The 72089-nt window shown below is 45.0% G+C and overlaps 1 protein-coding gene across 2 annotated transcripts; it reads left to right on the forward strand.

Annotated features, from left to right (window-relative positions):
• Positions 1-19816: 19816 nt before the first annotated feature.
• LOC127341615 (uncharacterized) lies at positions 19817-55122 on the forward strand. 2 transcript variants are annotated; one of them, XM_051367477.2, is made up of 6 exons: positions 19817-20005; positions 52055-52152; positions 54199-54248; positions 54358-54508; positions 54603-54665; positions 54763-55122. In XM_051367477.2, exons 1-6 carry the CDS (start codon positions 19993-19995, stop codon positions 54862-54864), a joined length of 477 nt encoding a protein of 158 aa, XP_051223437.1. In that variant the 5' UTR covers positions 19817-19992; the 3' UTR covers positions 54865-55122. The 2 variants fall into 2 exon arrangements, with proteins under 2 accessions (XP_051223437.1, XP_051223436.1); XM_051367476.2 differs by having other exon boundaries at positions 19825-20005; positions 54603-55122.
• The last annotated feature ends 16967 nt before the right edge of the window (positions 55123-72089 follow it).

Consider the following 72089-nt stretch of genomic DNA (forward strand, 5'->3'; position numbering starts at 1 on the left):
GCAATAGCCTGAGTGGCCACCCCAAAGGCCAAAGTCTATTGTCCTATGTCTATGTCTGCAATGTGACCCACCTATATGTAGGTCATGTGAGTGCTTTGTTTTCGCGGACTCAGAGTATATATTTACGATTGTGAAGCCATCACCACCATCTCAAAAGCGGGAATGATCCAGTTCCGTAAAGATGGATTCTTTCTAGCTCGATCAATGCACCATCCGTGCATAATTGTGAGAGGAAAATACACCGTCCTTAACTAAAATTATCAGTTAATACATTTCATCAGATATTGTATTAGGTTGAACATTTATTTAGATATGCATGAACATATTTGTAAATTGACAATGAATTAGTTCATTTTCGGTCGGCTGAAACTAGGTTATTTGTAGAGATGATTTTTTTATGACATGATGAATATATTTAATATTTTTATGAACTATTTTTAAGAAAAAGTATATCTGCTACACATGAACTAATTCTTATCGGCCGAGACCAAAAAATTAAAGCTATAGCTCCATCAAAGCAAGCACCGCCCTTGCGTGATTGTGACAGAAAAATGCACCGTCCTTAATTAAACTATTAGTGAATAAACTCATCTATGCTAGTACTCCCACGGTTTATATATGCTATGTAAGACAAAGGATTTGGGGAACGCTCGACACCCAATAGGGTTGGCGTTGGTTTATATTTATAGTGTACAAGAGTTACAATACATGTACAAATACGGAAGCTATTATATACAGTCTAACACCCTCCCTCAATCTTAACCGTGTTATCGAACATCCAACAGGTTAAGATTGCGCCTACAACCTTGAAACAATGGCAAGGACAGCGGCTTGGTGAAGATGTCTGCAAGTTGATCCTTAGAAGAGATAAACCTGACTCGCAGTAGCTTCCGTGCAACACGTTCCCTCACAAAGTGATAGTCAACTTCGATGTGTTTTGTTCGGGCATGAAACACTGGGTTAGACGACAAATAAGTTGCACCAATGTTATCACACCAAAGAATAGGAGACTGAGACTGCGAAACCCGCAGTTCACGCAGTAGGGACTGAACCCAAATCAACTCAGCTGTAGCATCACCAACAGCCTTATACTCAGCTTATGTACTGCTTCGGGACACTGTAGCTTGCTTACGAGCACTCCAGGCAATCAGATTTGAGCCAAAGAATACTGCATATCCCCCCGTTGATCGGCGATCATCAGGATTGCCAGCCCAATCAGCATCAGAATACGCAGAAAGCAAGCACGAAGAAGCAGAAGACAGACGCAAGCCATAGGACACAGTATGGCGAACATAGCGCAAAATACGCTTCACAGCAGTCCAGTGTGTATCCCTCGGTGAATGTAGATACTGACAGACACGATTCACAGCATAGGATATGTCAGGCCGAGTGAGAGTGAGATACTGCAGTCCACCAACAACACTGCGGTACTCAGTAGCATCCTCAGCAGACAAAAGAGTGCCATCATCAGAAGTGAGAGGATCAGTCACAGACATAGGTGTGAGAGCAGGCTTACACTGAAGCATGCCAGCACGTCGCAGGAGATCCTCTGAATACTTCTTCTGAGTCATAGAAAGGCCGGTATCATCATGAGTGACCTCCAGACCCAAGAAATAGTGAAGCTTGCCAAGATCCTTCACAGCAAAGGCCATCCGAAGAGAGGACACCAGGCGGTCAGCAGCAGGGACCGAGGAACTGACAAGAATGATATCATCAACATAGACCAGGATGTACATGGTAACCTGGGGTCGCTGAAACAAAAACAACGATGTGTCTGCTGTAGAGGGAATGAACCCAAGAGCTCGGAGAGCTGTACCGAGACGCGCATGCCAAGCACGAGGGGCCTGCTTGAGGCCATAAAGAGCCTTCACCAGGCGACAGAGATGAGCAGGCCGGTCTGGATCCGCAAAGCCAGGAGGCTGGCGCATATAAACCTCCTCATCAAGGACACCATGCAGAAAAGCATTCTGCACATCCAACTGACGAAGAGACCAACCACGGGTAACAGCCAGCGAGAGAAGCACACGGATGGTAGTAGGCTTCACAACAGGACTAAAGGTATCCTCGTAGTCAAGACCATAGCGCTGCTTGAAACCCTTTGCAACAAGACGTGCCTTGTATCGCTCAATGGACCCATCAGCATGCTTCTTGACTTTGAAAACCCATTTACAATCAATAATGTTGACGCCTGGCTTGGGAGGAACAAGAGTCCAAGTATCATTCTTGAGGAGTGCCTGATATTCCAGTTCCATGGCACTGCGCCAATGAGGTATTTGCATGGCAGCGGTATAGTGGCGAGGCTCCGCAGTAGGGTCAGCAGTAGCCTGAGCAAGACAGGCCGCAAGCCAAGCAACAGTACCGTCAGTGCGTTCGCGAGGACGAACAATACCACTCCTGCTGCGTGTGTGAGGTCGATGAGCCACAGGCAGAGGGAGTGTCACAGGAGGATCCACAGTCGGTGGCGGTGATGTTGAAGACACAGGCGACGGCGACGGAGACGGGGCCACGGGCGACTGCGGAGCAGGGGACGCCTGCGGCGTCGGCCCAGCCGGCGGAGTGGGCGGTGCGGACGGTGGCGTCGCCGAGGGCGACGGTCCAGGGCTGGGCGGAGGGGAGGCCGGCCCAGCGGATGAAGACGCAGAGGCAGCAGCTGGCTGCCGCGGCGACGCGGGAGGCGACAACCCAGTGGGCGGCCCAGGCGACGCATGCAGGGGCGCGGGAGCCGGCACAGGGACCGAGGACGCTGCATGCCCCATGCAGTGATCGTCGTCGGATGCAGAAACAGCCGGAGCGGGAGGCACAGACGATGGTGCATCATCCAGAAGCTCGAGGCGAGCACCACGACCAAGTCCTGCACCATGGTTAGACAACAATATAGGCGAATACGCAATATCCAAAAATTGGCCAGGCAACGCAGGAGATGAAGTGGTAGGCGGTGTGTAGGACTCAGGTGTGGGAAGAGAGGCAAAGGGAAAAAGTGACTCATCGAACACAACGTCGCGAGAGATATAAACGCGGTTGGACGGGACATGGAGACACTTGTAACCCTTATGCATGGAGCTGTAGCCAAGAAACACACACTTCTTCGAGCGAAACTCGAGTTTCCGACTGTTATAGGGGCGAAGATGTGGCCAGCATGCACACCCAAAAACTTTTAGAAAGCTATAGTCAGGTGGCTCATGGAAGAGAAGCTCAACAGGAGACTTCATTCGCAGGAGACGTGTGGGCAAGCGATTGATGAGATAGCATGCAGTGGTGAAAGCGTCGCTCCAAAAGCGAAAAGGCACAGAAGCATGGGCTAACAGGGTGAGACCAGTTTCAACGATATGACGGTGCTTGCGTTCAGCAGCACCGTTTTGCTGATGTGTATGAGGACAAGCAACACGATGAGCTATCCCGTGAGTCTGAAAGAAGGTGTTAAGGTTACGGTATTCACCCCCCCAATCCGACTGGACATGAACAATTTTAGTTTTGAGAAGGCGCTCAACATGTGCCTGGAACTGAAGAAAGACAGTGAACACATCAGACTTACGCTTAAGTAAATACAGCCAGGTAAAGCGACTATAAGCATCAATGAAACTGACATAATAATTATGACCACTGACTGAAGTTTGGGCATGGCCCCACACATCCGAATACACAAGTTCAAGAGGAGCTGTAACTATATGAGTAGACTCAGAAAACGGTAACTGATGACTCTTGCCCTGTTGACAGGCATCACAAACTGATGGTGCTGTAGTACTAGACACAAAAGGGAGATCATGGCGACGAAGCACATGGCGAACAACTGGGGTAGCAGGATGGCCAAGGCGAGCATGCCACTGTGAAGGGGCGGCACGCACACCACTGAAGACCTGAGGGGTGGTAGGAGCGACGGGGGCGGCAGGGGCATCTAGCACATAAAGACCATCACGACTCCGACCTCTAAGAAGCACGTCCCGGGTAACTCGGTCCTTGACAAAAAAATGAAACGGGTGAAACTCAACAAAGACATTATTATCAATGGTAAGCCTTTTAACCGAAAGAAGATTACGAGTGACCGATGGAACACAAAGAACATTACGAAGGTGGACATGTCTAGAGGAATGTGAAAGGAGCGATGCCTGGCCAACATGGGAAATGCGCATACCTGTACCGTCGGCAGTACGGACTTGATCGTGGCCGGCGTATGTCTCCCGAGGGTTGAGCCTAGAGAGCTCATGTGTCAGGTGATCAGAAGCGCCAGTATCCATGTACCAAGACGCATCGACGGGATAGGTTGTAGTAGACCCGTGATGAGTCGCAAGGGCGGCTTGCTTCTCATTGCCGCTGCCGTCGTTGCCAATACCCAAGAAGTCCTGCTTGAAGCGGCGATGACAATGCGAGGCGAGGTGGCCAGCAATACCACAGAGCTGGCAGGGGGCCTTGGTACCGCATGTGGTGCACACCCAGGACCGGCCACGGCCACCCGTCGTGGTCGCAGGGCGCGGCTGCGAGGCCGGCTGCTTAGGCGGCTGCGGAAGGGACCCACTGGGCGGGCGGGGTTGCTGCTGCTGATTGCGTCCGCCGCGGTATGCAGCGTTGGCGGAGGCGTCAAAGGATGGACCATCCGGGCGGCGAGCTCCAATGCGTTGCTCCGTGTTGAGGAGGCGTGCATACAGATCATGGGCACTAATCGGATTAGTGCTATCGCGCCCTTCAACATTCTCTACAAGAGAGTCATAGTCCTCGCCAAGGCCCTTGAGAATATACCCAATGAATTCAGAATCACGAAGGGGCTGACCAATGGAAGATAGTATATTAGCCAGCTCTTTAGCCTCATTGTAGTAAGCTGTCACAGATTTATCCAGTTTCTTGAGATCACCAAGTTTATTGCGAATAGCCATGGACCGCGCCATGGACTGAGAGGAGAAACTGGCATCAAGGGTACTCCAGGCCTGGTGCGAGGTTGCAGCAAAGAGTACCATGCCCGCCACAGTTGGCATAAGAGATGACTGGATAGCGCTGAGAATAGCCTGATCCTGCGCCGTCCATTGCCGATGAGCCGGGTTTGGTAGCGCCATTGGTGTACCATCAGGAGCAAGCACCTGAAGCATAGGTGGTGGGCACGGGATGGTGCCATCAACATAGCCGTCAAGGTAGTAACTGCGCAGAAGGGGGAGCACTTGAGCTCGCCACACCAGGTAGTTGTCAGGGTTGAGCTTGACGGTCACAAGGTGTGCCAGATGTACAGGCGGTGGGTCACGCACAGGGCCAGCCTCATGTGTGACAGGGGCAGGCGGCACATAGGCTGCGGGAGGCGTGGCCAAGGCCGGAGGTGGAGAGTGAGCACCATATGCCATGGGCGGGGCGCCGTAGAAGAGGGGCTGCCCATAGAGGCCCGCACCATATTGTATGTGCGTCGGGGCCAGGGCAGTGGTGGACGAGGCGGCGAGCGTCGGAGCAGCGACGAACGGAGCCAGGGCAGCCGTCCCTGGAGCCGGTGCGGGGGACGACGCGGGCGCGATCGGCCCGGGCACGCCAGGCAATGGAGGAGGGACCGCGATCGGCCCGGTTCCGCCAGACGAAGGAGGAGGGACCGCGATCGGATCGGCTACAGCAGGCGACCGATGGAGCGGCCCGACCACGGCAGGCACCGACGCAGCGGCCGAAGCAAACGGCCATGGAGCACGAGGGGCAGCACCCAAGAAGAGACCAGCCGAGGTGGTGATCGGGGCACTGCCAAGCGGTGGCGGCGTTTGGCCGTCGAGAAGCGCCGCAAGAAACGGCGACACAAGGGGCCGCGACGAAGAGGAGGCCATCGCAGCGGTGGTGGAGGTGGTCGAGGCGGCGGGGCGCGTCGCGGCGGCGGCCGAGGAGGCGGCGGCGGCGGCACACGTGAGGGCAGCGGAAGACATGACCTAAACCTAGTCTGATACCATGTAAGACAAAGGATTTGGGGAACGCTCGACACCCAATAGGGTTGGCGTTGGTTTATATTTATAGTGTACAAGAGTTACAATACATGTACAAATACGGAAGCTATTATATACAGTCTAACATGCTAACCGACCGTGTACGACCGTTTAATTAGCTTGTTGTTATTGGGCACGGATATGTGGTTTTTGCGTGTGCATAAGACAACCTTTTTGACTGACTGATGATCAGTTCCAAATCCAATATAGTAGACAAAAAAAGGCATTACCATGGCAGCAAAGCTATTAGAGTACTTTCTTCCTCGCACCAAATTAATTAACTCCTATTTTTCTCGCGTGCACAAGTACTACCACCGCTGATCCTTTGCGAGTCTTGCCGCGTGACCTAAACAATGCAGAATCAGAAACCGTGGCAGGGGCTGTCTTCGCTTTCAGAAACCGTCACCCGAGCATAACACGATTAAAATGATGTCGTAGTATGGTCGAGGAATCGATCGAATCATCGCGTTCAAGATGGTGGAAAACTGGAAGCCATGGCTGTTGCCGTCAGTGAGGAGATGCTTCGAATCCCCTAGCTGTGGAGCGTAGTTGACAATAAAACGCGCATGCCACGCACGATCATCGACTGGCGAAATCGCGAGGGGTCGTGTGAAATCTCAGGGTCATTGTCAAGCCACGACGATCTCGGAAGAAAATTAGTGGTGTTCGTCGTCTTGCTAACCATAGGCCTCAGGTCGCTGTCAGTCGGTCAAAACAGTTAACCATGAGATAAACGAGTCTCTACTCGCTCGATGTACTGTGGTTAGACTTTTTTCACCAAAATAATTGGCCGTTGTTTAGCACAATAGGTTATGTTATCCGGTCTTTACAAGAAGGGTTATTATACTAGTTTCCCGACATGAATTGTTACTGTACATTTGCCGGCGAGATGAGAAGAAGACTCGTGTGATTTTAAAACTTTACTTTATGCCGATGATGCGATGGTCTTTCTAGCGCCAATAAAAAATGATGTTCAAAATTTGGCAACAATTTTTGAGAACTTTGGAGAGGTTACTCGATAGTGCACAAACTTTCAAAGAAGCTCCGTAGTCGAAAGAATTTGTGCTTGGCGTCAGCTACGAAGCCTCTTTTGGAAAGGAACCCGACCTGTCAATAACTCTGATTGAACTGTCTGGCTAGCTATATGCTTCACACATTCCATTCTATGTTAAACTAGTTCCCGAAAATGCCGTTGACTTTCCTTTTGCTCTCGCAGACAGTCGGGATCTCTACTCCTCGAAAGGGTACTCTCCTTTACTTGCGAGTACATAATAGATTGGGCTTGGCTTAATACTTCCTTGCTAATTTATCATTCTGATCCCTACTCCATGAGAGAAGGTGGGTGCAAACTCAGCCCCTTTCTTTGATCCCGGATTGTCCCCATTCGTGTGGGCAAAAATCGGGACAAAAGAGATTGCGCCTAAAGAGACAAATGAACACCCCATTGCTCGAAGGAAGGAAGCCTAAAGAGATTGCGTCTCATTTTTTGAGATATCCAAGAGAAAGAATTAAAAAGTTTATCAAGCGTTGCATGAGATCATTTGGATAAATAAGATTAACTTGGCGAGATTTTTTTTTCATTTTGAAGCACCTTAAGCAATTTTTGGAGCTTTTGGTTCTTATTCAAAACATCCCACTCCAAGAGAAGCGCCGAGGACGATATAATTTGGAGGCTCACGGCACGCGGGCAGTACTTGTTCAAGTCGGTATATGAAGTACAATTCTTGGGTTCAATTGCCACCAATATGAACAAAATGGTGTGCAAGGCTTGGGCACTGCCGAAAGTAAAATTCTTTGCTTGGCTCAAAATAGAATTTTGACTAATCACTTGAAAAAACCTGGATGCCAAATTACAATCTTTGCTCCCTTTGCAACAAACAAAGGGGACCATTAATCATCTCTTTGTCAATTGTCGTTTCACCATTTGCTTTTGGGGCGCCATTAAAGGGTGGATTGGGCATCCCCGCCCTTTACCCTAAGCAATGGATGGGTCTCGCAATCCCAACTTGGTGGAACATGATGGCGGGTGGATCTACGCCAAATCGACAAGCCCTCTCTTCGCTTACATCACTAGCCACATCGATGGTTTGAACGAGTGCCCCTACTAGTGATTTTTTGATAAAGTTAAAAGGGATTCCTGGTTGTGGGTTTTAGCGGGTGCGAAGCATTTGGGTAAAATAACGTCGAAAGAGTAACCCCATGTACTCCTTCTGTCCCATGAAACTAGTATGATATTTGCCAAAATTCGAATATATCCAGATACTAAGTAGTATGTAGATATAATTTTTTTTTGATAAATCTCAGACATGTTTCAGGAGACAGCAGAGGGAGTAATAACTATCTTTAGTTTTTGTAAACTTCTTTTTAATCAATAGATTCTTAAAAGCCTTTTTGTGGTGACCCGGCATACCATTGTATGGTGTAGTATGCAAGTCTGATATAACACCAATGAAACACAGTTCCAGGGTATTATATCGCTCAGAGTGGTACAACAGAAACATATGCGGGTCCAAGGCATGTCTATAGAATTACAACATCGACTCTGTTACATAAGATCATCACAGCCTCCTACTTTACAATGAGGGAAAACTGCAAATAAACTCCAGAAGAACGACTCGTAGTCTAGTCTTATCACGAACTCTATTTGTAGAGTATTTAACTAGCTATAGAGGCTATGAATAGATTCTAGCTAAATAGGAGCTAGGTTTAGGAAGCTAGTTCCTTTCTATTGCTAATCTAGGTATTTTCCTTGTTGGATGTGGTATCTGACTCTTCTGACAGGGTCCTGTCCCGTGAAGTAGTTGTTGATTCCTCGGCCTTCGAGTTGCACTGTAGATTCTCCTTCGATGCCTCCATATCTAAGCAGGGGATTTAAGAGTGGGATGAGTACGAGCGTACTCAACAAGTTCATTATAGGAAAGAGGTGTTTAATGCACTAGCTACGGTATTAGACCAGAAAGTCTAATACCAATGCAGGTTTTCATAATCATTTCTTCAAAAGGTTGCTTTTATTCAGAAGAACTATGTCCGTCAGCCTTCACCGGTTTACTAGAACTTCATGGAGCTCCTTTCCAGCCGCGTTCGCAGTTCCATATCCCGGAACAGGGAGTGACAGGTCACGGTTCATTACACTCTGCAGAGGTGTGTTGCTTTACCCATAAGAGATCTTAACCTTGGTGCCAACCGGGCATATTCCCCGTTCACACTTCCTATGGTGTGAGGCCCGGTATAAGGTCTAGCCAATCATGTTCCTCCGCTACCTCGAACACCCACCCTTTGTTGCATGCCCCGACCCTGGGTCCTCGCCGGTCCCATTATTCCCACTCACGGGTGGACCCCGACCACGACAACAGTTTGGGACTCGTTAACCAAACTCCTTCGCCGGTAGCTGCAACCCATCATAGACCGCAATACCGTGGGAACTTAAGGCTTCCCCAGCCAACCGCTTGTTCTTCGAGCGACAAGTGTCTACGGACTATGCCGTGGGGACTTAAGGCTTCCCCAGCCAACCGCTTGCCCTGACAGATACAAGTGTCTACGGTAAAGCGCATCCGTTGATGAACGAGAGGTGGAAACACTTTTGACTACTCCGTTCCACTCCGGATCTTATGGTTAACACGGGTATTACGGCACAAGAATCACTGGACGACATTTGTTGTTTAATCCTAGATGGATATAAACCCTTGCAATGGAACCTCCACCATATCAACACAATCCATGGTTCCATTGCCCACCACATAGTCATATTCATAGTTATGAAAATAGTGGTTTTGGTTTGTATGCAATAGTGATAATCATAGTACTTTGCAAGTAATTTGATAAAGATACTCAAATGGAATGAGCAGGCGATGAACTTGCCTTTCTTGACTGCAAGATTATGCAGGCAAGGTCTTCGATATGTAATAACTCCAAATTCTGAAATAGCATCACCGTCCGATAAGGACGATGTTTAAAAGATTGGCAAGGATGCAATAATGCATAAGAATGAGATGCGATCGCTCTAAGCGTGACCTAACCCCAATGATTTAGGATCTGTGAGTTGTAAAGATTGGTTCAGGGTGTGTTGCACTTTTAGAGTGATTCACAAACAAAGTTCTTATTCAGGGTTGTTTTGTTTTAGTATCATAAGCAAGTGGTAAAATGCATAGTAACAATCATACACACCCAGGAATAGTAATTGTATAATAAGTAAAGAGCAGTTGTCAATTTTAAGTCCTATAAGGCATGGTTGATGATTACTTGTTATATTCTTTAAAAGAATAATTTTTGAAGAACATGTTATTTAATAAAGAACAAGTATGATTATTAGATTTGTGGGGTTCTATGGTTTTCTATGGTTCTAATTGGTTTCTGGAGTAAATATTAGATGGATCCTAACAAGGTTGGATTCATCAATACCAAGGGCTTGTAAGGTTGAGTTAAGCCTAGGCATCTTGAGCAATTTATTATAAATAGTTGCTATCAAGGTTGGTATACCTTGCTGGTGATAGCTGGTTGTTGGCTGTAGGTCCTATTAGGCAGGATTGATGATGATTCTTTATTTTCTTCAAAAGAATAACTTTTGAAGAACATACTTCTTAAATAATAAGAAGTATATCAATTAGAGTTGAGGTGGTCTAGGTTTTACTGTTGGTTCTATTAGTAAGGAATGATTGGCTTCTTAAATAGGATGGTTGATTGTATCTATCATTAGTAGGGTTTAGTGGAATATGGTTAGGCAATGCTCAAGAATTGGCATGTTTGCTCCTGAGGTTCATCACATTGGTGTGATGCTAAATAGGAATGAATAAGGATGATAGTTTTGGTAATAGGATCTAGGGTTTACACTTGGTTAACCCTACTTGGATTATCTAGGTCTGATAAAGATGAACACATGGAATGCTAATTAGTAGTGGTAGGGTTCCCATATTTTATGGGGATTTGAACTAGTATTTAGTTTCTAGATATGAATCTATGATTACTAATGAAGTAACATGATCACATGTTACTTAGGGTTTTAGGTTTGGAAACAATTTTAGGGTTCATATGAAGTAGTGGAGCTAGGGTTTGGTGCATAATTGAATTAGGGTTTTAGGGTTCCACATAAAATTATGAGGTTATCACTTGGTTTATAATGGAACTAGGGTTTCCTAATTACCCTATAATTGTTGGATTAATAACTTCATTAATAAATTTGAATTTATTAATAACTTTGAAATAAAAATAATATTAGATTTGATATTTTATTATTTTTAAACAATTAATAATTAAGGTATTTATTAATGAGGGTTTAAATTTCCCTATTAATGTTTTAATAGGATAGCAAATAAAGAAAATTGGTTTTCATGTTTTCTTTATTTGCTTACTGGTTTTATTTCATTTATAAATGGTTTCTTAATTTCTAAATTTTTAATTGTATTTAGAATTAAAAGAAAAGACTTAAATTAATAGGTATTAAACAATTAAATTTTTATTAAAAATAAAAATTTCATTTTATATTTTTATTGGATAGAGTTTTCTTTTCTAAGAATTTTGATATCTCATTTATATTTTTCCGACTTAAATTGGATTTTCTAAATTTATTTGAAGTTGCAGTAATTTACTGGAATTAAATTTAAATGGAAATTACTAAAGTTACCGTGGCAGAACCTAACCCTAGTCACTGACCCGTGGGGCCAGGGCCACGTAGGCTGCCACGCAAGCGGCGATTGGTCAAGGTTGACCGGGCGGTTTGACCACGCCAACGTTTAAACGCCGGTGGTCGTCTGAGGGTGGCGCCGCCGATTTACGGCCTCCCCCGATGCGCGGCTAAGCTTTCTGGACTCCCTATGACACGAGGAGTTGAACGGTGGTGACGGTTACACGAGAAACTCACCGGAGCATCGCCGGAGACCATGTCTGCGGCGGCGCAGCTCCGACCAAGAGTCGAAATGGAGCTATGGTTGGCCATTTGATGCGATTTAAAGAGCTACGGTTGCGTATTCGTACCCTGGCTCTGATGAGGTGGTTGGCGACGACAATCATGGACGGAGACGAGGTCAATTGCTTGTATGCCGAAGATGAACTGCGAAAGGGAATCTCCAAATTGGCACCACTCACTGCTCCCCGGGATGCTATCTTCCTCCTGGATGCTCTACTCGTCAAGGCGCATCTCCTGAACCACCGCACGGGTGCTGGGGTGGCTTCCATAGCCGGCGGTAATGGGGATTGGGGTGGCCAGGGTTTCGGTTTTGGGACGAAATTTGAGCCAGAGAGGAAGAACTCGATGATGCGGTGTGTTGTGCGGCTTTTATACGGTGCAGGGCGCGTGCCTCGTCACGACGTCGAGCCAGGGGAGGCTACCAGCGCGAGGGAGAAGAGAGGCACGGCGTCGCGCTGTCCACCGCGCGAGGAAGAAGATGAGGACGAGCTCCTCAGGATATTTTGACGAAGGGGTATACGGGCTGATGCTGGGCTGGTGCTTGGGCCGTGTTGATGGGCTTCTGCTGGGCTGCTGCACTCTGGTAAGGTCCAGGTGAGTTTTTCCCCTATTTTTCTTTTCTGTTTTTATTTTCATGTTTTATATTTATCCATTGAAATTCATATTTGGGTTTGGTTTACTTTTGCAGATCTTTCAATAATGCAAATTTCAATCAAGATTTAGTTTCCTGTCTTTCATACCCATATTCTATTGGAACAATTATTTTAGATGAGATTATATTGCATATTAGTGACTTATTCAAAATAACAATTTAATCATGAATTTTAGATGTTCCCTTTAATTCTCCTTTTGCTATGCAATCAATTCTGTTTAGAATTATGGGAGTGGATACTTTCATCTCAAAGTTTTTCAGAGATTGTTATTATGTCTTGGTTTCCATTTGAGGAATTAATCACTTGCATAATATTTCCTGTGAGCAACATTTTATTAAGGTCTTGTGGGGTTTATCTTAATTCTATTTCAAGTTTAATACTGGTACTATTATTTTAATAACATCTTGAGATACTTAGAGTAGAAACTACTCTCATTATAGTTTGGTTCTAATTATCAAGATAAGTGGTTGATAATCACACATGGTTTTAATATAGGGTTTATCATTGGGTGTCCCTTGTGTTTAACAATTGAAGCATAGGATTTGTTTTAATGAACAAGTAGGGTTCTAATCATATTCTCCTAATTGCACATGGTTTGAATCTCAAATATGACCTATGTTTTAATCTTCCCTATGTATGATAATATAATTACTGGCTTAACATTTCATGTGCTCCTCTAGTTACTAAGGATCTGAGAATGGGTTCTATCTTATTCCATTGGACTTCTATTAGAATCCTTAATTCATCATTGAAGTAACTAAAATGTCTATGGTTCTTTTTATAGTTAACTTTGGTCATATGGATGGATGGTTTCTCTCTATATTAAGTATGGAGTTTTACTCTAAGGTTTTCTTAGGTTCTTTAATTGAAGAGTGGATATGGTAGGATTCTACTTATGATCACCAAGTGGTTCATAAGTAAAGGTTGGGATATAAGCTTAGGGTTTATTACTAGTTATCTCCCTATGATTTCATGTGGTGAATGATATCTACTTGTCTTATTAAGATTTATCTTATCCTCACATACCTCAAGAGCATGATCATGGATTAAGCATGATCAACTTGTTCTTAATATCTCTACCTCAACTTCTTAGGGTTTATGATCATCACTCAATTTATAATGATCAAGGTTTGGCTTCCTAAGTTATCTCTCTAGAATTAGGTTTCTCATTTCCATGATCAGGCATTGTCTTGATCCATTAAGGTATAGCTCTTCTAATTTACCTTCTTGAATGGGTTTACTATGGTTGCCTCTAAAGTTTATATCCCAGGAGAATGCCTGAGATATTATGTTAGGGTTCTACTTGATCAATGATGATATTATCATCTGGTATATGGATAGTTCCTTCCCTTATATTCAAGTGTTGCCTCAACTACTTGTGTGTAACACCATAGCTTGGGCTCTCTTATAAAGGGATAGTTATTCTAGGGTTTATGGTGTACTCACAATATCTCAATAGGTATTAAGTCTAAAACTCCACTTGGCTATCTTGATTGAGTTAATCTCCTAATACTTTAGTTCAAAGGTTGTCCTTTATTCTGAAATAGGTAAGGCTAAGATTGGTATGAGTGGTCTCTCTCTCATTTGGGGAAGGACTTTAATACTAACCTAAAGTTAGGCCCCATAGAGGTTGATGTGATCATCAATATCTATGTTTAATATAATTAGGTTCTCTCTCTAGGGATGGTCTGGAATAATATCCTAGGGTTCCTCTTCAAGGTGATGGTTGGAATACATGGATGTATATCCAAGGTTTAGCTCAAGGTTTGTTATTGCTTCTCTAATAATTATAGTAGAACTCTCACCTCTCTAGGTTTGGTACTTAATAATGTGGAATAAAGAAGAATACATATTTCTAGAGTTGTTCTCCATGTCATGTTTCCAAGAATGAAGTAAAATGAATACCATGAGGTTCATGGTAGGATCATGGATTAGTTTAAGACATGGAAAAGATAAGTGAAGAATGGTTTCTCCATTTTATTGTTACTTGATTTGCAATTGAATTGGTGTTCATCTGTTATGACAAGGATTACCATAATATAATTCTTTTATAAGATCAAGCAATTGATCAATGAGTAAAGTGTTGTTGAGTTGATTATTAGTTCCATTTAATCTAACCCCTTAGATCAAATCATCTCTGCCCAAAACAATGTTTTAGCAAAGTCACATTGAAGTTTATAGCGCTTGACTTGATGAGCTACTTTAATTCCACCAAGGTCTAGTGAAACTTCAGTTACTGTGACTGTTTTACTTTAAAGCGCGAAAATTCCCCAGATTTTCTATGCATGAATGCAATGCACACATCTGTTTCCTCTATTTTTGTAACCCCAATACCTGGGATATTACACTTTTCCCGTTTCATAAACAAATTTTGTTGTGTGTCGTTCACTAACGTTGCCGAATGGCGATTTCACTTGGGGGCTCCTATTCCCCACTTAAAGCAGGATGGAGCGCTCGCTCGCTTGAAGTGGCCTCACCATGGGCCGCTCCAAACGCGGCCCAACAAAAGGTACTCATTCCTTTTGTTCTTTTGTTTCTTTTTGTTTAAATTTAAAAAGGTTTACACTCAAATATCTTGAAATTTAAAAATGTTCAAACCCAAAAATGTTGAAATTTGAAAAAATATTCAAACCCAAGAATGAAATTTGAAAAAGTGTTCACATCTGTAAAAAGTTCAAAGTTGAAAAATGTTAAAAAATTTAAAAACTCAAACTTAATATTCTTCTTCAAAATTTTAAAAACCAAAATCTATAAATGTTCAAAATTTAAAAATATTTAAAAACTATCCGGTAAAAGCTGGAAAGCCGAGAAACAAAAAAAACTGAAAAAATGGCAGAACCGAACAAAACCGAATTCTCTAAAAAAAAGGCCGATCTTCGCGAAGGTCCAAAGGTCTCTTCGCATGTGACACGTGGCGCATTGTGGTGTCAGAATATTGGTGGGAAGTGGTCTCCCTCGCTAAGTGTCGCAAGGAGAAGTAAGGTGGGATGAGAGATGAGAGAAAAGGACATGGGAGGGTCCTAATTTTTAGATTCATTTTTTAATGAAATATATTGAGAACCGTAAGTCCAAATTGCGAACAGTTTTCACATTTGAGACCCTCTCGTTGAGATCTTCAAAACCAGATCCCATGTTGATAGGTTTCGAGATATTTTTTTTTTGTACTTCCTATACTACTATGGTTGTACTCGTGATGTGTATTCGTGCATGAACTGATAAGTACTTCTGTTTTGAATGTATTTGGTTTATTTTTTCCTTTACGTGTGTGCGCGACTGTACATGTACTCGTTCGTGTGTGCGACTGTACGTACTCGTGTGCGTGACTGTACTTACTAATGTGCGCGATTGTACCTATACTCATTCGTGTAAAGAATCTGCATTTACTCGTGCGCTGATCAGATTTACTCGTGTGCTGATCAGATCAGATTCGCTCGTGTGCGTGATTGTACATGTACTCATTCGTGTACGTGACTGTACTTGCCCATCTATGTAATTGTACTCGGGTGCTCACTAAGTTGTACTCGTTCTTTGCTGTACCCGTGCTCTGAAATTAACTATACTCGTGCTCCGTAGATAAGTGTACTCGAATGTTTACTGAGTTATACGTGTACTTTCGTACACTGGCACTTGTACTTTGCGTCGCTACACGTAATATGGTTAGCAGCTAGCTACGTGAGGTAGCTGAGTTGGTGTGCTGATCGGTGTGAGCTAGCTGCGTGAGCTAACCCATCTGGGTTAATGGCGCGGGTACTTGCGTGTTACATGCTTTGTCCGCGCGGTACTTGCCTGGCCGTTGGCTTTCTCGATCGCGTACGGTTGGCGTGGGTTAGTATGACCACGCGCATGCGTGCGCGCGTCCGGTACGGTTCGCCAGGTGTTGATTGCTCCGATGTTTCCGTCGGTAAAGTTGGTTTCCAGGCAGTGGTACCGAACAAAACTACGGAGTACTAAACTAGTGTAAAACAAAACCAGAAAAACAACCCACCCCTCGCTAAGGGCATCTCCAACGCAGAGACCCAAATGGGAATCTTTCGTCCGTTTGGGTCTTTTCGGACAAAAACAATACCCAACGGGGCAACCTAAACCCAAAACGAACAGCCATTAAAGTCCGGGGCGACCCAAACCGGTCCCAAATCTGGGCGGACTTTGCGTCTGTCCGGATGGTTTCGGACGGCTCGGACGTCCGGTTTTATCCGCCCAGCCCCACACCTTCTCTCTCCTCTATCTTCTTTTTCGGACTGAGATCCGGTGCCCTGCTCTGGGCAAGGCACGAATGAACAGTAGCGTGCCCTGCCTCCTTTTCTGGCCGCTGGATCGAGAAGTGACGGTTTGGATGAACGTGAACAGTCGCATTGCTACAGGGAAGTGCACAGTACACATGCTACAGTATATTCGCTACAGTACTACCCACAGCCTCTGCTACAGCAACTGCCTACAGTGTCCTGCTACAGTGCTTGATCTTGTCCATTCGATTTTGATCCAACGGCCAAGACAGCAAGGCACGCTACTGTTTATCCGTGCCTTGCCTCTGGCGGGCACGGGATCTCAGTCCTTCTTTTTCCCATGATTATGGCCGGAATAGCCACCGGAGTTTGGCTGGCCTGGCCAACTGCCGGCGCCGCCGACGTATGGCGTACCCCGGCGCCGACTCCTCCTTTTTTTCATCCGTGCCCGAAGTTGCCGCTGCCAAAACGAGCTCCGGCGAGAAAGTTCGTCGACGGCGACGGGCAGGGCGACGAGCAAGGGCGTGGGCGGAGCCAGCCACGTCGGCCACGGGCGGGGGCGGGCAGGCACGGCCGGGGGCGGGGCCGGAGCTGGCCGTCGCGCCACAGGCGGGGGCGGGCGGGCACGGAGCTCGCCGCGAGCACGGGCGTGGGCGGAGCTCGCCGCGAGCACGGGCGGAGCCAGCCGCGTCGGCCACGGGCGGGGGCGGAGCTGGCCGTCGCGCCACGGGCGGGGCCAGAGCTGGCCGTCGCGCCACGGGCGGGGGCGGGCGGGCACGGCCACAGGCGGGGCCGGGCGAGCGGGCACGACCAGGGGCGGCGCCGGCCGCGTCGGTCACGGGCGGGGCCAGAGCTGGCCGTCGCGCCACGGACGGGGGCGGGCGGGCACGGCCGGGGGCGGGGCCGGAGCTGGCCGTCGCGCCACGGGCGGGGGCGGGCGGGCACGGCCGGGGGCGGGGCCGGAGCTGGCCGTGCGCGCCACGGCCAGGGCGGAGCCGGCCGCATCTCGCCACGACGGCGCCGCGAGCCACGCCACGCCACGACGAGGCCCCGTGCCGCGCCTCGCCACGAGCACGGCCCCTGTCGCGCGCCCGCCATGGCCTCCTACAGATGCTGCCCGCGCGCCTGGCCTCCTCCGGATTTTGCGCGCGCCCGCCATGGCCTCCTACAGCTGCTGCCCGCGCGCCCGCCATGGACTACAAGAAGGAAGTAGTACAAGGAGTTGTTGCGCCGGTGGAAGTAGTACAAGGAAAGAGATGATTTTATTTTATTTGGGTCTTGCTGCGTTGGGGATTACTAGCTGAGACCAATGTCCGTCGACCATCCGCGCGCATCCGCATGTCCGTGCGGCAACCCAAACGACCCAAAACGGACGTCCGTTTGGGTAGCCTGGTTGGAGATGCCCTAAGGGAAACGCTTTCGATCCGGCGAGCGATCGGTGGGAGCGCCTACTCTCCATCTTAAGCTGGAGCGACCTTTCGCTCCGCCTGAAGAGCTTCCGCCTGGGCCGCTCGGCCCAACAAGGTACTGCTTCTCTCTACTTTTTCTCCTATCAGTTTTAGATTTATAAAATGTTAAAATCTATAAAAAAGTATAAATTTGAAAAAAGTTTGGATTAAAAAATGTTCAGATTTAAGAATATTCGAATCTAAAAAAGTTCAAAATTAAAAAATGTTCAAAATATGAAAAAGTTCCAAATCGAAAAAAATCAAATTAAAATGTATGCAAATTTCAGAAAAAGATCAAATCTGAAAATTGTTCAAACGCGAAAAATGTTCATATCTAAAAATGTTCAAAAATAAAATTTGTTTAAACTTAAAAATTGTTCAAATTTAAAAAGTTCAAACCTAAAAATGTTCAAACTTAAAAAACGTTCAAATTTGAAAAAAATTAAAGTTTGCAAAGTTAAGAAAAAACCAATTGGCAAAACCAAAAAACTAGAAGGAAAAAACCAGTAGAAAATGATAAAAACTGAAGAAAAAACGAAGCAAATCCAATTCCGTCGCTAAATGGGCTGGCCCAACTCCTTTTCGCGACTGCTCGCTCCCGCGTTGAGCGGAGAATAGGGATCACGGCGATCGGTCGTCTCGCTCGCTCCCACAAGGCCCCTATATGGGCCTGATTTTTGGCCCAAACTGAAGTGTTGCTTTTTTTTAAAGAAATCTACACTATTTGTTTCTAGATTGTAATAATTAGATAAAAAATTGTTGTAAACTCACACGACATAATTTGTAAGATTTTTCTAAGTGATATGTTACAAAATATGTGTTTCTTGATATGTTGTAAACACATGACTTTTTTGTTGAAATTATTTGTGATTTTTTGTGTAATTGTTTTAGTCATGGATAATTTTTTTCGTAGAGATATTGTATATCTTCGTTAGTTTTGTAACAATTGCGTATAAAAGTTATAAAGAAAGCATATCAGAGATGTTGTAATGTTTACTTGGACGTTTGCCATAAATTATTTTATTGTAATCGCCAATAATTTTGGTAAAAAAGTTGATGATTTTGTTGTAATTGGATATATATAAAATGTGTTATTTTGAACCAAATTTTCACAGCCACGATCACATGTTTTTTGTTGTTATAGCTTTTGATTTTTATTGTAATTGCTGTCAATTTTTGTTGTAAACCAACCTATAGCAAAATAATTGTTGGTTAACCACTTTTTTTATAAGACTATTTGTTTACATTTTTTGTAACTTTTTGTTGTTGTAATAGTACATATATTTTGTAAGCGGAGTGAGAGATTTTGTTATAATACTATGTATGAGACGTGGATTAGTCATCGAGTGGCAGTTTTGTCGTAAATATTGAGAAGGCAAGGCCCAAAGAAACATACCCTTTCGGGTTAACTGGAGAAGTCTAGTACCGCAGGTTAATTATCCAAAAACTGGGGGTCAAAATGCAAATGTTACAATGTGGCTGATTTCAACCGTTAGATGACGATCCGACGACGCGGAAGACAACCGATTTTAGTGGTCAGCCATCACCCATTCTCCTATTCTCCGCTCAATGCGGGAGGGATCCGGCGCTCCGCACACCCTTCGCTCTTTCCCGCTCGCTAATGGGCCTGGCCTGTTAACTCGGAGCCGACTGTTTCTTTTTCGCCTCGCTGGGTCGTTTCTCGCACCTCGCCTCGTCCTTCTACCGCGCCTCCCCTCCCGACGGCGCAGGGTTCCTTCTCCTGCGCCTCCCCTCCCGACGGTGCAGGGTTCCTTCTCCTGTTTCTCCGGGAGCGCCTCCCATCCCGACGGCGGGCGATACGATTCTTCGTCGGCGATGGCAGCCGAAGGTTCATCTACCCGTGCCCCCTTCCTTCTCACAATTTGCTGACCGTCTAGGGTTTCTCGTAGAGTGCGCGTGTAGTTCTAGATAGGTTTCGTTTCTTTGGCTTAACTAGATTATTATGATGATAGCTTCTATACGCGTATTTTTCCCGTAGGCGCTAGTGTAGTTTGTATGGTTTGACTGGTTGGGAAATTAAGTTTTTTGTGCTTCGTGGGGATTTTCCTTTTATCGTTTTGAAGGTGTTGCTTCAAGTCGATTAGTGCGGGTGCTTTCAGGTTGGTTTTTAGTGCTGGTGATAGTGTAGGGGATTTTTCAACTGGATTTTTTGGAAATTAGTGTTGTTGTTTCAGGTGGATTTTTCGGTTCGTGGGTGGGGGCTGTTTTTTTTTAGAAATTAGTGCTGGTAGCAACGATCCAGTGCCTTTGCATGTGCTGGCGTGATTTTTTCAACTTTTTTTGTAGTACTAGTGATGGCCAGCTCCTGGGATGTGCTCGTATGCTGGACACCTGTGCACTTTGTGTCTAAGCTTTCTTCCTTTGAGCAGAAAATTCATCTATCTTCTTCATGGCCTTAGCTTCTCGCTAAAAGAACATCTCTCACATTATGTTTTGTGTGTTTGATATCAATATATATGATACACTAACGTTTGTTTAGGTGGTACAGGGATTACATAGATTCATATTTATGTGTGTTGGATTTGGTCTGTCAGTCAAAAGTTAACAGCAAAAAGATGGCCAGGCCGGATAATCCGGGCCGGATATTGTTGAAATATCCGGCCCCCTGTTTTTGGCTAAGTCTTCGAGGGAAAAGCAGCGCAGTATAGGGGCCGGACATTTGCCCGGATATTGTCCCGGTATTGTACCAGGGCCGGAATATCCGGGCCGGATATTTTGGAAATATCCGGCCCCCTCGATTTTGGCTAAGGACTGGAAGAAAAACAAGTCTGGCATAGGGCCGGATATTTGGCCGGATAAAGTCACGGTTTTGTCCCGAAGGCCAGATTATCCGGGGGGGGGGGGCGGATTATCCGGCCCTTACTTAGGCCGGAATATCCGGCCCCCCGGAAGCTGCAACGGCTCAATTTTGAGGGGAGGTATAAATACCCCCCCTTCTTCTACCTTGGTTGCTTGCTCAATCATTACACAAGAAATCTGCCAAGCCACCTCCATTAGAGCCACCTCAAGAAACTCAAGATTTGCAAGATCTCCTTCCTCCCCCAACCAAAGCTCTTGATCTTTGGAGATTCGAAGGAGAAGACACCGATCTACATCCTCACCGAAGCGTTCTTCATTTCCCCCTCTCTTGTTTGAGGGATCTCATGCTAGTGTTCCTATTTGGTTCCCTAGTTGATTTGTGTTGATGTATTGTTGTTGATTGTTGTGTTGTAACAGATTTGGGAGCCTCCAATTTGGTTGTGGATGTGTGCCCCAAGAACCTTGTAAAGGCCCGGTTTCCGCCTCGAGGAAATACCTTAGTGGAAATGGGCTAGGCCTTCGTGGCGTTGCTCACCGGAGATCTGGGTGAAGCCTTCGTGGCTGTTGGTTTGGCTTTCGTAGCAACCACACTCCTCCAAACGTAGACGTACCTTCTTGCAAAGGAAGGGAACTACGGGAATCATCTCCGTGTCATCGCGTGCTCCACTCTTGGTTACCTCTATCCTATTCTATCTCTCTATTGCTTAGCTATATCTTGCTTAGTTGCTAGCCTTGTCATATAGGTAAATTCACTTAGTTGCATATCTAGAGAATTTACCTTTTGTGTCAAGCCTAAATTGAAAAAGAACTAAAAATTGGTTAGCACCTATTCACCCCCCCCCCCCCTCTAGGTGCGGCATACGATCCTTTCAATTGGTATCAGAGCCACGGCTCTTATTTCGGGCTTAACCGCCTAAGAGTATGCCGGACGAGGAACCATCGGAAGGGGAGACTAGGCTGGTCACCATGGATGACATCAACTCGTTGAAGTCATACATGGATGCTCAAACGGAAAGCATGAGAAAGATGATTTCTGAGCTTTTGACCCCTCCCCGTCCCGTGGCTCCCACCATAGAGGTTAATATCACGGATGCGGTTGTAGAGGGTGAGACTTCGGTATTACCCTCCGCTACCGCACCCATGAATGGTGATAACTTAAACACTGACAAACCCCCATTGCATCTCCCAAGGGAACTAGTGGAAGTGAGAGCTACAATCGAGTACCTCCACCTTTCCAATCACCCGATATACCGGTTCCCCATCCTCATATAAACATCCGGGGCGACCCACCTAAGTTTTCCGTTAATGATTACGATACTTGGCAATTTGAGTTTAGCTCTCATGTTCGCAGTGCCTCCAATGAACTTTGGAGAATCATCGAGGAAGGCTTCAATCCTTACAACCCCAAGAAGTTGACTAGAAGAGAAGCGGTTGATAGTCAACTCAACAACACCGCCTTGCACATGATTCAAACCGCCGTGGGGACAAAGGAGTTGACTCGTGTTCGGCATTTCACCACCGCCAAGGATGCTTGGGATGCTTTGGCCGCGAGTTGCATTGGAAGCGAGAGCACAAGAAGGAACAAGTATAATGCTCTTCGGAATAAAGCCGAATGATTCATGAGGCTTCCGGATGAAGATCATGAAGACATGTATGGAAGACTTCTCACCGTTGCCGACGCCTTCCGGATTGTTGGTGCCTCTCACATTAATGACTCTTGGATCAAGGAGAAGTACATTGAGTGCATGATGCCGTTCGAGCCTATTGATGTCAAGACTCTTGTCGGAAGAGAATGCTATGCCTCTCTCACCTCTCAACAAGCCATGCACGAGATGGAAGCTCTCAAGGTGCTTGAGCAAAACTCTCATGATTCTCGCAATCGTGCCATTGGGATGACAAAAGGGTCCAACCTTGCCTTGGTGGTCAACCCCGTGCAAGAAGTGATTCCTCAAGAATATTATAGGGCATCTTGGAGCATGACCTATCCGGAAGACTTGGAACACCACTACCATGACCACATGGCATTCCATGCAAACACCTTTTGGATTGATCCTTCCAAGGCCAAGGAGGACAACATCAAGAGAAACAACTCAAGGGGTCCCTCAAGCTCGGGCCCAAGAACAAGATCTTGCTACAATTGCAATGACAAGCGCCATTTCATTGCCGAATGTCCCTATGAGAATAGGGAGACTCATGGTGGAAGGCTCATCCCCAAGGACAAGAGCAAAGACTCAAAGGGCAAATATTCAAAGCCCCTCAACAAGAAATTCTACAACAAGAACAAGAAGGGCAAGAGGCCCTCAAGGATTGTGCTAGTGGCTAATGAAGAATACTCTTCCGATGAGATTGCAAGTACTAGTGATGATGATGAAGAGGAAAGCTCAAGAGAAGTGGCCGCCATTGTCACCACCAACATTCCCTCTTCCTCTCTCTTTGATTCACCCAATGAGAACCCTCAACGCAAGAATGCACATTGCTTCATGGCAAGGTCCACCTTGGACACATCAATTGTGCTATCAACTCAAGAAGAGTACACCTCTAGGAGATGAAGATGTTGATGATGAAGAAGATGCAACCTCAAATGGATTGGTTGCCCTTGCCTCCCTCGCTACTAACTCTTCATCAACAAGCGAATCTCCCAATGAGGTCATTCATGTGGAGGAAGAAAGTTGCCTCATGGCTAAATCTTCCGAGCTATCATCTCCTAACCCCTCTATGCCTACCATTGCTAATGATCTAGGGGTTGACCCCGCTAGTCTAAAAGTGAAACAAGAGATGCTAGAGTTTGATGAGTTCATTAGTAGCCTACAAGGTAACACTAAGAAGCATGTTTCAAGTCTCATGGTTCGTATGGCTCAACTAAATGCTACTCTTGAGAAAAAGTGCCAAATAGAGAGAGAAGACTCTCTAGAAATACATGCTCTTAAAAATGCTCTTGAGGAATGTCAAGAAACTATAGCATCTCTTGAAGAGAAGCTAGAAAGTCTTGAAGAACCTCAAGATAAACTTAATAAGCTCACTAAAGCTAGAGATCTTGCTAGAGCTAAGACTAAAGTGCTTATAAAGGAAAAGGCCAAATTTGGTGTTGATCATGAGAAACTTGTGAAGGATCTAGATGAACTAGACAAGGCTCACAAAGCCTTGAAGAGTGAATACTCTCTCCTCTCCGAGTCTTATGAGCAACTTCAAATTAGGCTTGCTTCATATGACATACCTAGTACCTCTACTCCTTCATGTGATCATGCAAATATTATTGAGGAAAATGCTAGGTTGAAAGATGAACTTGCTAAGGCCTCCTCTCCCCAAAGTAAACTTTCCTTGGATGATCTCTTGAGTAAGCAAAGGTCAAACAATGGGAAGGAGGGACTTGGTTTTAATACCAAGGCTAAAAAGGCAAACAAGAAAAAGACCAAGCCCGCACATGAGAAAGCTAATGGTGAAACCCGAAAGGGAAACACCATTAATGATGATGGTGCGGGAATAGATAACCCTCACTATGTTCTCTTTAAAGATTATTATGGTGATGTCTATGCTAAATATGTTGGTCCATATGATGGTTATGTTGCTTGGTCTATTTGGGTTCCAAAGACCCTTGTTGCTAACAAAAGAGGACCCATTGAAAAATGGGTACCTAAATCCAAGAATTGATCTCATGTAGGACTATGTCATGGGAGGTTCAAAATGGGTACTTGATAGTGGATGTACAAGTCATATGACCGGCGGCAAGAACCTCGTCAAGGAGTTGAGGCCCAACATAAATAATATCACCGTCTCCTTTGGCGATAATTCTACATCTGAGGTATTGGGTTTTGGCAAGGTTGTGGTTGCACACAACATTACTCTTGTGGATGTCATGCTTGTCAAAACCCTTGGTTACAATTTGCTTTCCGTTTCCGCCCTTGGCAAGATGGGTTTCGCCGTCTTTATTGATAAAGATATTGTGGTCCTCTTGTGGAGCAAGACTCTAAAAGTCACATTCGTTGGGTATCGCGAACACAACTTGTATGTGGTGGACTTTTCGGGGACCACCACGACAAGTGCGATGTGCCTATTTGGAAAGGCGGACGTGGGTTGGTTGTGGCATCGCCGCCTAGCCCATGTCAACATGAGAACTTTGCAAAGTCTTCACAAGGGGAACCATATTGTGGGACTAATGGAAAATGTGTCTTTTGCCAAAGATCGTGTTTGTAGGGCTTGTGTTGAAGGCAAAATGCATGACTCTCCGCATCCAAGCAAGACCATCATCTCTTCCAAGAGGATCTTGGAGCTCCTTCATGTGGATCTCTTTGGTCCCGTTACTCATGCAAGTCTTGGTGCGAAGAAACATTGCTTGGTGATTGTCGATGACTACTCAAGATACACTTGGGTCTACTTTCTCAAGACGAAAGATGAGACTCAACAAATATTCATTGACTTTGCTACCGAGGTGCAACGCCAACACAACCTCCTCATTATGGCAATAAGAAGTGACAACGGCTCCGAGTTCAAGAACTACACACTCAATGATTTTCTTAGTGATGAGGGGATTCGACATCAATATTCCGCTGCTTACACCCCTCAACAAAATGGTGTTGCGGAGAGGAAGAACCAGACTCTTATGGATATGGCAAGGTCTATGATGGCGGAGTATAAATCCCGCTATAACTTTTGGGCCGAAGCCATCTCCACCGCTTGTCACTCCTCCAACCGGCTCTATCTCCGCAAGGGCTTGAACAAGACTCCATATGAAATACTCACCGGGAACAAGCCTAATATCTCATACTTCAAGGTGTTCGGGTGTAAGTGTTTCTACAAAATCAAAGGAGTTCGCTTATCTAAATTCGCTCCTAAAGCTTTGGAGGGTATATTTGTTGGTTACGGTGCCGAGTCTCACACTTATAGAATCTTTGATAAAGCCTCCGGGATTATCATTGAATCTTGTAGTGTGAGGTTCGAAGAAAATGATGGCTCCCAAGTGGGGCAAGTTGATGTTTGTGCAGGTGATGAAATACCTCAAGATGCCATAGTAAGAATGGGTGTGGGATTTTTCCGCCCCGTTGAGGGACACGGTGTGGCGTCTCGGGAAGGACTATGCTCTACCACGGTGGAGCCCTCATCTTCTCAACATCAACAAACCCCATCAAGTGAAGCAAATGATGCACCAACCCAAGAACAAGAACAAAACCCTCCCTCTAGTGTGCAAGATCAAGGACAAGATCAAGGACAAGATCAAGGACAAGATCAAGGTCAAGATCAACCAAGAATTCATGATGGTTCCGACGAGTATCCATTTGATATTTGCTCCGCACCAAATGATGTCCAAGATCAAGCACATGATGTTGAGCACTCACAAGAGATTGTAGTTGCTCAAGTTGAAGGTCAAGACGGGGACCCAAAAGATCAAGTTGATCAAGTGATACCTCCAAGGCCAAGAAGAACCAAGGAGGAGATCGAGGCCCGTCGTCTAGCAAGAAGAGAAAGGAACCTTGAGCTTCGTGATCACACTCATGATAAGGTTCTTGGTGATATAAGGGCAAAGGTTTCCACAAGAAGGCAATTGGCTAATTTTAGCAACCATCATGCTTATATCTCCTTAGTGGAACCCAAAAAAGTATTTGAAGCCCTTGAAGATTCGGATTGGTTGGAAGCTATGCGCGAAGAACTCAACAACTTCAAGCGCAACAAAGTGTGGACATTAGTAGAGAAGCCAAAGGGGTGCCGCAATGTTATTGGCACTAAATGGATATTCAAGAACAAGCAAGATGAGTTTGGAAATGTTGTGAGGAACAAGGCAAGATTGGTGGCTCAAGGGTTCTCTCAAGTTGAGGGAATTGACTTTGGAGAAACCTATGCTCCCGTGGCTCGTCTTGAGTCCATATGTATCCTTCTTGCTTATGCATCGCATCATAACTTCAAGTTACAACAAATGGATGTGAAAAGTGCATTTCTTAATGGTCCTATACATGAAGAGGTTTATGTTAAGCAACCCCCGGGGTTCGAGGATCTCAACTTCCCTCACCATGTCTACAAGCTCGATAAAGCTCTTTATGGTCTCAAACAAGCTCCTAGAGCTTGGTATGAGCACCTTAAGGAATTATTGGTAGACCGTGGGTTTGATGTTGGGCTAATCGATCCCACTCTTTTTACTAAGAGGGTCAATGGGGAGCTTTTCGTTTGCCAATTATATGTTGATGATATTATCTTTGGCTCTACTAACAAAGCTTTCAATGATGAATTCTCAAAGCTTATGACCGATAGGTTTGAGATGTCTATGATGGGAGAGATGAAGTTCTTCCTTGGTTTTGAGATCAAGCAATTGAGAGGAGGAACCTTCATCAACCAAGCAAAATATCTCCAAGACATGCTCAAGAGGTTCAAGATGACCGAAATGAAAGGTGTTGCCACTCCTATGGTTACCAAATGTCATCTTGCACTTGATCCCAATGGTAAAGAGGTGGATCAAAAGGTATATCGCTCCATGATTGGATCCTTGCTTTACCTTTGTGCATCTAGACCGGACATAGTGTTGAGTGTTGGTGTGTTTGCAAGGTATCAAGCTTCTCCTAAGGAGATCCACATGATAGCTCTCAAGAGAATCTTTCGATATTTGGTTGATACCCCGAGATATGGTATTTGGTACCCCAAAGGCTCAAGTTTTATTCTCAATGGGTACACCGATGTGGATTGGGCGGGAGACAAGGATGATAGGAAATCAACCTCCGGGGCTTGCCAATTTCTTGTTAGGTCCTTGGTGTGTTGGTCATCTAAGAAGCAAAATTGTATATCTCTCTCCACCGCCGAAGCCGAATATGTTGCCGCCGCAAGTGGATGCACTCAATTGTTATGGATGAGGCAAACTTTAAAGGAATACGGTGTCATTTGTGACAAAGTGCCTCTTTTATGTGACAATGAAAGTGCCATCAAGATTGCCTATAATCCGGTGCAACATTCAAGAACGAAGCATATTGAGATCCGGAATCATTTCATTAGGGATCATGTTGCCCGTGGTGATATTGAGCTTATCTATGTTCCTACCAAGGATCAACTTGCCGATATATTCACGAAGCCTCTTGATGAAGCAAGGTTCACTTATTTGAGGAATGAGATAAATATCATCGATTCAAGGAGTACAGCTTGACCATCTTGCAAACACACCTTCGTCTCAAAACTTTATTTGGTTTAGAGTGGGCATGGAAATAGGGGGAGTGCGGTTTAAATTATTGAGCTATCCCTCCCCCCATAATGCCAACATTAAAGATTTCATTCTCGTTATATCATATGTTGATATGTGAGCTTAAATGATGAGTATTGGTTTGGACCCAAGATATATCTTCGCGGTGCCATACCATAACACTCATATATGGTGGCCTAGGCCACCACACTCTTCTTCGTGAAGAGTTGGAGTTGTTTGGATTTTCATTGGATTTTATTGACATCTCCATGTTCTTATGGGAAATCACTCTAGTTTGGCCTTATTTGCTCATATCTTGCAAACTTGAGTGACCATGTACCATTAACAGTTTGTATCTTCTAAAACCTAAGCCTACTCTCTCCTATAAGCCATTTCCATCTTGCTCATTTGTCATGTTTGGTAAAAACTTGGAGTTTGAGGTTTTTCGGTCGGATGATCTAGGTTGCTCCATCTTATTGGTAAATTTGCACCTTATATGTGATGTGATACATTATTGCATCGCATATGGGTCATGCAAATAACCAACGAAAGATGGGCCGGATTCACGGCGATTCTGGAATTTTCCAGAACCCCGGATAATCCGGCCCCAGGAGACCCCGGAAAATCCGGCCCGGCCGGATTATCCGCCCTAAGCTAGGGCCGGATTATCCGGCCTGGGCAGATCTTGAAAGGGTTGAGGTCGAGGCCGCGGGGGGGCAAATGGTTCACACCACCCCCCACGCGCCTCTCTCTCCTCTTTCTCCTCTCAAGATCGCCGGACCTCCTCCTCCTCGTCGGAGACGCTCCGTCCGCCCCCTCTCGGAGTTCTTGGGTGGATCGGGTGCATCTCCTCCCTAGCTACCCTCTCCTCCAAGCGGTTTCCACAATGGATGTGGGTATGATTCACAATCTCTAACCCTAGATGTTGTGTTTTATATGTGCTATTTTCTTGGTGGAATTGGTGTCTAGTTGTTCCAAATCACGTGTAGTGTACTCCTCTTGCATGCTATGAGGCCGATCTAGTCTTAGACAAGCTTTTGATTGAAAAACTGCAAATTTCGCAGGGCCGGATTATCTGCCCCCCGAGCAGGCCGGATTATCCGGCCAGGCCGGATTATCCGCCCCCAGGGGACACCGGATTATCCGGCCTGGAGCTTCATCGCCGCTGCAGTTTTTGCTTCAATCTATCATGTCTAGATTTGTACCGACTTATAGCATGTTTCTCGAGTATATTACTGTATCTTACATGACTTATGAGCATTACCTTCTCTTTGCTACCCGCCTTTGCTTCTCACAGGTGGTGCTTCTCGGGGTAGTCGGAGACGCTCAAGGCATGATCGATCTAGTGACGAGTTTGCACCCAATGCACCTCGCAAGTCCGTCGCTTCAAGGCGGAAGAACAAGGAAGTGAGGGAGAACTACAAGGCCATGGACCCAGTCTCTTATTCCGCTATCCGCATGAAGAACTGGTATGAAGATGTTCCAAGGGATGAAGAGATAGAGGGCAGGAGATACTGGTGCATGGAGCAGGAGTTCATCTACAAGGATGTCTATGAGCCCATGAAGAATCTGAGACCCATGCAAGCGATCAATGTGGACATTCTGGCGGTCAACAATCACTTTGAAGATGCAATCTGGGTAGCTGGAAGGATGGGCTTGCATGATATCATGAAGATTCAATGTGACTATAGCCCAGATTTGGTGAAGCAATTCTTTGCCACTTTGGCCATCAAGAAAGATGAGGAATGCACTATGGAATGGATGACTGGCTCCACTCACTGCAGTGCCACTCTGCGCCGATTTGCTGGTATTCTTGGAGTTCCTGTTGATGAGGGTCGTCGCCTTCATGGACCACAACAGACAGATAAGAATGCTCTTGTGGATCTCTATACCTCAGCGGGAAAAATTGGTTTTGCTAAGGGGCTGCTTCCAATATACAGTCAGTTGCTTCGGTTCTTTCGGGCAACCATTTGCCCAAGTGGTGGTAACAATGATGCTCTCCGGGGAGCCCTTGTGGACCTTATGCACCTCAGCTATAAGTGTGCTCGTGATCTTAATGAGGAACGGAACTACACTCTTGATATCATGGACTTTATCTTCCATGAGATCCATGATGCCATGGTCTCCCGGACCACCATACCATATGCACCCTACATCCAGCTTCTCATCAACAACTCTGTGGCTTTGAGTGGTGAAGACTTGAGTGGGTATCCTTTGATGAAGCACAATGTCAAGAAGGCCTACAAGCTTAAGCCAGTCTCTTCAGTTGTACCTGCACCTGACACTTTCATGGGTGATGCTCGTTCTAGTGGTTTTGCTCCTGCTCGTCATCCTGATGTCCCGGCTATGAGGAAGCAAGTGAGCCGGCTTAGTTGGTTTCAGCGTCACATCCTTTGCATGAACATTGAGATCCATAAGGAGAACTATGCAGCTAGCCGAGAGCGTTACGAGATTAAGCATACTCGGCGGTTATTCTACACAAGCTCGGTGGTGATCAAGGACCCCCGCCTCAGCCTCCGGCTCACCAGGGTTACGGTGGATGGCACTCGCACGTGTTCCATGGAGTGATCTTGATGATTGCCTTCAAAGGTCCAACACCTCTCGCCGCTCTCCGGATGCATCTGACACTGATGAGGAAGAAGAGGAAGCGGCATCCCAGTCCGATGATGAAGAAGCCTCCGAGTGATTCCCATGGGACGTGTAGCATCGCGCTTGTCCCCTTTTTGGCGTCTCGATGCCAAAGGGGGAGAAGTGTTCTATTAGGATTCTCGGGGATTTGCATGGTTTGGGCACAAGCATATGCGTTTATCATTCTTATATTGCTTGTGTTCCCTCTTATTTGAACTATTTGGTTTGTTTGTGTGCCGTTCAAAACTATGTGCTATGTGGTGTGAGACATTGTTATGGTTTTCGGATTTCTATTTGTTGAGATCAAGGATATTACATTATGTGTGATACTATATCTCCGCATTATATATCTACACATGGGTATGAATTCTTGCATCCTATCTCAACTTCATATGTGTCAATGTCTATTGTTAGAGCTCATGTTGGATATCTCTTGTGTTGAGGCACCATACTCCTATGTGTTGTGTATTTGTATTCAAATGCAAATTACTTATATGCCCACATGTAGGGGGAGTGCCTCTATGTTTTGCCATCATGCTTGTCTCTATAGTGATTCTCTTGCAAATCCGTATATTGTCATCAAACACCAAAAAGGGGGAGATTGAAAGAACATCTCTCGCATTATGTTTTGTGTGTTTGATGTCAATATATGTGATACACTAACGTTTGTTTAAGTGGTACAGGGATTACATAGATTCATATTTATGTGTGTTGGATTTGGTCGGTCTGTCAAAAGTTAACAGCAAAAAGATGGCCAGGCCGGATAATCCGGGCCGGATATTGTTGAAATATCCGGCCCCCTGTTTTTGGCTAAGTCTTCGAGGGAAAAGCAGCGCAGTATAGGGGCCGGACATTTGCCCGGATATTGTCCCGGTATTGTACCAGGGCCGGAATATCCGGGCCGGATATTTTGGAAATATCCGGCCGCCTCGATTTTGGCTAAGGACTGGAAGAAAAACAATTCTGGCATAGGGCCGGATATTTGGCCGGATAAAGTCACGGTTTTGTCCCGAAGGCCGGATTATCCGGGGGGGGGGGGGCGGATTATCCGGCCCTTACTTAGGCCAGAATATCCGGCCCCCCGGAAGCTGCAACGGCTCAATTTTGAGGGGAGGTATAAATACCCCCCTTCTTCTACCTTGGTTGCTTGCTCAATCATTACACAAGAAATCTGCCAAGCCACCTCCATTAGAGCCACCTCAAGAAACTCAAGATTTGCAAGATCTCCTTCCTCCCCCAACCAAAGCTCTTGATCTTTGGAGATTCGAAGGAGAAGACACCGATCTACATCCTCACCGAAGCGTTCTTCATTTCCCCCTCTCTTGTTTGAGGGATCTCATGCCAGTGTTCCTATTTGGTTCCCTAGTTGATTTGTGTTGATGTATTGTTGTTGATTGTTGTGTTGTAACAGATTTGGGAGCCTCCAATTTGGTTGTGGATGTGTGCCCCAAGAACCTTGTAAAGGCCCGGTTTCCGCCTCGAGGAAATCCCTTAGTGGAAGTGGGCTAGGCCTTCGTGGCGTTGCTCACCGGAGATCTGAGTGAAGCCTTCGTGGCTGTTGGTTTGGCTTTCGTAGCAACCACACTCCTCCAAACGTAGACGTACCTTCTTGCAAAGGAAGGGAACTACGGGAATCATCTCCGTGTCATCGCGTGCTCCACTCTTGGTTACCTCTATCCTATTCTATCTCTCTATTGCTTAGTTATATCTTGCTTAGTTGCTAGCCTTGTCATATAGGTAAATTCACTTAGTTGCATATCTAGAGAATTTACCTTTTGTGTCAAGCCTAAATTGAAAAAGAACTAAAAATTGGTTAGCACCTATTCACCCCCCCCCCCCTCTAGGTGCGGCATACGATCCTTTCACTCGCGGCCTCAATTTTTCATTATCGTGGGTTAAGCTCTCAGACATAGCCGCCTGCACAACTTTGTTAGCTTCAGCTACCCGCTGATTCCATGTGTATTAGGTGCTCTTGAAGACTCTCTTTCTCAGCCTTTACCTCCTGCACAATATTGTTAGCTTCAGCAACCGCTGATTCCGTGTGTGTTAGCTACTCTTGAAGATCCTTTTTTCTCAGCCTTTTTAGTTCCTGTACTGCCTTAGCAAACATGGTGCATTTTTTTTGCAGGCTTTTTAGCAAACCGCTTATTCCGTGTGCATTAGCTTCTCTTGTAGACCCTCTTTCTCAGCTTTTTACCTCCTGTACAGCCTTGTTAGCTTCAGCAACCGCTTTATTCTGTGTGCATTAGTGTGGTGACCCTGCATACCACTGCATGTTGTAGTATGCCAGTCGTTGATATAACATTCACGAAGTACCATTCCGCAAATATTACATCCCTCAGAGTAGTACAACAGAACATAGCAGGTCCATAACTCATTCATTTAATATTACAATAATCATACATATATCGTCTCGGAGCTCCTCTTGGGTCCTAAGAGGGATACTCCTGGGTTCGAGGCGAACCCAACTTAGCTTACAATATAAGAGTCTCATTAAGTTATACATTTATTTTCTCGAGCAGCTAAATACTAAGAGTTCGGGCTGCTCGGCTACTACCACTACTTGATGTTCTAGGCTTGATCTCCTCCGGAAGCCTCCCCGGTTCTGTAGACTATGAGATAGTCTACGCCTTCGATACCTCCAGAGAGGTCTGGTTCTTCATAGCCGATGATCTCGGCTCCTTCATTGTTATCGTAGTCCTCCTCCAGACGATTCAGACAATCTAAGCAAGGGATTTAAGATTGGGATGAGTACGAGCGTACTCAACAAGTTTATTATAGATAAGAGGTGTTTAATGCACTAGCTACGATATTAGACCAGAAAGTCTAATACCAATGCAAGTTTTGATAAACATTTCTTCAAGAGATTGCTTTTATTCCAAAGAGCTATGTCCGTCAGCCTTCACTGGTTTACTAGAACTTCATGGAGCTCCTTTCCGGCCGCGTTCGCAGTTCCTTATCCCGGAACAGGGAGTGACAGGTCACAGTTCTTTACACTCTGCAGAGGTGTGTTGCTTTACCCATAAGAGATCTTAACCTTGGTGCCAACCGGGCAGCTTTCCCGTCCACACTTCCTTCGGTGTGAGGCCCGGTATAAGGTCTAGCCAATCAGGTTCCTCCGCTACCTCGAACACTCACCCTTTGTTGCATGCCCCGACCCTGGGTCCACGCCGGTCCCATTATTCCTGTAGATTTCAAGGTGGACCCCGACCACGACGATAGTGCTGGGCTCTACCATACACTCCTACGCCGGTAGCTGCAACCCATCATAGACCGCATTACCGTGGGGAATTAGAATGGGATCCCCACCCTCCGGTTGTTCCGCAAGACACAACTGCTACGGTATGCATTTCATTACCGTGGGGAATTAGAATGGGATCCCCACCCTCCGGTTGTTCCGCCAGATACAACTTGTCGTCGTGGTGAACAGACAGATGCCATAGGATGGCTTAGATTGGGGCCGAATGGACGCTAGAGGATTCGGGGGAGGGTTTGCGACTAGATGGGATGAACTTCCGGATGCTTTCCTCAAGAACACAACCAAAGGCCGGTATGCAAGAAGAGAGACAAGAGGAAGAACTCTTTACTAGATCGCTAGCTTCATTGATCTCAACATGATTACAAGTGCTTGGATACAAGTTCTATCGTCTAATCTCCTCTGGGTACACGCGCCTGTAAGAGGCAGTACCCCCTCTCCTTATATAGGGGAGAGGGTGGCTTACAGAACAAGAAACCCTAATGGCATCTTTGACTGGACAAACTACTTTACAAAGCTACTTTTATCATAGATGACGCCGGAGTCTTCTTTAATCAGGGACGCTGACGTCCTTCGGCTTCTTTCAGCGTCATCTCTCTCTTTGGTGCCAGGGCTCTGATTAAAGCCGCTTTGCTTAGCTCATCCTTGTCTTCTTGCTCTGAAGAGAATCTTTGACCAGTCCCGCCGATAGGCCCTTCTCTCCGGTATCTTCTTTACCGGGTTCCGGCATACCCCCTTGGGGATACCGGCTTAGCTTCACTTAGCCCATACTCTTACCTTTGTGCTCCGGTAAGAATATTAAACCGGTATCTCGATGGCTCAAACCATCCGGTTTGGCATGCCTTTGGCATACCGAGGGTTATCCCCCCAACATTAGTCCCCGAAGCTGGTATAGTCTGGCGGATTCTATCCTACAGACCATGCCAGGTTTTTATCTTTTTAGGATACCAGTTTAATCTCTCCAGCTTCGAACTTGGATCCGGCATCTTTGCCCTTATTTGTCTTTTCTCTCTTTGCAAGGCATCTCCCGGCATCTCTTTTCTCCGGTATCATTCGCATTTACTCTTTCCTCGGCGAAGTCGAGAATATTTCGGGCCCCGCGCCTGTCAGTGACATGCGCACTGTTAACTGGCGCACCAGTGTCAGATGTCACTTCGCTTCGACTCCCGCGCGCTCATTAAATGCACCACTGCGGATCCCACTAGCCACTTCGGATCTTGTGTGTGCCTCCGTGTGGCTTCATATTTTTTCGCGTGTACTTCCTCGCCACGTGGCGGCCCGTGGTGCGAACCATCGCGGGCCGCGAGGCGAACCGCCGCGGCCCGGCGGTTTTCGGCCCACCTTCTCTCTTCTTTATTAGGAGAACTGCCCCTTCTTCTTCCTCTTCTTGCATTCCCCAACCTTCGCGCACAGTACTCCTCGCCTCTGCGCCTTCGCCGCTCTTCGTCCGCCGTCGTTCGCTTGAGCTTTGTCGCCCGGCGAACTCACGCCGCGTTTCCGCCGGACCTCGCCGTGCGGAAATCTTCCGCAGCACCTCCGTCGCGCCCGCAACATTCTTGCTTCTTCGCGTCCTTCTCCGCCTCGCCGTCGACGGTGCTCATCGGCGACAGTAGGTCCGCTCCTTCGCCGGCGAACGTCTTCCCCAGCGACTGCGCCGCTCGAGGTTAGTGCCAATCTCACTTTGCTTGCCATTTGCTTGTTTTCTAGATCTTGGGTCGATGGTGTTCTTATTTCCTCTTTTTCTTTGATTTTCTTCTTACTCGTAGATCTTCGCGCGGGGTTCAACTGTGGGATTTCTGTTTTTTCGCCTCCAAACCAATGTCTGGCGAGGAATCTTCCTCTGCTTCTTCTTCTTCCTCCTCCTGTAGCCAGCGTAGACAATCTTCTAGGGCTTCAGATCCGATGGATACCGATTCCGGCAACCAGCAGGGATCCGGTAGCCGCCAAGAATCCGGTAGCCATCTAGAATCTGGTAGCTCTAGCCAAGCATCCGGTAGCCACCTAGAAACCAGTAGCTCCAGCCAAGCATCTGGTAGCTCTAGCCAATCATCCGGCGCGGAGCCTTCCCCCATCACTCGTGGAGCCTGGATGGGCTCCAATGTTACCGAATACGAGATCGATTGGCTATACCGGTCCCGCAGGATTCCGGAAGGAGTAACCTACCGGCTTCCCGGTGACGAAATTGAACCGGAGCCGCAGCCCGGTGAACATGTTGTTTTCCTTGCTCATTTTGAGCGTGGCTTCGGCCTTCCTGCCTCGCCTTTTTTCCGGGAGTTCTTAAATTTCTATGAACTCCAACCTCATCACCTTCCTGGCAATGCCATCTTTTACCTTTCCTGCTATGCCACCTTCATGGAGGCCTACATCGGCATTCGTCCCACTCGTGAGACGTTTGCCCACTTCTTTTCCCTGCGGATTAATTCCGTTCAGGGCAAGGAAATTCCTAAGCCCAAACCGCCCGTGGAGTGCGGATCTTGCATCGTTGGCTCCCGCCAGGGGAGTCCTTTCTTTAAGTTCACCGGCCTTGAGTCCTACCACGCCTGGCAAGGAACTTTCTTCTGCGTGAAGAACAACGGCCGCGCAAATCTCATTGATCTTCCGCCGTTCCAAGTGGGGCCTCCCAGTAGAGCCAACTGGGGTTATAACCCGAAGACGGATCATACCGAAACCAACCGGGTGGTACGCTTCATGGCCTCTTTGAAGAAGGAGACCAACATCTGCTCGGATGATATCATCCGCACTTTTATTTCGCGCCGGGTGCTTCCTCTCAAGCGCCGGGTGCATAGGATGAGCGAGATGTACGGTCCTGGCGATCCCACCAAGATCACAGGTCGTCCCCTTAGCAAGAAGGATGTCGTCCGCAAGGCTAAGCAGATCTGCCAAACTGCTATGCCGTTTGACTGGGAATGGGGCCTCCTTCCCCTCAGCACTACTAACCCTCCGACCCAAGAAGTAAGAGATTACGCAATTAGGGTCGGTTTTGCCGGTAACTTTTTGCTCTTGTTAACCCTCTTTTTTCGTGTTTCAGGCCAAGGACCGCTTCCCCCTCATTCAAGTAGAGCGGCGTGGGATCTGCGTGAAGCGCGCCCTTGACTCCGTCGACCCAGATCCCTACATTTTTTGGAAGGATCTGAAGATGGGCAGGACCCCAGCCTCGCGCCTTGGCAGGTCTCCGCCGGAGCCAACCGGTTCTTCGGATGATCTGACCATGCTTGAGGTATTTTTCTTTTCCGGTCTCTTCTTCTTCTTTCATTGTTGCTTTTTCCCGAATCGCTTCTTAACCATTTTTAACTCATAGGTCCATGAGCACGTGCCGCCCTTGCGCGCCGAGGCCGGCTCCGAGTTTGTGGACAAACTCATGGCCCAGGGCCAAAAGAACAAGATGCCGGCATCTGATGCCGGTTCCAGTCAGGCCCCTCCCGCCAAGCGCTTCCGGACTGAGCCCTTGGGGGAGAAGGAAGTGGGCATGCGTCGCTACGGGCGCAAGCAGATGCCGACTGCCTCCGGGTAAGTTTCCTGTTTTCCTGCTTGCCTCTTTTTGCCAAGTTCTTTTTCCGGTTGCTTTTCTCCAACTGTTTTTCTTTCTTTTTCTCAGCCCTACGCTCAAGCTTGGCTCAAGGCCAGCGGGCTCTGAAGGTTCCGCAAGGACCTCAACCCCTCCTCCTCGCTCAAGCCCGGCATCATCTGATGCCGGCAACATCTCTGCCTCCCCTTCGGGGGGCACAACAAGTTTGGGGCGTGCGGCCCCTACATCGCCAGATCACCGCACGGAGGAGGATCTTTCCTTCCTCCCAGAGAACCAGGATACCGGCGCCAGCAACATCGGCGTCGAGGAAAGAGCTGCCGGGTGGGCGGAGCCTTCGGCTCCTCCCGTCCTTGAAAAGAAGACAACTTCCGCGCCGGGATCTTCCGCGCCGGAAAGTTCCAACCTGGGTGACGCGCCTAGCGCTCCCCCTTCTCCACGAACCATTCTGATGCCACCGCCAGATGCTCCTCGCATCAAGCCCTCCGGGGCTGCTCCAACTGCGCCGCCGCCCAAGATCTCGAAGCTTATCAAGGGGAAGGCGACGGCCTCCAATGCCCCTTCCGGCGGCCAGCAGCCCCTGGTGCTGCACGTCTCCAAGGCCGTCAGTGCTGCTAGCAAGAAGGCCACCGGCCTCCTTGGCCGTATCACTGAGTTCCAGCGCAGGGGCCAGGAGCTGGGGCATCTGCTGCCCTACGCCCAGAAGTGGAACGCTGCGGATATGACTCCGGCGACCCGCGGTTTGGGCAAGGACAAAGCTGCGGCACGACCCCTGTTGGGGACCGGTCTTCCGAGGAGCACTTCATGCGGCTTCGCTGCGCCGTGAAGGAGCTCAACAGCGCGTGGTATGATGCCACGAACAACTTGATGGTACGCTTTACTAACTCTTTTCAACTTTTACCGGTTTGCTTGCTTCCGGATTTTTTCTATCTTTTCTTTAGTTTCATGCCGGTTCCTCTCTTGTCTATCTTCCCAGTCCCCGAGTTTTGTGGTGAGAGCGCAGCTTTTAGCACAAAACTTTAACTTAAAAACTTTAACTAGCACTGCCAGTCCCCGAGTTTTGGGTTAAGAACTTTGTTCTTAGCGCAAAACTTAGCTTAAAAACGCGCAAAACTAGCACTGCCAATCCCCGAGTTTCGGGTTAAGAACCTTGTTCTTAGCGCAAAACTTAACTAATCTCTTTTTCTTGAACAGCTCACGGCTGACGCTCGGAAGGCCCTCTTTGAGGAACTTCTATGGGAACATCGGGACCTCGCTGAGGCACATGATAAGTGCCAAGGTAAGTTTTTGTACTACCGGCATCTTCTTACCGGAAACCTTTTTTCCTCCTAACATTTATAATTTTTGCTTAACAGTGATCCCGGAAGCTTCCATTGAGGCTCTCAAGGAGCAGCTCGCCGCCGCCCAACGTACAATTTTTCCTCTTTCCTGTTAGCTTGGTTTTCTTTTCATCTTAACCAGCACAATTTTGTTAACATCCTCTTTTCCGGGTCTTAGGGGAGAAGGACCAGCTCATCCGGCAGCATCAGGAGGAGCTGAGTGCCCAAAAGACCAGCTACCAGGAGCTCAAGTCCCAGTTCATCCAGCTGGGGCTTGATCATGCTAAGGCTCTCAAGGCTGCTGAAGCTGATGCAGCGGCCAAGATGAATGAGGCTCTTGAAGATGCCGGCAACGCCAACATGGTGTTGCTAGCTGAGCTGGAGGAGCTGGCCAAAGCCCAGAAGGCTGCCGAGGAAAAAGCTGCACGGCTGGAGGTGGAGCAGAAGGAGTGCAACCGGCTGGTCTTGCAAAATGACACACTTGCCTACCGTAAGTCCTTTCCTTTTGCACTTTCTGACTACTGCCCACAAGCCTTTTTTCTTCCGATCGCATTTTCTTTTCGTTATCTTTCCTTCCGGTTGTATTTTCTTCCGGATTCCTTTCCTTAGCCTTTTTCTTTCTTTGCACAGGCCTCTTCCCGGACTCTCAGAGGTTTGCTGTCAAGAAGGTTGACGAGCACCGCACTGCCCAGGGCCAAGAGAATCTTGGCGTGCCATGGACCCCCTATGACCATCTGGTCGCGCTGAGCGCGCGGGTGTCTCATATGCGTGCCATAGATCGCAACCTGTCTGACATTCCTGATGTAGCTACCCAGCTCTTCAGGACTCTGTGGCCTGGCGAGGAGGTGCCGGATACTTTCTCACTGATCAGCGACCGCCTTAAGGGCGCCGGCAAGAGGATCCGCGAGTGGCAGTGCTCTGCTGCCCGCGCTGGAGCAGACTCTGCCCTCCGCGTTGCTTGCTCATGGTATCCGGAGCTGAACTTGGATGCCCTCACCGGAGTGCGCGAAGGCGCGGAAACCGATCTGGACCCGATTCTTACCGCTAAGCGGCAGGATCGCGCGTACCACATCGCGGAGTACGCTGACATGCGCACCTTCATCCCTCCCCCTCCTGACGTCCAAGATTATCTCAACGAGGAGGAGGATGAAGCCGAGGAGGAGCCTCTGGGCGATGCCGGTGCTGGCGATGCCCCTCCTGAAGCCCCCGCTGCCTGATCATCCACTTGGTTGAAAATTTACCTGTGTTATGCTCTTGGGTCCTGCTTATCTCAAAACAATGTCCTGTTAAATTCTGCCCCGGTATGCCGGGATTTATGATGTAAAACTTTAAGTCCGCTTTGGTTGCCGTACAACAGTTTGTGCCGGTAAGTTATACCGGTAGTTAATTACCTTAAGTTTGCCTTAGCATATTTGCTTTTGGTTTTGCTTTTATCCTGCACTGCAAAGATTTCCAAATTGTTTCCGCATCCAATTCGATGCACACTTGGTTCTTTTGCCCTGGCTCTGCCTGCCTTCTCTGGGCGTTCTTTGGCGTATGAGCGCAAGGTTCTTTCACCAAACAAGCATTTTCTTGAACTTAGAAATAACTTCGAAATTTTGCAAAAAACCGGTTTAACCGGGGTTAGTTAAATTTTTCCGGATTGTTTGTTCCCACTCTCTCTCTTCGCGGTTCGCGTGCTTAGTTGCTACCGGTTTATCTTGCTTGCCATGAAGCCGGTTTGTGGACAGCAGCAGAGTCGAAGACTCCGGTAGGTTTAGCACGCTACTAAACCGAAAAGAAAAAATGTTCACCAAGCAGCCGGTGAACTGAAAAAATAAACATGTTGCATGCAACTTAGGTTGGGGTAGTCCCCGAGATTCATTCAAGGTTCCGGCATCTTTTATTCATAGCAATTAAGGTACAAAAAGGAACTTCTTACACCACAACTTCAAGAGTAGAAAGGACGCAACAGAGCTACGTTCCATGGACGCTTGCTCTCCTCTCCGGACCTGTCCGCCTTTCCTTTTTTCCACTCCTGTGCATCGATCAAGTAATATGCATCATTGTGAAGCACTTTGCTTACAATGAAGGGACCTTCCCATGGTGGTAAGAGCTTATGCCGGCCTTCAGTGCGCTGCACTAGGCGTAGCACGAGATCTCCTTCCCGGAAAACTCTCGGGTTAACCTTCCGGCTATGATAGCGTCTGAGGTTTTGCTGATAAATGGCTGTTCTTGCCAAAGCCAGCTCTCTTGCTTCTTCTAGCAAGTCCACATCATTTTCTCTGGCCTCTTTGACCTCTTGCTCAGTATAGAGCTGTACCCTTGGTGAATCATGAATGATGTCAGTTGGTATGACCGCTTCTGCTCCATAAACCATGAAGAATGGAGTGTATCCGATAGACCGGTTTGGAGTTGTTCTTATACTCCACAGCACTGATGGTAGCTCATCGAGCCAACATCCCGGTGATTTTTCCACCGCATCAATGAGTCTTGGTTTGATACCGGAAAGTACCAAAGCGTTCATTCTTTCCACTTGGCCATTGCCTTGTGGGTGTGCCACTGAGCACAAATCCAACCGGATGTTGTTGTCCTCACAGAACCTTTTGAACTCACCTTGAGCAAAGTTGGTTCCATTGTCAGTGATGATGCTGTGCGGGTATCCATATCGCAAAATGACATCTTTTAAGAACTTCACCGCTGTATACCCATCACATTTTGCGATAGGTTTCACTTCTAGCCATTTGGTGAATTTATCCACCATAACCAAGATGTGAGTCATGCTGCTCCTTGCAGTTTTGAATGGGCCGACCATATCGAGGCACCAAACGGCAAACGGCCATGTTAATGGTATTGTTTTTAAACCGGACGCTGGGGTATGATTTTGCTTGGCGTACCTCTGGCACCCGTTGCATTTTCTTACTAAATCCTCAGCGTTTTCCAAAGCAGTGGGCCAATAAAACCCATGCCAGAATACTTTTGCTACCAGCGCCCTTGATGAAGCATGATGGCCACATTCTCCTCGGTGAATCTCCTCAAGCATTTCTTTCCCTTCTTCCGGTTCCACACATCTTTGAAGGATACCGGTAAAGCTTCTCTTGTACACCTCACCATTGATGAATGTATATGCTTTGGACCTTCTTTGTATTCTCCTTGATTCATTTTCGTCATCCGGCAAGGTGTCGTTGATCAGGAATTCCTTAATAGGTTTAACCCACGACGGTGTCTCTCGAACCAAAAACACCGGTGCATCTATCTCCATGCTATCTACCAGCATCGTTTCTTCCGGTATGGGTACAGCAGTCCCCGAGCTTGCCGGAGCAGTCCCCGAGTTTACCGGTGCAGTCCCCGGGTTTCCTTCATCGATATCCATGGGTACTACATGCGATTCCGGTACGAAAATTGATTCCGATTCCGGGCTTGGTTTGATCGATGGTGCTCTTAAGTGAGCTAAAGCTATTCCGGGAGGAATTTCTTGCCTGGATGAGCCCAGCTTGGACAAAGCATCCGCGGCTTCATTTTTTGCGCGCGGCACATGGTGAAACTCACACCCTTCGAAGAATCCGGCAATCTTTTGCACGTGAAACCGGTACGAGGCCATGTTGGCATCTTTTGCGTCCCAATCGCCGGAACATTGCTGCACCACAAGATCTAAATCTCCATAGCAAATGATCCGGTGTGCACCGATTTCTTTTGCGACCTTTAATCCATGGATCAAGGCCTCATATTCAGCGACATTATTCGATGCCCTGAAATGCACTTGCAAAACATACCGGAGGTGATCTCCTTTTGGCGAGGTGAGCACCACACCAGCACCCAGACCCTCTTTGAGTTTGGATCCATCAAAGTGCATTTTCCAGTACTCTATCCTCTGGTCTGGCGGTTTGTATTGCATCTCCACCCAATCGACGAGGAAGTCAGCCAAAGCCTGTGATTTTATGGCATCTCTTCTTTCGTACGCTGATACATATGGTGATATCTGGATTGCCCACTTTGCAATCCTTCCGCTAGCGTCTTTGTTGCACATGATATCGGAGATTGGTGCTTCACTCACCACCTTCATAGGATGTTCTTCAAAGTAATGCTTGAGTTTCGTGGCGGCCATGTACACGCCATAAGTCATCTTTTGGAAGTGAGAGTAGTTTTGTTTTGAGAGAGAGAGCACCTCGCTCAGGTAGTATACCGGCATCTGGACGGTTTTTCCTTCCTCTTCTCTTTCAACCACAACCACTACGCTCACAACCCTGTTTGTTGCTGCTATGTATAATAGCATAGGCTCTCTTTCTAGAGGTGAAGCCAGTATAGGTGCTGTGGCCAGCATTGTTTTCAGTTCTTTAAACGCTGCGTCTGCCTGAGGGGTCCAGACGAACGTATCGGATTTTCTCATGAGAGCATAGAGTGGCAGAGCTTTTTCTCCCAACCTGCTTACGAACCGGCTTAGCGATGCCAAGCTTCCGGTAAATTTTTGCACATCTTTTAATTCTCGTGGGATAGTCATTCTTTCTATTGCCCGGATTTTTACCGGATTGACTTCAATGCCCCGGCTTGACACAAGGAAACCAAGCAGCTTGCCGGCAGGGACACCGAAAGTGCATTTTGCCAGATTAAGCTTCATCCAGAACCGTCTTAGGTTATCGAATGTTTGCCGGATGTCATCGATTAAGGTGTTCTTTACCTTAGTTTTTATCACAATGTCGTCCACATAGACTTGCACATTCTTTCCGATTTGATCGAACAAGCATTTTTGCATACAGCGCTGGTACGTTGCACCAGCGTTGCGCAAACCAAAGGGCATAGTGACATAGCAATAAGCCCCATGCGGGGTAATGAACGCAGTTTTTATTTGATCTTCCTTTTTCAAGGGAATTTGGTGGAAACCGGAATACGCATCCAGGAAGGACAACAACTCACACCCAGCAGTTGAATCAATCACTTGATCGATCCGTGGCAAAGGAAAAGGATCTCTTGGGCAAGCCTTGTTTAGGTTGGTGTAGTCGATGCACATGCGCCACACCTTTGGAGCTTTTGCCTCCAGGTTCTCATCTTTTTTCTTTTCGACCATTACCGGATTGGCCAGCCACTCTGTGTGCGTGACCTCCACAATGAATCCGGCAACAAGCAGTTTGGTCACTTCTTCTCCAATAATCTTCCTCCTATCTTCAGCGAACCGGCGCAAGGGTTGCCGCACCGGCTTGGCGTCTTTCCGGACATTTAAAGAGTGCTCAGCCAGCTCCCTCGGAACACCCACCAAGTCATCAGTTGACCAGGCAAAGATATTCCGATTCTCATGGAGGAAGCTGACGAGCGCGTTTTCCTATGCTTGATCGAGTCCGGCACCGATGCGAACGGTGCGCTCTGGGTAAGCCGGATCCAGCACAATGTCCTTTGTTTCATTTGTCGGCTTGAATGCCGGTGAGCCCAAGCTTCCACTCATTGCCGCTAAACTCAACTGTGAGGACTGAGCCAGCGCAACCGCGGTTTGCATTCTTCTTTTTTCCTCCGCCATCACCAGCGATTCCGCTAGGTTTGATCCGGTAGATGCAGTTTCCAGTGAGATCTTATAGTTCCCCACCACAGTTAAGGGTCCACGAGGTGCCGACATCTTCATCTTGAGGTAAGCTGTATGAGTCGTAGCCATGAAAGCTGCCAACACTGGTCTTCCCAGCAACGCATGGTAAGGACTGTCTAGGTCCACCACCTCAAACTCAACGTTTTCAACCCGGCAATTGTCACGTCCTCCAAATGCTACGTCCACCCGAACTTTTCCTACCGGAGCACAGGACAAGCCCGGAACGATTCCGTGGAACGTTGTACGCGTGGGCTGAAGCATGTTTTCTGTTATGCCCAGCGTATGCATGGTGTGCTTGTACATGATGTTTATGCTGCTGCCGTTATCTATCAGCACCTTGCTGAATTTTACTCGGGTTTGCGGCCCTTTCATGATTGGGTCCACAACAAGAGCGTATCCACCTGGATTCGGCATGATTTTGGGGTGATCCTTAAATGACCAGGTAATTTCCTGATCTGACCACAACATGTATCTGGGAACTGCCGGCATTACGGCGTTTACCTCCATGGAGCGGCGATGCACACTTTGCCTGTCTGTTGGCTCAGTGACAAAGACAACACAGCACATATGCGGGCCCTCGTAAACATTCCGGCCTAAAGGTGCCGGTGGAGGTGGTTGATCATCGTTTTGCTCCACCTGGTTAACTTGCTGGTATTGTTGCCTATTTGGCTGATGCTGTACCGGTAAAGCATTTGCTCCGGTGAGTGGTGGCGGCGGTGGTAGTTGTTGCTGACGCGGCATATCTTGTGACGGTGGCAACACTGTTGAGCACCCTTGTGCCTGCGCATCCTTTACCGCTCCTTTTTGCATCAAGTACTTGGTCCAAGAACAATCCTTCGTCAGGTGGTTTGACGGGTGATCCGGGTTTGGCGTGTGCCACCGGCAAGGTTGATCCATGGCGGCTTCCATGGTGTATTTTACGGGTTCCTGCCAATTCTTTTTCTGGCCCTAGGGTTTCTTTTCGACCCACTGCTTTTTTGGACCCGCCCGTGACTGCGATCCGGTTTTTTGCCTTTGGCTGCCGCCGGCATCATAATTTTCTTGCACAGCAGCAACGTGCTGCTGAGCGTACCTTCGATCCGGGAAATCTTCCCTTCTCTTGTTGTTCCGGTTGTCCCGGTATTGTTCCTGTCGCTGCTCCGGCTCAGCTTGTACTGCTGGTTGCAATGGGTCTCCCAATGCATAGCTATTCGCCACACGTATCATCTCTGCCAAGGTTGCTGGCATGCTTCTCTGCAGCTTTTGCCACATCGGTGATCCTCTCCGGCATCCTTGACTGAACCAAGCAATTGCTTGTGCTTCAATCACTCCTTCGCACGTGTTTCTTGTTGAGTTCCATCGGATAAGATAATCCCTGTCTGTCTCACCGGCACGTTGCTGGCATAAAGCGAGCTGTTGGGGCCGGTTTGGCCTCTTGTAAGTGCTACTGAAGTTGTTCACGAAGGCTTCCTCAAAGTCCAGCCATCCATTAATGCTTCCTGCCGGCAAGTTGTTAAGCCAAATCCGTGCAGGGCCTACCAGGTAGGACGGTATGATTCTCACCGCCCAACGCCGGTTTACTCCACCACCAGCTACATAAACAGCTGTGACATAGTCCGCCAGCCAATCTTCCGGCTTGGTCGTGCCATCATACGTTTTTGTGTCTCGGGGCAGCTGGAAATTGCGTACAGGTGGCTCTTCTCCCATGATCCGTGGGCCAAAACATTTTGGGCCAGGAGGACCCTCAGATTCGATCATTTCGGAAAGATGTACTCTGTCCAGCCTGTGCCTCGCATCCTGGTCTGGCAAACATCTTTCCCCCAGGCGGTCTCCCAAGGGGTTCCGGTAGACTCTTGTTCGCTCTACTTCGGAATCTCCCTCTCCGTATCTTTCCGGTTCCGCGGCTCTTGCCTGCCGGTACCTTGGTGGTGGCATTTCCTCATACGCTGCCCTTGCAGCTCGATAATTTTGCCCGGTTTCATATCTACCGGCATGATTGTCTCCGGCATAGCCTCCTCCGGCGTAGCCTCGACCTGCCCCTTGGCTTTTTCTACCGGCATCGTGTTGCCCGGCTTGTTGTTTTCCGGCAAGAACCGGATCGTACACAGTCATCTGCTGTGCGTTCATCTCTTTTTCTCTTCTTCTGTCCGGATGGGGGGACGATGCCTGCCCATGGGACTTGCTTCCGGCATTCTTTGTTGAACGCGCGGATTTTGAGGCCGCGGCCTTGTTCAGCTTAGCCAGTTGCTCAGCATTCTGCTGCTCAATAGTTTCCAGCAGCTCTCTAACACGCTCTTGCTGTTTTGCCAAAGCATCTCCGGAAAGCGATTCACATAGCTCTACTGCAGCTTTTGCAGCTTTTATAGTTTTATCAGACTCAGTACTTAGGTTTTTCCACGATGCTAACAGATGCAGAGGTACTTTTGCCGGCAAGAACTTCTTTGCGCAAATCCTGATCTAGGTTGCGAGCTTTTAGCCGGTTCTCCGGTATCCTAGCAGCATGAGCGCTAACAGAAGCAAAGCCATGGGTAGCGTTATACTCACGTAGGGTTAGGTTCAGCTCGTGCTGCGCCCGGACGATGTCGGCGCCGTTTGCGAGCAGCTTCTGGCGTTGTGCCTCCAGCTCCGCCTGAGCCGCTGCCGGGTCGATGTTCTGCGCGATGGGCGTTGCCAGCACGTTCATCGCTGCTTGGAGTGGTGTTGCCGGTGGTGCGGAAGATGCTCCCGCAGCGCCAGCGTCGCGCTCCAGCGGTGGCTTGGCCGCACGGGTCGAAGCCGCACGACCAGCACCTTCATCCACAGCTTCTTTTCCTGCACCAACCACGCCAGTCATCATTACCTCAACGCTGCCGGCGGCGCGGCCAGCACAGAGCCACCTTGGCGGGTCCGGTGCCACCAGCACCGGCGAGAGGCGCGCGCACGGTGGACGGTGCCGAAGTAGACGCGGTGGCTGCCAAACTCGATGATGCGGCCGTTCTTGGGGAAGATGCCGCCGTTGGCGAAGCAGCCCGCGTTGTCGTTGATGAAGTCCATGGCGTAGATGCGCTGCACGAGCGCGGACACCGTACGCTCGCCGGAGACCTCGAGGATGCCCGCCCGAATGTGAACTCCTGCAAGCGCCACTTCATGCCCCACGGTGGGCGCCAACTGTCGTCGTGGTGAACAGACAGATGCCATAGGATGGCTTAGATTGGGGCCGAATGGACGCTAGAGGATTCGGGGGAGGGTTTGCGACTAGATGGGATGAACTTCCGGATGCTTTCCTCAAGAACACAACCAAAGGCCGGTATGCAAGAAGAGAGACAAGAGGAAGAACTCTTTACTAGATCGCTAGCTTCATTGATCTCAACATGATTACAAGTGCTTGGATACAAGTTCTATCGTCTAATCTCCTCTGGGTACACGCGCCTGTAAGAGGCAGTACCCCCTCTCCTTATATAGGGGAGAGGGTGGCTTACAGAACAAGAAACCCTAATGGCATCTTTGACTGGACAAACTACTTTACAAAGCTACTTTTATCATAGATGACGCCGAATTCTTCTTTAATCAGGGACGCTGACGTCCTCCGGCTTCTTTCAGCGTCATCTCTCTCTTTGGTGCCAGGGCTCTGATTAAAGCCGCTTTGCTTAGCTCATCCTTGTCTTCTTGCTCTGAAGAGAATCTTTGACCAGTCCCGCCGACAGGCCCTTCTCTCCGGTATCTTCTTTACCGGGTTCCGGCATACCCCCTTGGGGATACCGGCTTAGCTTCACTTAGCCCATACTCTTACCTTTGTGCTCCGGTAAGAATATTAAACCGGTATCTCGATGGCTCAAACCATCCGGTTTGGCATGCCTTTGGCATACCGGGGGTTATCCCCCCAACACAACTGCTACGGTAAGCGCATCCGTTGATGAACGAGAGGTGGAAACACTTTTGACTACTCCGTTCCACTCCGGATCTTATGGTTAACACGGGTATTACGGCACAAGAATCACTGGTGACATTTGTTGTTTAATCCTAGATGGATATAAACCCTTGCAATGGAACCTCCACCATATCAACACAATCCATGGTTCCATTGCCCACCACATAGTCATATTCATAGTTATGAAAGTAGTGGTTTTGGTTTTATGCAATAGTGATAACCATAGTACTTTGCAAGTAATTTGATAGAAATACTCAAATGACATGAGCAAGTGATGAACTTGCCTGAACACTGCAAAGTTTTGCAGTTGGAAGGTGTGGACTGACCCTTGTCCTCTGTCTCTGAAAAATAGCATCATTGTCCGATAAGGGCAATGGTTAAAGAAGCAATTATGCATGCTTTCCATTTTTAGGGTTTGTTTCCCCCCTTTCCGATGTCTTATTATTTTATGTGAGAGGTAATTACTAAGAATAATTTAGAGATTCTTTATTTAGGGTAAATACAACCTTGAAATATTGTCAAGGTGTTTTTAAAGTCCAATTGCATTAATGGACTTATTTTCATTTTTGAAAATAATATGTGTGATTTAAATTATAATTTAAATCATCAAAATAAGACTTATTCTTAATTGTCTTCAAAAATTCTGTTTGGTATTTTATTAGGATAGAGAATTTTATGCTGATTGATTTTCATATTTTTAATTATTTTTTTAGTGCTCTTATCAATTTTCTATTGAATTTTAAAGTTACTGGTTTTTAATTGAATTGTGAAAAGTCACAATTGCCCCTGGGCCCACCTGTCAGTGGAGCCCAGTGGGTTGGGCTAGACCAGCTCGGGTCCAACCGACCCGAGCGGTCGCTCACTCACTCTCCACCTCGCGCCGCTCGACCTAACCCTAATCCCCTTTCTCCCTCTGGCGACCTGCGTCGCCCTCACCGTCGCCGGCCGATTCCGGCGGTCTCCGGCCGCCATGGCCCTCGCCATGGGGCGCAATCGAATCGCCTTGTGACGGCGATCCCTTCCATCCGCGTCGATCTGGCGCAGACGCCGTCCCCCGCTCGTCATCGATCCTCTCCGCCATGGCTAGGGTTCGGGATCCGCTTGATCCCACGGCTCCCAGAGCTCCTGGCGTGGTGGCGCCGCCGTGGCTGTGCTGCCATGGTGGGGTGGTGCTGTGGCGCCGCCATGGCCTGGCTTGGCCTGGCGCCGCCGCGCCCTGGCGTGTGCCGCCGTGGCCGCCATGGTGGTCTGCCTGCTCGACCCTGGTACGTTCACCACCTCTTCTTCTCTCTCGTGTGCTTGTTCTTCTTCCTCTCTCCAGTAGCTCTAGCCATGGCTTGCTGTTCCTGGTGCCTATGCTGCTCTATGGCTGGCTTCTTTGCGCGATGTATCTTGCGTGTCTTCTTTGTGCTAGTTTGCTAAGCTATGCGCCTGTTAAGCTTGCAGTTCTTGCCGGACTTCTTCCCTGTGCCCCTGTCTTGTTTCTATGATTGCCTGACATTCCAGTATATTCATATGGCTTCAATGGCTTAATTGCAGTATGCAATTCTTGCAAATTTGCAAGTGCCAGAGCTCTGGTGATCCAGTGACCATCAGCTGCTTGATTATTGCTTGCTTTACTTACTGCCTATGCCTGTCTAGGCTTATTCTGGTGACTGTGCATCACCATGCCTTGTGCTGGTGTGTGATGTGGTTGGCTCAAGCAATTGCTGTTGCTTGCAGTGATCAATTGGATCATGTGCAAGTGTTCCAGTTACTGGTGATCTATGACTTTCATTTATCTGTATTGCTTGTCCTTGTTTATCGGATAAATGAGATGAACTGCTTGCAGTAATGACTCTTGTAATTAGTTTGATTGAGCTAGAGGGATGCCAACAGTGGTTGGGAACCCTAGCTCTTCTTTGAACCCAATCTGGGTGATGATATTTGTACTTGGCTTGGTGGTTTGGCTGTTTTAGGGGTTGAGGTGACCTTGGCAGTTGTCATATGCTGCCCTAGCGTAGCTCCCCTCTTTGTTGGCTTGCTGTGGCTCACCAAATGCTTTCTGGGTGATCCATTTATTGGATTGCCAGTAGCTCTTGATGTTGAAATCAAATGGACAATGTTTTGTCTAGGTCTGATGGTCAAACTAGCTGTAGGTGCTAAGTGTGTAGCTAGGCTAGCTTGTGCTCTCATCTCTTGCTGGATTTCTTCAGTTATGCATTGATTGTCATAGCTGTTGTTCCCTTTAGATGATTTACCAGTGGCCTTACTGCTCTTGCTTGCACCATATGGCTTAGTAGCCAGATGATGACACAACTTGGGTATCACACCCTTTTGATTATGTGTGATTGATGCATATGCTTATATATGAACGAAACCATCTGGTTTGTTCATGATGCTTGGTATACCTCACTCCAGCTCCTAGAATTTGATGTTGGTGTAGAGGTGTTGCTTCTGTGTTGATTTGTTGGTTAATTTGCTTGCCCTGCTCCACCTGGTGAGCTCCTGAAGCTGGGTTGGATGCTGTGGTGTTATGGAGCAGATTGAACAGTGAAGCTGTTCTATCTGTTCTAGCTGTTCTTGGTGTTCTTGGTGTTCTTGGTGGCTTACCAGTGCAGTTCTGTCGATGGATGAATCAAGTGACTAGGGTTTGGCTGTGAAAAGCTTTTATATGGCCAGCCATGGCTTCTTTGGTCGACAGCACCACATCTTACCATGGTGACTCACTGGTTGTGTGTGTTGCATGCACACATGCAGCAGGCCTTGTGTGCTGCCTGTATGTGTGTGGCTTGGAACTTGGGCTGATGGGTTGGATCAGCTCGGCAGAGACTTGATAATATCCTCTTCATTTCAATTGTTTGCTCACCTGCCAAGTGGCTTTGCCACTTGGCTTAATACTTTGATTGTTGTGTATGTGTGCAGGGATCAAGAAGATGCTCAAGATGAACTCAAGATCATCTTGATCAAAGAATTCACGAAGATCACAATGTAGTTTAGGTCATTTAAATACCTTGTAATTTTCCTTTTTCTTTTTCTATTTCATCAATTCTTGTAATGTGTTGTAATTCCATAATTCAAATATGAATATTGTAAAGACAATGTATTATGTGTATGATTATCAATAAAGCTCAAGTTTTCCTTAATGAGCTTTACGTAATTATTGTATTACTTATAATCTTGATTAATTATAATTATTTGTGAAGTTATCTCAAATTTGAATTATGTGCTAATCATTTGATGTTTGAATTTGAAATTCAAATTCAAATTTGGTTTGAATTCATTCAAACAACCTAACTTGTAATTCAATCACTCAACTTATGATTTCTATGCAATTCCACTTCTCTCTTCTCAAAACCCTAATTTAGACAAGTAGGAACAAGTTCATCGCAATCTCGAAACCCTAACCCTGTAGGATGTCGAGAGAGAAACCTGTCCCCCTACGATGCAGTTTTGTTTTAAAAGCGCGAAATTTCCCCGTAATTTACAATGCAATGCACATCCATTTCTAAAATCTACCCCACGATCGTCTCAAAACCTGGGACATTACAATTAGCCATCTTTTAGGACCATATGACATCCACCAGATGACATCCCCTTATCTAATAGTTGTAAGATTTCTTTTTGATAATTGGAGGTAGTTTTCAGGTTGCAGAAAGCATGGTTTTAAATTGAGATTCAGTTTCCAGATTTTTGTGAAGAAGCCTTTGCATGGTTTCTTATCAGTACTGTTTTTTTAGCTTTTTTTATCAGTTAGTGTATGCTGTTTAAATTGATTTTTCGTTCAAGGTGTTTATTTGTTCTATTTCCTCACCTGGTTCTCCGGGAGCGCCTCCCCTTCCGACGGCGGGCGCTTGGATTCCTCTCGTCGGCGATGGCAGCCGAAGGTCCATGTACTTTTTCCCGTACCCCTTCTTTTCTCACCTTTTGTTGGCCGTCTAGGGTTCCCCGTATGCGTTGGTGGAGTTGTGGATCGTTTTCGGATCTTGGATTACCAGATTCGTCTGATGATAGCTTTCTCTACTTGTTTTTTCTACACATCAGATTCGTGTGTGGATCGTTTTCTCTGCCTGTTCTGAAATTAGTTTTAGGTGCTTCGGGTGGTTGGTTTGGGGGGAATTTCCATCTGTTTTTGAAATTATTGGTGGTGCGTCAGGCGGTTTTTTGGTGTAATATACTTAGATGGTTGACTGATCTATTTTGTTTGTTAATTATATGTTTTTAGGTAAATGTTCATGTTGTGATTTTTTTGCAAAACCAGTGACATATAGTGGTTCATGTTCATAGCGAAAATTAGATTAATAAGTGCAAGTTAATTTCTAGTAGAGATGCTTCTAGTAGGTATTTTTCAGGTTCCTGGTCGTTTAGATTGATGATTTTTTTTGGAATGATAGGTAGTTGATTTTGTTAGCAGTGTGTTTTGTGAAGAAGCCTTGCATGATTCATATCAGTATTGGTTTACCTGATCAGCTAGTAATCATTCTGTTAGCAAATTTTGTGTTAAGAGTTGTAATATTCCTTTTCATGATAGCATGCTCATAGCGAAAATTGTATTAACGTCTATGTTGTTTCGTCCTCACCCATTATATGATAGGAGAGATGTTTCTAGTAGGTATTTTCAGGTTCCTTGGTCGTTTAGATTGATGATCTTTTTTGGAATGATGGGGGTAGCAGTGTGTTCTGTTTACCATAAGGCACCACTCGTTCTGGTGACTAATTAAGCTTTTTTTTTCTTGCTCTACTTTCTGATGGAATTTTTGCTTTATGTTTGAATGGTTGATCTTACTTTCCATTGCTTACTGTTCCTAAATCTCTTGCCAAAGATCATGTTGGTTCCGATTCTTAATAACTGGAATTATATGATCAGCATTCTATCTGTCATTATCCATGCATTTTTTTGTGCTGCTAGTTGTATGATTCACTTCTAGAGAGGTTAAATCTAACCACGTTAGAGGCTACTGTTAGTCAATGGGATAGTTGAGCAGCTAGCATATATTGGTAACACTATTTGCAAGATCTGGGTACGTGTGCCAGTTTAACAGAAGTTCAAGCATAGGAAGGTAGGCATGCCGCGGAAGAGAACTCCTTCAATAACAAAGGCACTTTTGCTTTGGTTTAACCTTGCATGATTTTTTGTGTTAAGAGTTGTAATATTCTTTTCATGATAGCATGCTCATAGCGAATTTTGTCCATGATTAACATTTGTTCAGTGTGGATGTCTTTTAATGATGTTTTTCTTAACATGTTTGTTCTTGTGATTCTTTTCTCCTTTTACAGTTGTTAATCTCCCAGCTATTGAACCTCAATGAAAGGCTACAATACAATCTAGGTTTTCAACACTTGATGGTTGAACTACCTCAATACAATGAAAGTTGTGAAACAATTTAATGCTATTCAGAAGTCCTTTATATCAAAGCATCATCTGGAAAATCTTCTGAAACTACATGAACACTTGATGGTTCCTTTGCATCTTCAGCAGTGGCTACTCGACCATACATCATATGGTCAAAGGAAATTCTTTCAACACAAAGAGAAGATCATATTCTTCACGAAAGATATTGTTGACAAAGTGTTTGGTTTTCCATTGGGCACTAAGCCTTTTGTTATGGATAGCAGTGACCCTGATATTATAATAGAGGTGGAACAACTGCTTGCTCAGTACAAGCAGGGGAGGAAAACCATTCCTGTGAAGGTTCTGGTGTCTATATTTCTTGGCGCTAACAGTGAGGAGGTTTTCATTAGGAGTTTCATAATGTTCTTCATAACAAAAGTTCTTTGTCCTTCGACCTATAATTTTGTCAACCCAAAGTATCTATACTGTTTGAGGGACATTGACATTCCAGAAGTTGGGAATCTTGACTTTGGAACTCTATGTCTGAACCACCTGTGGTATGAGATGGATGCATGGAAGGATAAAATATCCATGAACACAGGCGACTTCAACAGGCTTACATGGATTGGCGGTTGCCTTCCACTACTGGCTGTATGTCTTTCTCACTCTAAACTTTTGTGTCATAGTAAACTAATTATAGGTCATTTTTGGTTTCTTCGTTTTAAATTATTCTTTTTTATTTTTGTTATTGCTTTTGCAGGTTGTATACTTGGATTTCCTCGATTTCAATGACAATGCCCCCCATTGATTATAGTCTGCCTAGGATGTCCTTCATCAGAAATGAAGATTTCTCCTATCTCGTGAATTCAGATCGTAACATAACGTCTCGAAAATCATATGGGGTGCTACCAGTACGTATGGTTTTTAGTATTTCTTTTCCTTAAATCCTTTATTTTTGTTTTTTTAACTCTTTTTTGTTTTAATTTATTTCTTATTTCTTACCAGATAAGGGACATTTCTCTAACTCCATATGGCACTCCTATACAAATCCTCCTAGATGCACCTCAGGCAAGAGATGGTGATGCAGTTTTGCAAGTTGTTGCTAATGATCTCATAGATCATCCACCAGAACCTAATCAAGCCATCCTGGGCGAGTTATTCGTAGATGATTTTAATGAAGATGGCTACTACAATCAGGAGGGGGCGAAGCCAGCAGCAGCACTTGTTGCAGGAGGCGAGTATCACTGAAGCGGAGGCGTCGTCCTGAACTCGTTCACCCTTGATCAGTCAACTTTTTGAGAAACCTGAGAGTTGTGAAGACGTCTTGATTGTCTGTTTAGTCGTCCCATTTGCGTCCTTTTTGGTTCTGCTTAGTGTTGGTATCGAGCGACTTTAAGCACTGCTGTAAGATTGTCTGATTAGTCGTCCTGTTTGCGTCTTTTTTCGGTTCTGTTTAGTGCTGGTATCGAGCAATTTTTAAGCGCTGCTGTAAGATCTGTTAAGATAAGACAATCTTTTTCTGAAACTTCTTTTGGACAATTGATGTTCAACACCAGGCAATCTTTTTTTCCAAAAATTCTTTAACGATTGATGTTCAAGACCAGACAATTTTTTCTGAAACTTTTTTGAACAATTGATGTTCATTTTGCACATTCATCATTTTGCTTTTAAAACATACATCATATGGTGAACCAAAAGTTTTTTCAATATAATTTTTTTCGTATGTATCAAATTTTTTCTGTACCATCATATTGCTCATAGATACTAACATAAAGCATGACTAAAAAAAACAACTTGACGAAGTGGTCCATCGTCTTATTTTTCAGCTGAGTAGGAAAGGTGCAATATGTGGACTATGCATTCTGTTATTATGGAATTTGTCATGACATTAAGTACATTTTTTCTCTATGAATACATGAAATTTGTACAAAACACACACCTACAAATCACTAGTTATAGTCAATGGAAATTTGAGGTAGAACTCAACCCCCATTTCCGATTCCATATACATTCATTTGGAATGACAAATTTTCTGTTAAGTAACAAATTTTGTACGACGTGAAATTTGTTCAAGGTGAAAACTGTTCAAGGAGTTTTTTTTTCATATTTGTTCTATGTGCAAATCCTTCGGAATAAGAAAAATGTTCAAGATGGAAAATCAATTCACATGGTGAAACCGTTTGAAATTCATTAATTTTTCAAGGTGGCTGTTTGTTACTCATACTTTTTTAAGGTGCGATACTAGAATTATCCGAATATGTTCAAGTCTCATATATGTTCAACGTAGAAATTTGTTCAAAATGTAGTATCAAATTTGTTCGACGTGGAAACCATTCATGTTTTTTTCAAGAAAGAAACCTAGGAAAAACCGTTCATTTTTTAAATAAAATTTAAGGTAGAAACCGTTCAAGGTGAAATCCGTTCATTTTTTGATTTTTTTTGAAAAATGTTTCAAGGTGGGGGGAATGCGTTCATTTCAAAATTTGTTTGGAGACAGAAACCGTTCAAGGGAGGAAACTGTTCATAGTTGAATTTCGTTCATGTAAAAGATATGTTCAAGGGTGGAAATCCGTTCTATTTCTTCAAAAAATGTTTTCATTCATGCTTTAAAATTTCGTTTATCATGAAAATTTGTTCATGTAACCAACCTTTAAAAATCCGTTCATCTTTTGGAAATTGTTGCAGTTGAAAACCGTTCAATGTGGAGTCCGTTCATTTTTAAAAAATGTTCAAGGTGGGAATGCCTTCATGCTTGGATTTTTGTTCATCATGGAAACTGTTCATGTAACCAACCTTTGGCAAATCCGTTCATCTTTTTGGAAATTCTTTAAGTTGGAAACCGTTCAATATGGTATCCGTTCATATAAAAATGTTCAAGGTGGGAATCCGTTTTATGCTTTTGCAATTTGTTCATCATGGAAATCCATTCATGTGTCGAACATAGGAAAAAACATTTTATTTTTTAAAATGTTCAAAGTGGGAATCCGTTCATTTTAAAATTTGTTCGGAGACAGAATCTATTCATGATTCGCAATTTGTTCATCATGGAAATTCGTTCATGTAACTGATGACCCACAAGTATAGGGGGTGTATCGTAGTATCTTCGATAAGTAGGAATGTCGATCCCAACGAGGAGCAGAAGGTGTTGACAAGCAGTTTCGATGAATGATTCACTGTAAATGCTCACAGACAAGTATTCAGGGAGTTTTGATGTAACAGGTGAATAAAGTACGAGTAAGTAAAGTGCGAGAGTAACAATTGCAGCGAGTGGCCCAATCCTTTTTAGCACAAAGGACAAGCCGGTTTGTTTACTTATAATGACCAAACGTTCTCGAGGACACACGGGATTTTAGTCTAGTGCTTTCGCTACATACGGCTAATTAATCTTCATTGTTTTGATAAGTGTTGTGTGGGTGAACCTGTGCTAATGTACCGCCCTTCCTAGGACTAATACATACTTGTGATTATACCCCTTGCAAGCATCCGCAACTACAAGAAAGTAATTAAGATAAATCTAACCACAGCCTTAAACTCTGAGATCCTGCTATCCCTCCTGCATCGATATACCAACGGGGGCTTAGGTTTCTGTCACTCCGGCAACCCCGCAATTGGCAAACGAGTACAAGATGCATTCCCCTAGGCCCATAAAGGTGAAGTGTCGTGTAGTCGACGTTCACACGACACCACTAGAAGAATAACACCACAACTTAAATATCATAACATTGAATATTACTCAACCATACTTCACTACTAACATTTAGACTTCACCCATGTCCTCAAGAACTAAACGAACTACTCACAAGACATCATATGGAACATGATCAGAGGTGATATGATGACAAATAACAATCTGAACATAAACCTTGGTTCAACGGTTTCACTCAATAGCATCAATAACAAGTAGAAATCAATACCGGGAGAGTTTCCCCTATCAAACAATCAAGATCAAACCCAAATTGCTATGGCGGTGACGATGTGTAGCGGTGGAGACGGCGGTGATGATGATGAAGATGATGATGATGGTGATGGAGATGATGTCCAACTCGATGGCGGTGACGATGGCGTCGATTTCCCCCTCCCGGAGGGAATTTCCCCGGCGGATCTCAGCCCGCCGGAGAGATCTTTTCTCTCTGGTGTTCTCCGCCCCGCAGAGGCGGCTGTAACTCTTCGCGAGGTACCCTCTGTGGCTTAGGTCCTCGGGACGAAGGATTTCGCGAAGAAAAGGAGGCGAGTGGGGCTGTGGCCCCCCCTCCTCACTGGGCGGCGCGGCCAGGCCTTAGGCCGCGTCGGCCCATGGTGTGGGCCCACCTCGGGTCCCCTCGGCTCCCCCTTCTGGCTTCCTTCGTCATCTGGAAAAATATGATTTTTGGTATAATTTCCTTCAACAGTTGATCTTCCGAAATATTGCGTTCTGACGGTGCTTTTTCCAGTGAGAATCCAGCTCCGGTGCTCGATCCTCCAATAATCATGAAACATGCAAAATAGATGAAATAACATAAGTATTATGTCCAAATATGAAATATATCAATGAATAACAGCAAAATATGATATAAAATAGTGATGCAAATTGGACGTATCAACTCCCCCCAAGCTTAGACTTCGCTTGTCCCCAAGCGAAACTGAACTCGGTAAACAGGACCACATGTTTATGGAGTGAAGAGTCGATCAATAAAATACGGACAAGAAGCATCATATTCACTCACACAAGACATTCTAGTAAACATCTTCCTCATATGAATCAACTTGAAACACGTATAAGGTAATCACAAATAAAGGTGCATAAGAAATCATAGTTGGTGATGGCAAACTTCGTTCTTGGTCAGAGAACAATTAACAATTATACTTATCTCATTGAGCAGCGCTCTCATGTTTAAAGTTTATATGGCACAACTTGCATACTCAATCATAATAGTCTCCTCATGATCATTGATAACTTGCAAAGCTATATTCATTCAGATAAAACTTGTACATAAACAAGGAAAAATAAAAGACATGATGTAGTAAATCTCAGTATAATGGTTTGATCACAACTACTCAAATGCTTGCTTGAGATGGAGGGAAATAGGTTTACTGACTCAACATAAAGTAAAAGACAGGCCCTTCGCAGAGGGAAGCAGGGATTAAATCATGTGCTAGAGCTTTTTCAGTTTTGAAATCATATAAAGAGAATGAAAGTAACATTTTGAGAGGTGTTTGTTGTTGTCAACGACTGGTAGCGGGTACTCTAACCCCCTTGCCAGACAAACCTTCAAAGAGCGGCTCCCATTTTATTTTTATTTTGTGTGGCACTCCTTCCAACCTTTCTTTCACAAACCATGGCTAACCGAATCCTCGGGTGCCTGCCAACAATCTCATACCATGAAGGAGTGCCTTTTTATTTTAGTTTTATTATGATGACACTCCCCCCACCCTTTGCTTACACAAGCCATGGCTAACCGAATCCTTCGGGTGCCGTCCATCAATCACATACCATGGAGGAGTGTCTATTTAGATTAATTAATTTGGGACTGGGAATCCCATTGCCAGCTCTTTTTGCAAAATTATTGGATAAGCGGATGAAGCCACTAGTCCATTGGTGAAAGTTGCCCAACAAGATTGAAAGATAAAACACCACATACTTCCTCATGAGCTATAAAACATTGACACAAATAAGAGATAGTAAATTTTGAATTGTTTAAAGGTAGCACACGAAGTATTTACTTGGAATGGCAGAAAATACCATGTAGTAGGTAGTTATGGTGGACACAAATGGCATAGGTTTGGGTTTAGGTTTGGATGCACGAGAAGTATTCCCTCTCAAGATCTGGGTCTTTGGCTAGCAAGGTTAATTAGCAAGCATAAGAGTCGAGGGAAACAAACAAATATACATGTGATAGAAATAATCATGCATCTTCCTTGTAAGCACAAACAGTTTTAACTTCAGAATAATAAGCTATGAGCTAACAAGAAAGAAAGACAATGAAACAACTACATGTATTCATCTTTTCTACTTAAACCTCAAAGTGTTGTTGCTATTGACCAATGCTAAGTTTGCCAAAACCAAATAGATTTATTCAATGCTCCCAAAGTGATACCAATACTAATAACAAGATCAATCATATAATAAGGATTGCAAACTAAAATAAGATGTGCAATATGTAAATGATAAGACTTCTCATTAATATTCCATAACGATAACTCACACCAAGGGATACATAGACAACCAACTAAAGGAGAGATACTTCCAAACTGCAACCCATCTTATATGATAACTTCCCTACTCATGATATGACACTACTTGACAGTAAAAAGTAAAAGATAGTGATGATGTGATACCGCGGCACTCCCCCAAGCTTGGAACAAACCAAGGGGATGCCAATACCGATGATGAATTACTCCTTCGGCGATGGTGGTGATGAATTCCTGACAAGCTTCTCAACAAGCTCCTGAAGCTCATCAATCTTGTACGTGAGGTTGCGAATCATCTCCGAATTGTGCTCGACGCGGTTAAGAAGTATGTCCGACGGCGAGTCCCAACTCTTGGAGTTATTTCCCCACTCTTCACCCTCAGGCTTCATCCTTCCTGCAGTGTTAGAACGATCTATATCCCAATTGCTAGGCAATGCTGCCCTGGGAACCCTTTCAATTTGACTATTGAAAATTAGATTGCGGAAGGGATGGTGAGTGCCTGAAGAAGATGTCTTCTGAGCTAGGTAATGACGTGGAACCCTTCCTCCGGTGCGAATTCTTGCGCTCCTGTTTGCACTAAAAGGGTTATCCACCACCTTGATGCTTGCGATGGTAGCACGCGGGTGTGCGCGCGAGTCTTCCTCCACCTCTTCTTCATCATCTTCCTTGACGTTCTTGTCCTCCTCTTTCCACTCGGGATCTTGAATATCTTCATCCGAAAGCTCCTTGACCTTGTTCTTGGAGACCATGGTGCTTCTAAACTGAAAACAGATCCTGGCAGAAACAGCTCGAAACAAAACACGTTGAGAAAATGATATACGGACCTCCAGGGGTCCGGGGGATTATATAGCATAAATTTTTACGACAAAAGGAAAGTACCAGGTCGAACCAGAGTCGGAAAAGGGCGACGAGGCGGCCAGCTCATAGGGCGGCGCGGCCTGGCTGGGGCCCGCGCCGGCCTATGAGGGCACGCCCTCGTGCGTCTCCTCCACTCCGTTTTGATCTCGTAATTTTTCATATTTTCCAAAAACAGCAAAAATATTGTTCGGAAAGTAAATTGCAAACTTTTTATTACCAGTACTGTTACCTATTCAAAGTCGAGTTCTGGCGGACTGTCAATTTGACCTTTGATGAAGGCTTCCGGTGTTTCCACTCGAATGATATCAACATCTACATTATAAGAATCACCTGAGATATAATGCTTGAGTCTTTGTCCATTCACCACTTGTGTGGCATCGCCTTGGAGAGAGCTGATTTTAATTGCTCCTGAACGATACACCTCCTCAACAATATATGGTCCTTCCCATTTAGAGAGTAATTTCCCTGCAAAGAATCCGAGACGAGACCGATACAATAGGACTTTATCCCCAATATTAAATTCTCTTTTGATAATCCTTCTATCATGCCATTTTTTAACTTTCTCTTTAAAGAGTTTAGCATTTTCATAAGCTTCACTTCTCCATTCATCTAGAGAACTCAATTGCAACAACCTTTTATTACCGGCAAGTTTAGGATCTTTATTTAATTCTCTAACTGCCCAATAAGCTTTGTGCTCTAGTTCTAAAGGTAAATGACAAGATTTCCCATAAACCATTTTATAAGGTGACATTCCCATGGGATTTTTATAAGCAGTTCTATAAGCCCATAGTGCATCCTTCAATTTACTAGCCCAATTCTTTCTAGTTTTATTAACAGTCTTTTCCAAGATAGATTTAATTTCTCTATTTGACAATTCTACTTGTCCGCTAGTTTGAGGATGATAAGCAGAAGAAATTCTATGATTAATACCATATTTAGCAAGAGTCTTTCTAAAACCACCATGAATAAAATGAGAACCTCCATCAGTCATAATATATCTAGGAACTCCAAATCTAGGAAAAATAATATCTAAAAGCATTCTTAAAGAGGTCTCACCATCAACACTTTTTGTAGGTATGGCTTCCACCCATTTAGTAACATAATCAACAGCAACAAGTATATGAGTGTTACCTTCTGAAGAGGGAAAAGGTCCCATGAAGTCAAATCCCCAACAATCGAACGGTTCAATAACAAGAGTATAATTCATAGGCATTTCATTGCGTCTGGAGATATTACCAACCCTTTGACATTCATCACAAGATAAAATAAACTTTCTCGCATCTTTGAAGAGAGTCGGCCAATAAAAACCTGATTGTAGAACCTTTTGCGCGGTTCTATCTCCGGCGTGATGTCCTCCATAAGCACTACCATGACATTTACTCAATATCTCTTGCTGTTCATATTCGGGAACACATCTTCGCAGAATACCATCCACTCCTTCTTTATATAAGTGTGGGTCATCCCAGAAATAATGCCTCAAGTCATAAAAGAATTTCCTCCTTTGCTGAGCTGAAAAGGTTGGAGGCAAGTACTTGGAAACAATAAAGTTAGCATAATCAGCATACCAAGGACTGTCTCGCGAGCTCACCTTTATTACATCCAATTGTTCATTTGGAAAACTATCGTTACTTGAGAACAGGATCATAAGCAATATTTTCCAATCTAGACAAATTATCGGCAACAGGATTATCAGCACCTTTCCTATCTACAATATGTAAATCAAATTCTTGCAAAAGTACCCATCTAATAAGCCTTGGCTTACCATCTGTCTTTTGCATAAGGTATCCGATTGCAGCATGATCAGTATGAATAGTAACTTTAGAATCAACAATATAACATCTAAACTTATCACAAGCAAAGACTACAGCTAACAATTCCTTTTCGTAGTAGCATAATTTCTTTGAGCAGCATCAAGAGTTTTACTAGCATAATGAATAACATTCAATTTCTTATTTACTCATTGTCCTAGAACAGTACAAAGAAAATCACTAGCATCACACATAATTTCAAATGGTAAGTTCCAATCAGGAGGTTCAACTATAGGAGCAGTTGTTAAGGCTTTCTTTAGAGTTTCAAAAGCTTCCTTACAATCATCATCAAAATCAAAAGGTACATCTTTTTGAAGAAGATTAGTAAGAGGCTTTGAAATCTTGGAGAAATCTTTAATAAACCTCCTATAAAACCCAGCATGACCAAGAACACTACGAATACCTTTAACATCCCTAGGATAGGGCATCTTCTCAATTGCTTCAACTTTAGCTCTATCAACTTCAATACCTCTCTCGGAAATTTTATGTCCCAATACAATTCCTTCATTAACCATAAAGTGGCATTTCTCCCAATTAAGAACAAGGTTAGTTTCTTCACATCTCTGCAAAACTTTATCAAGGTTCATAAGCAATTATCAAAAGAATTCCCATAGACAGAAAAATCATCCATGAATACCTCTACAATACTCTCGCAAAAGCCATGAAAAATAGCAGACATGCATCTTTGAAAAGTAGCAGGAGCATTACATAAACCAAAAGGCATACGTCTATAAGCATAAGTTCCATAGGGACAAGTGAAAGTGGTTTTCTCTTGATCCTTAGTTTTAACAGCAATTTGTGAAAACCCAGAATAACCATCAAGAAAGCAAAAGTGAGTATTCTTAGATAACCTTTCTAACATTTGATCAATAAAAGGCAAAGGGTAATGATCTTTTTTAGTAACCTTATTAACTTTTCGATAATCAATGCACATTCTATACCCTACAACTACTCTTTGAGGTATGAGCTCATCATTATCATTAGGCACAACAGTCATTCCTCCTTTCTTAGGAACACAATGCACAGGACTAACCCATCTACTATCAGCAATAGGATATATAATACCAGCTTCAAGAAGTCTTAATACCTCATTTCTTACCATATCCTTCATCTTAGGAATTAGACGACGCTGAGGTTCAACAACAGGCTTCGCATCATCTTCCATATTAATGGCGTGTTGGCAAATAGAGGGAGAAATCCCCTTCAAGTCATCAAGAGTGTAGCCAATAGCGCCTCGGTGTTTCTTCAATATTTCCAATAACCTTTCTTCTTCAAACTCTGTAAGCTTAGAACTAATAATAACAGGATATATTTTCTTATCATCAATATGAGCATATTTAAGATTATCAGGCAAAGGTTTTAAATCAAAGATAGGATCTTCCTTTGGTGGCGGCGTTGTACCTAGATCTTCGACCGGTAAATCATGCTTAAGAATAGGCTGGCGAAGAAAAATTTCCTCAAGCTCATCTCTTTCTTTCCTAAAAACTTCACTCTCGCTATTCTCCAAATGTTGCTGCAAAGGATTATTAGGAACAAGAACAATAGATGCACACTGTTCCATTTTAAAATCATTATTAGGCAAATCAGCTTTATAAGGAGTGTTGGTAAATTTAGAGAAGTTAAACTCATAAGATTCACCAGCAAATTTAGTCAAAATTTTCTCTTTCTTGCAATCTATAATAGCTCCACAAGTATTTAGAAAAGGTCTACCAAAAATGATAGGACAATATTCACTAGCAGCAGAACCAAGTACCAAAAAGTCAGCAGGATATTTAATCTTACCACATAGAACTTCCACATCTCGAACAATACCAATTGGAGAAATAGTTTCTCTATTAGCCAGCTGAAAAACCACATCAATATCTTCAAGTTCACAAGAACCAATTTCGTGCATAATCTCCGTATAAAGCTCATAAGGAATAGCACTAATACTTGCACCAATATCACATAAACCATAATAGCAATGATCACCAATTCTAACAGATAGCATAGGAACACTAGCTTGCTTGGGTTTATTAGGATGTGAAACAATATTAGAAGCATCTTCACAGAAAATAATATGACCTTCCTCCAAATTTCCAGTCACAAGATCTTTAACTATTGCAACAGCAGGTTCAACTTTTATTTGTTCTTCAGGTTCTATATGTTTCTTTTCACTTTTATGAACCGCACTATTTATAACAGAGTACTCCTTCATTTTAGCAGGGAAATGAGTTTTTTCAATATAAGCTTCAGGAATAACATGATTAACAGTTTCAACTACAACACATTTATTAATAGATGAATCAATTTTATCTTTATACGGTTCATGATACTTATCAAAATTCTGCTTAGGCAATTCATAATGAGAGGCAAAAGCTTTATAAAGATTTGCAGCAACTTGAGAATCAAGACCATAAGTAGCACTCATATTACGAAATTTATCAGTATCCATAAAAGCTTCAATGCATTTATAATCATAATTTATACCTGATTCTCTATCTTTGTCGTTCTCCCATCCTTCGGTATTTTCCTGGATCCGATTAAGAAGGTCCCTTTTAAACTCTTCCTTATTGCGCGTGAATGATCCAGAACAAGAAGTATCCAGCAAGGTCTTGTCTTCAAAAGAAAGTCTTGCATAGAAATTATCAATAATAACATTACCAGGAAGCTCATGAATGGGGCATTTGAGCACTAAAGACTTCAATCTCCCCCACGCTTGGGCAATACTCTCTCCATCACGAGGCCAAAAATTATATATGCGATTCCGGTCCTTGTGAATTTCACTTGGAGGATAGAACTTAGATTAAAACCGGGGCACAATATCATTCCATTCAAGAGAATCCCCATTATCCAGTAATTTATACCAATGCGCCGCTTTACCAGACAGCGATATAGAGAATAGTTTCTTCCTCACTTCATCCATAGCAATACCTGCACACTTGAATAAACCGCATAATTCATGCAAGAACAATAAATGATCTCCAGGGTGGATGATACGTCTCCGACGTATCGATAATTTCTTATGTTCCATGCCACATTATTGATGTTATCTACATGTTTTATGCACACTTTATGTCATATTCGTGCATTTTCTGGAACTAACCTATTAACAAGATGCCGAAGTGCCAGTTGCTGTTTTCTGCTGTTTTTGGTTTCAGAAATCCTAGTAAGGAAATATTCTCGGAATTGGATGAAATCAAAGCCCAGGGGCCTATTTTTCCACGAAGCTTCCAGAAGTCCGAAGGAGAGACGAAGAGGGGCCACACCCTAGGGCGGCGCGGCCCCCCCCTTGGCCGCGCGGCCCTGTGGTGTGGGGCCCCCGTGCCGCCTCTTGACCTACCCTTCCGCCTACAAATAGCCTCCGTGACGAAACCCCGGTTTGAGAACCACGATACGGAAAACCTTCCAGAGACGCCGCCAACGCCGATCCCATCTCGGGGGATCCAGGAGATCGCCTCCGGCACCCTGCCGGAGAGGGGAATCATCTCCCGGAGGACTCTACGCCGCCATGGTCGCCTCCGGTGTGATGTGTGAGTAGTCTACCCCTGGACTATGGGTCCATAGCAGTAGCTAGATGGTTGTCTTCTCCCCATTGTGCTATCATTGTCGGATCTTGTGAGCTGCCTAACATGATCAAGATCATCTATCTGTAATTCTATATGTTGCGTTTGTTGGGATCCGATGAATAGAGAATACTTGTTATGTTGATTATCAAAGTTATACTTATGTGTTGTTTATGATCTTGCATGCTTTCCGTTACTAGTAGATGCTCTGGCCAAGTAGATGCTTGTAACTCCAAGAGGAAGTACTTATGCTCGATAGTGGGTTCATGCCTGCATTGACACCGGGACGATGTGAGAAAGTTCTAAGGTTGTGTTGTGCTGTTGCCACTAGGGATAAAACATTGATGCTATGTCTAAGGATGTAGTTGTTGATTACATTACGCACCATACTTAATGCAATTGTCTGTTGCTTTGCAACTTAATACTGGAGGGGGTTCGGATGATAACCTGAAGGTGGACTTTTTAGGCATAGATGCAGTTGGATGGCGGTCTATGTACTTTGTCGTAATGCCCAATTAAATCTCACTATACTCATCATGATATGTATGTGCATGGTCATGCTCTCTTTATTTGTCAATTGCCCAACTGTAATTTGTTCACCCAACATGCTGCTTGTCTTATGGGAGAGACACCTCTAGTGAACTGTGGACCCCGGTCCAATTCTCTTTACTGAAATACAATCTACTGCAATACTTGTTCTACTGTTTTCTGCAAACAATCATCTTCCACACAATACGGTTAATCCTTTGTTACAGCAAGCCGGTGAGATTGACAACCTCACTGTTTCGTTGGGGCAAAGTACTTTGGTTGTGTTGTGCAGGTTCCACGTTGGCGCCGGAATCCCTGGTGTTGCGCCGCACTACATCCCGCCGCCATCAACCTTCAACGTGCTTCTTGGCTCCTCCTGGTTCGATAAACCTTGGTTTCTTTCTGAGGGAAAACTTGCTGCTGTGCGCATCATACCTTCCTCTTGGGGTTCCCAACGAACGTGTGAGTTACACGCCATCAAGCATATTTTCTGGCGCCGTTGCCGGGGAGATCAAGACACGCTGCAAGGGGAGTCTCCACTTCTCAATCTCTTTACTTTGTTTTTGTCTTGCTTTATTTTATTTACTACTTTGTTTGCTGCACTAAATCAAAATACAAAAAAATTAGTTGCTAGTTTTACTTTATTTACTATCTTGTTCTCCATATTAAAAACACAAAAAAAATAGTTACTTGTTTTACTTTACTTAATATCATGCATGTTTTTATTTCACTAGTTAAGCATAATGGAAAACAACAAAAATATGAGAGATCTTTATGAACTTTATCTTAAATTAGGACATGATGTGTTTGAAGAGAGAATTAAAAAACCCATGGAACTTTATATGCATGCTAATGGGAATGTTATTACTATGGATGCTTTGAACACCATTGTTGCTAATGCTATGGAAAATTCTAAGCTTGGGGAAGCTGGCTCTGAAGAGCATGATCTTTTTAGTCCCCCAAGCATTGAGGATAAAATTTTCTTTTATGATTACAATATGCCTCCTATATATGATGATAGCCACTTTGTTGAATTTGCTCCCACTACAACTAATAAAATTGATTATGCTTATGTGGAGAGTAATAATTTTATGCATGAGACTCATGATAAGAATGCTTTATGTGATAGTTATATTGTTGAGTTTGCTCATGATGCTACTGAAAGTTATTATGAGAGAAGAAAATATGGTTGTAGAAGTTTTCATGTTACTAAAACACCTCTCTATGTGCTCAAATTTTTGAAACTACACTTGTTTTATCTTCCTGATCTTGTCACTTTGCTTTTCATGAATTTATTTGTGTACAAGATTCCTTTTCATAGGAAGCATGTTAGGCTTAAATTTGTTTTGAATTTGCCTCTTGATGCTCTCTTTTGCTTCAAATACTATTTCTTGCGAGTGCATCACCAAAACTGCTGAGCCCATCTTAATGGCTATAAAGAAAGAACTTCTTGGGAGATAACCCATGTGTTATTTTGCTACAGTACTTTGTTTTTATTTTGTGTCTTGGAAGTTGTTTACTACTGTAGCAACCTCTCCTTATCTTAGTTTTGTGTTTTGTTGTGCCAAGTTAAGCCGTTGATAGAAAAGTAAGTACTAGATTTGGATTACTGCACAGTTCCAGATTTCTTTGCTGTCACGAATCTGGGTCCACCTCCCTGTAGGTAACTCAGAAAATTAAGCCAATTTACGTGCATGATCCTCAGATATGTACGCAACTTTCATTCAATTTGAGCATTTTCATTTGAGCAAGTCTGGTGCCATTTTAAAATTCGTCAATACGAACTGTTCTGTTTTGACAGATTCTGCCTTTTATTTCGCATTGCCTCTTTTGCTATGTTGGATGAATTTCTTTGATCCACTAATGTCCAGTAGCATTATGCAATGTCCAGAAGTGTTAAGAATGATTGTGTCACCTCTGAATATGTTAATTTATATTGTGCACTAACCCTCTAATGAGTTGTTTCGAGTTTGGTGTGGAGGAAGTTTTCAAGGATCAAGAGAGGAGTATGATGCAACATGATCAAGGAGAGTGAAAGCTCTAAGCTTGGGGATGCCCCGGTGGTTCACCCCTGCATATATTAAGAAGACTCAAGCGTCTAAGCTTGGGGATGCCCAAGGCATCCCCTTCTTCATCGACAATATTATCAGGTTCCTCCCCTGAAACTATATTTTTATTCCATCACATCTTATGTGCTTTTTCTTGGAGCGTCGGTTTGTTTTTGTTTTTGTTTTGTTTGAATAAAATGGATCCTAGCATTCACTTTATGGGAGAGAGACACGCTCCGCTGTAGCATATGGACAAGTATGTCCTTGGTTTCTACTCATAGTATTCATGGCGAAGTTTCTCCTTCGTGAAATTGTTGTATGGTTGGAATTGGAAAATGATACATGTAGTAATTGCTATAAATGTCTTGGGTAATGTGATACTTGGCAATTGTTGTGCTCATGATTAAGCTCTTGCATCATATGCTTTGCACCCATTAATGAAGAAATACATAGAGCATGCTAAAATTTGGTTTGCATATTTGGTTTCTCTAAGGTCTAGATAATTTCTAGTATTGAGTTTGAACAACAAGGAAGACGGTGTAGAGTCTTATAATGTTTTCAATATGTCTTTTATGTGAGTTTTGCTGCACCGGTTCATCCTTGTGTTTGTTTCAAATAAGCCTTGCTAGCCTAAATCTTGTATCGAGAGGGAATACTTCTCATGCATCCAAAATACTTGAGCCAACCACTATGCCATTTGTGTCCACCATACCTACCTACTACATGGTATTTTCCGCCATTCCAAAGTATATTGCTTGAGTGCTACCTTTAAAATTCCATCATTCACCTTTGCAATATATAGCTCATGGGACAAATAGCTTAAAAACTATTGTGGTATTGAATATGTAATTATGCACTTTATCTCTTATTAAGTTGCTTGTTGTGCGATAACCATGTTCACTGGGGACGCCATCAACTTTTCATTGTTGAATTTCATGTGAGTTGCTATGCATGTTCGTCTTGTCTGAAGTAAGGGCGATCTACACTGAGTTGAATGGTTTGAGCATGCATATTGTTAGAAAAGAACATTGGGCCGCTAACTAAAGCCATGATCCATGGTGGAAGTTTCAGTTTTGGACAAACATCCTCAAATCTCTAATGAGAAAAGAATTAATTGTTGTTGAATGCTTAAAGCATTAAAAGAGGAGTCCATTATCTGTTGTCTATGTTGTCCCGGTATGGATGTCTAAGTTGAGAATAATCAAAAGCGAGAAATCCAAATGCGAGCTTTCTCCTTAGACCTTTGTACAAAGGCATAGAGGTACCCCTTTGTGATACTTGGTTAAAGCATATGTATTGCGGTGATAATCCAGGTAGTCCAAGCTAATTAGGACAAGGTGCGGGCACTATTGGTACACTATGCATGAGGCTTGCAACTTATAAGATATAATCTACATGATACATATGCTTTATTACTACCGTTGACAAAATTGTTTCATGTTTTCAAAATCAAAGCTCTAGCACAAATATAGCAATCGATGCTTTTCCTCTATGAGGACAATTCTTTTACTTTCAATGTTGAGTCAGTTCACCTATTTCTCTCCACCTCAAGAAGCAAACACTTGTGTGAACTGTGCATTGATTCCTACATACTTGCTTATTGCACTTATTATATTACTCTATGTTGACAATATCCATGAGATATACATGTTACAAGTTGAAAGCAACCGCTGAAACTTAATCTTCTTTTGTGTTGCTTCAATGCCTTTACTTTGAATTATTGCTTTATGAGTTAACTCTTATGCAAGACTTAATTGATGCTTGTCTTGAAGTGCTATTCATGAAAAGTCTTTGCTTTATGATTCACTTGTTTACTCATGTCATATACATTGTTTTGATCGCTGCATTCACTACATATGCTTTACAAATAGTATGATCAAGATTATGATGGCATGTCACTCTTAAATTATCCGTGTTATCGTTTTACCTGCTCGGACGAGCAGAACTAAGCATGGGGATGCTGATACGTCTCCGACGTATCGATAATTTCTTATGTTCCATGCCACATTATTGATGTTATCTACATGTTTTATGCACACTTTATGTCATATTCGTGCATTTTACGGAACTAACCTATTAACAAGATGCCGAAGTGCCGATTCTTGTTTTCATTGTTTTTGGTTTCAGAAATCCTAGTAAGGAAATATTCTCGGAATTGGACGAAATCAAAGCCCGGGGGCCTATTTTTCCACGAAGCTTGGAAGTCCGAAGGAGAGACGAAGAGGGGCCACGAGGGGGCCACACCCCAGGCGGCGCGGCCCCCCCTTGGCCGCGCGGCCCTGTGGTGTGGGGCCCCGTGCCGCCTCTTGACCTACCCTTCCGCCTACAAATAGCCTCCGTGACGAAACCCCCAGCATCGAGAACCACGATACGGAAAACCTTCCAGAGACGCCGCCAACGCCGATCCCATCTCGGGGATCCAGAGATCGCCTCCGCACCCTGCCGGAGAGGGGAATCATCTCCCGGAGGACTCTACGCCGCCATGGTCGCCTCCGGTGTGATGTGTGAGTAGTCTACCCCTGGACTATGGGTCCATAGCAGTAGCTAGATGGTTGTCTTCTCCCCATTGTGCTATCATTGTCGGATCTTGTGAGCTGCCTAACATGATCAAGATCATCTATCTGTAATTCTATATGTTGCGTTTGTTGGGATCCGATGAATAGAGAATACTTGTTATGTTGATTATCAAAGTTATACTTATGTGTTGTTTATGATCTTGCATGCTTTCCGTTACTAGTAGATGCTCTGGCCAAGTAGATGCTTGTAACTCCAAGAGGAAGTACTTATGCTCGATAGTGGGTTCATGCCTGCATTGACACCGGGACATGTGATGAAAGTTCTAAGGTTGTGTTGTGCTGTTGCCACTAGGGATAAAACATTGATGCTATGTCTAAGGATGTAGTTGTTGATTACATTACGCACCATACTTAATGCAATTGTCTGTTGCTTTGCAACTTAATACTGGAGGGGGTTCGGATGATAACCTGAAGGTGGACTTTTTAGGCATAGATGCAGTTGGATGGCGGTCTATGTACTTTGTCGTAATGCCCAATTAAATCTCACTATACTCATCATGATATGTATGTGCATGGTCATGCTCTCTTTATTTGTCAATTGCCATACTGTAATTTGTTCACCCAACATGCTGCTTGTCTTATGGGAGAGACACCTCTAGTGAACTGTGGACCCCGGTCCAATTCTCTTTACTGAAATACAATCTACTGCAATACTTGTTCTACTGTTTTCTGCAAACAATCATCTTCCACACAATACGGTTAATCCTTTGTTACAGCAAGCCGGTGAGATTGACAACCTCACTGTTTCGTTGGGGCAAAGTACTTTGGTTGTGTTGTGCAGGTTCCACGTTGGCGCCGGAATCCCTGGTGTTGCGCCGCACTACATCCCGCCGCCATCAACCTTCAACGTGCTTCTTGGCTCCTCCTGGTTCGATAAACCTTGGTTTCTTTCTGAGGGAAAACTTGCTGCTGTGCGCATCATACCTTCCTCTTGGGGTTCCCAACGAACGTGTGAGTTACA

This window comes from Lolium perenne, chromosome 3 (assembly GCF_019359855.2).
Source record: "Lolium perenne isolate Kyuss_39 chromosome 3, Kyuss_2.0, whole genome shotgun sequence".
NCBI lineage: Eukaryota > Viridiplantae > Streptophyta > Magnoliopsida > Poales > Poaceae > Lolium > Lolium perenne.

Bases quoted from the DNA above. Each gene is read 5' to 3' on its own strand.
- LOC127341615 (XM_051367476.2), top strand. The intron at 52,153-54,198 runs GTCCATGTACTT...CCATGAACACAG, and splicing joins GTCGGCGATGGCAGCCGAAG to GCGACTTCAACAGGCTTACA. The intron at 54,509-54,602 runs GTACGTATGGTT...ATTTCTTACCAG, and splicing joins AATCATATGGGGTGCTACCA to ATAAGGGACATTTCTCTAAC.